The sequence below is a fragment of the Akebia trifoliata genome, chromosome 5 (genome assembly GCF_017979445.1).
Source record: "Akebia trifoliata isolate Shusen 1 chromosome 5, ASM1797944v1, whole genome shotgun sequence".
Classification (NCBI taxonomy): Eukaryota; Viridiplantae; Streptophyta; class Magnoliopsida; order Ranunculales; family Lardizabalaceae; genus Akebia; species Akebia trifoliata.
In genome coordinates, this window is record NC_141379.1 from 32,721,850 (window position 1) to 32,780,834 (window position 58,985).

Here is a 58,985-nt window from a genome sequence, read left to right on the forward strand (position 1 = left end):
AAATCAAACCGAGAATCGAATCCTTATGCAATAAATAAAGACATATGTATATAATTATTATTATGAATTATTTTAGGAATTAGTGCGTATACTAATGATAATTTATGAATAAACTAATAATTTTTTATGGATAGATTAATGATTTATTGTATGAAAATGTATATTTATTTTTTCATTCAAAAATGTTACTTACAATTTATAGAATATTAGTAACCCATAGAACTGAATTGAACCAAATCGACTTTAGTTGGGTTTGGGTTGGTTTGGTTCTAATGGAATTTGGTTCGTTTTTTGTTCTTATTTAGTAGAATCGACCTATGTCGGTTTGGTTCTAATTTAACCTCAAACCGAACCAAGTTGCACCCCTAAGTATAACAATTATATCGAAGTTGAGAATCGAAACTGATGGATACCGGTATTTTTTTATAGTTCCAATTTAATTTATTTTGGAATTAGAACCGAAACCGAAATAAATATGATGGTTATGGTTCTAAGTGCCTTTGGAACTAATAGCACATTCAAATTATGATATATAAACAAGAGAGCAAACATATTTGTTGCAATTTTATTATAAAAACTCCCCTACTTTATAAAGTTTGTTATTGAACAAATCTTACTTTATGAATCAGGCTAGTATGATTAATGTCGTAAGAGTTCAAATCTTACTAAGGGTCGTTGGGCCCACATGGATCATTAAATTATTAAAGTCCAATGCTGTAGCCTTCTAGATTTCATGGAAAAATTTAGATTAAATTGAAAAAAAAAAAAATCCTTTTTGAGCTGGATTGAAGGTGTTGAAAATGGACAGATAATTTTAGAAGTAAAATTCATTGGTGAAAATTAACTTTTTTTTTTCAAAGTTCTTAGAATTTTGTCATTTATAACTCAATGGCGTCAGATCATGTATTTGGAAGCCAAATTAACCACAACAATTTAAATTTTATGGCGTGGATCAGCACTCCAAGGTTTGCTGGGTGACAAACTTGATAAAGGACGGTTTGGTGGGCAACAAAATTCATAAAGTAAGGTTCCCTTAGAGTTTTTATAATTATAAAAATGTAACAGTTAGGTCTCTCTATAAATAACCTTCTTTCATGTTCTACCAAGGTAAAATTACTACTAAAAAAAAGATTTGAAGGTAATTTTGGTACATAAATTAATTTTTAAGGTTTATTTAATGGCCTTTATCATGTGTCCTAAAGAAGTGAATCAAGAATTTGAATACGTATTCAAAAATTTACATTTTAATATTGTAATGATTTTCAAATATAAATTCAAATAGTAATAGATCCGTTAGGATAATATTTCAAATAAAATAAAATATTTTTTTTGCATTAAAACATTATTGAGTTCTCAAATCTCATTCTCTCAAGTCTCAACCATCCTTAGAGACAACGCTGCTAAGACTTGCAAAACCCAATGATCATCTTTTCTAATGATTGTTCTTCGGTCACATCTCTTTCTCTTCTTTTTAAGCGTCAACCTGAATTTAAAAAGGCATTGATTTTTCTTTCAAAATCCATCTTCTACAATTTACAAGGTCTTTAACCTCTATAGATCATATCCGTTTCTTCGGCAAGACAAGGACAAGGACAACCTTCTAAAGTAAATCCTCTTCTCATCTTCAACCTTCAACACAAAAACATTTGGTTTTTCTAACAAAATCCATCATATTTGAATTCTCCATGTTCCTTGAAAAATTTATTTTAATCTATTCAATATTATTTTCAACCCATGTTTCAATCTTTCCCCAACCTTTCTTAGTAAATCTCATTAAATATTAAATTAGGATCAATTAAGTAAGGGAAATGTTCAGAGGCCCTAAATAGAGTCAAACATTGGGTCAAACATTTTTCAAAATAGGGGTTAGAAGTTTCGGAATGGGTTGATTTGTTGTGAGGATTATCTTTATGGTGAAGAGATCATCCTCATCAAAAATCAGCTCATTCCAAAACTTGTAACCCTAGCTTATAAGTTGAAGAATTGTGGACCGTCTGATTTTTGTAAATCACTTTTAATGGGGTTAGAAGTTTCGGAATGGGCTAATTTTTAGTGAGGATGATCTCCTCATCATAGAGATCATCCTTACAAAAAATCAATTCATTCGGAAACTTCTAACTCATACATTGAAAAAATGTTTGACACAATATTTGACTCTCTTTAGGGCCTTCGAACGCGACCCCATACCCTCACATCCACAACCTTTTGTTCAAGTCACTACTTAGAAATGATTATGGAAAGGGTAAAAAGGTAATTCAAGAGAAAGGGGCTTGGCAAAGTCAAATTTTAAGAGGAGGTTTGTGGACAATGGGCCATGGACCATGGGATGAGGGCAAATAAAGAGGGCAAGATTTGACCATTAGAGATACATCAGTCATTTCTTGTAAGATTTGAGTAGAAGGGAATCTAGGGATTATTTGTCCACTAAAAAACATAATCAATGTGTATATATCTATGTAAGAGGAACACATCTCGAAAATCTTTCGAGGACAATCACTATGTCTCTTACTTTCTTTTTATCCTACAAATAAAAGAGTTATTTTAATATAAAATGTTTTTAGTTAAATTCTTACCATGTAACAAGTGTCTTAGATCTAATTGGTAGATCCATCAATAATTAATCGAAAAACTACTTTATACTTATACTCAAATATGTGATCACATGCAATTATTTCTTGTATTGTAATATTACTTTTATCAACGTAGAGTCAAATATTTATCTTAATTGAAAAAAAGTTAGAGATAACAAATAAATTTTTATTTTTATTTTTAAATTTTATTATATACATATTTTTGAGTGTAGTAGTGATCTTAGTTGGACATTGTCTGATCCTAATCCAACCTGGATTTATTGGACTAAATTTTTTTGGACCCATTGTAGTAATTCCTTAATTAAATTTAATTCTTTTAACCTGTTTGATTCATAATTATTTACTTTTCCAACATTTCTTCTTTTGTAAAGTTAGAAGCTAGAAGCTTCTTTCATTATGTGTAAGTTGAAAGTCATAGATTCACTTTGCCCTGTTGTTTGTGAGAGTTGTAAAGACAACTCTTTAAAACTTTAGTCTTACATCGAATAAATGCAAGAGTAATATTAAACTAAAAAAGATCTTACCTTCCCTCTTGCTTAGATGTGAGTGAAAAAGAGAGTGGACCTCACATGCACGTGGGGGCCCAAGGCACCGTTCGACTGCAACAAATCCATTATGTAAGGGCCAACCTACAAGAATATCTTAATGTGAGCACATTGGGCACACAATAATACATGTGTGCCGGATCGGGCTTGAGTATTAATTGAGGTTCATTTTAATCAAAATTCTTTTAATAATTTGTGTCAATCCTAACTGTTAATTTCTAAATCGTTGGCTAATAGTGTCTTGTGTGTTCAACGGTTAGTAATGGGCCTATTAAAAGCCCAAGCGTTGGGCTCTCTTGTGCAATCTATAAATAGGGGTCGAACCTAAGGTTGCAGGCATAGAAAAACAACAACCTTCTCTTCTCAAAAACTCTTCCTTTGTTTTGTTTTGATCGTTACTATTGAATCTTAAAAACCAATTGTCAGAGTCTTATACACTATGGATACAATTTTATAGGGGTACGAATTTGGTTTTAAGGACAACGATTCCTCCATGCCTCAATCACAAATATCATGAATACTATCGATACCATTTTATACATCTTCTACAATCCAGTTTTGATTTACAAATATTTGTTTCAAGAACACAAAACTTCCAACACCCATACCCACCTTTCCAGGATCAAGATCAAAGACAAAAGGTTAGTTGATAGGCCAACCTCAATTTATTGTATTTGAAATCGAAATGAAATTAATTTTGAGATTTTGAATTATGGGTATAGACCGAAAATTTTTGGGTATAAGATTTCTAAAGGTCTGAGGGGAGGTATTCGAAGTAATTCTAAACTGTAATTTTCTTCTTTAAAAGATAGTGAGTTGCTCATTTTTATAGGAAAAGAAAATTATATTTCCTTAATAGTAAACAATCAATTTCAATGCATATATGAAAATTGACAAAGACAACCCCTAATTTCAAGAAAAAATCAAAATCAGTTTTTTTTTTTTTTTTCAATGAGACAGAGAGCAAAATATCCATTTGGACATCCAAATCCACACATCACCTTCCTTAGACCCCACCACCTTGTCAACCAACCTTGTGCACAAAAGGGACCAAACCATAAGGACAATAAGAATGTGGAGTTGTTCCCTCTTCACATGTAGATAATATATGGTTAGCCCTCTCACTCTTATCTGATGAATATGGTTGCATTGGTGACATGTCGACTATCACATCTGTGGATGACACGACTCCACACCTACCACCAACCACATCACATATAAATAATTATTAATAAAAGAAAAATACATGAAGTGTTATTTTAAAAATTGGATCGATTACTGTTGGACCGATTTACATTTATCGAAAAAGTAAAAATATGTACGTTGGACCAATGGTTCAATCCGACTTTTGAACTCTTATCAAAGTGTTTGGGGGCATTTGGTTCATCTTGTTAGATTCCAATTTTCGAGTTAAACTGATTTTCAAAATCAAAAATCTTGTTTGGCATAATTTTTTTAAAATTTGTATAGCTGAAATGTCAGTAGAAAAAATTAAATATTATATATTTAATTGTAAAGCAATCATTTTAACACAAAAACCCAAGAAATGGCTTTAGAAAATGCAAGGAACTAGTCAGAGCTAATATAAAGTTCTAAAATTGGATTTGAGCAAGAATCTGATTTTAGAATATGAAACAAACGCTTCCGTATTGCGTGTAAGGAGAGCTGTACCTATAAACATGCACGTGGTCAGCTTATCATCATTCATAACGTTAGGATCAAATCCAACCGTTCGTTTCGTCGGTCAAGTTCTATGGTTCCACCACATCACCCTCTTCTCTAGTCACGTGGGCTGCTCTCCACATGTGACTAGTCACCCGTTTCTTTCCATATTGTCCATCTACATGTCATCCACTCGATATTGTACACGTATATTCCTCTTATAGATTCTAAAAGGATAAATGGGATTCTTCTATGGCTGCACACCAATATGAAAGTGACACGTGGAGGGAGAATACAGGCTCATTACAAATGTTTTTAAGTAAAAACATGAGGAGATGACCAGCCATGGGCTGTTAATTGGACCTGCAATCATATTAAGCCCACAAAGATTGGGTAGGATTCAAAAAAAAATTCAGCCCATTAAGTCCGGGTCATGATAGGCCTAACCATTTACAACCTTACCAGACCCGACGGTGCCCATTAATGTATTATATATAAGTATTGTAGACACTCCAATTTGAACGGCCCTCACTTAAAAGACCCAAAAAAATTGATTTTCAACCAAAATCCATCGATAGACTTAAAAAGTCAAATCTTCGAAATTCGATATTTTGATCAAATCAAAAAGTCCTAAGGCCTCATGGTTGTACAATAAGGCTGTCTAAAACCCATCACCTTCTTAACATTTCACCCCTCTAACTCAAAACTTGAGTACATTCTAAGCTCACCTAAGGCCCACCAATCTTCAACCTCTTAAATCATATTTTAGCCTCACCATAAAGCAAGCCTGACCCTAGCTAATGTCTTAAGCTATCCTAATCCTAAGCTAATGAAACTCAACTCAAATCCAAATCCTAGACCCAAGTCAATTCTAAGACCTGAACCTTCATCAAATCAAAAGTTCAATCCAATCAAGCCCAAACCTAAAGTTCATACTCTTATCTATACCCACATCCATGATCACTATAAATCAAAGTCCATGCAACTATTGGTTATCAAGGGGGACACTTGTCACCACCACCCTTCACCTCCTAAATTCTCCTAACCAACCATATCATCATCCTCTAAAAGCTACACAACCCATACCACAACCCACATCACATGTCATAACCTAACCCCATCACATTTTCAAAACATTCTATAAGTCATCTTCATACCCCCCCCCCCCCCCCCCACTCCAATTTCCTTAATCAACTCACCTAACCCACTCACCCCATACCATTGGACACATATCACCATCTCCTCCACCTTTATAAAATATCAACCCTCCCCCCCCCCCTTATACCACCATTCTTCTAACCATAATCCACTCCCTTCAACTCATCTAACACTCAACCCAAATGTGATGAGAGATCCAATCCATTTGAATAAAAAACTGCCTACTTACATTCTCTTCCACAAATACTATTTTCTCAATTATAAATTTCACACATCTCATCCATAAACATCATGTCATTCTTCACTTTTTTACTTTTTCACCCATCTTACCCCTAAAAGTGACCCTCAACACTTATAAAAAATCTCATACTTAAATCTCCATTCTCAAGTCATCTATCTCAATTTCTAATACTCTTAAGTCCCTAAGAAATTCAAAAAAAGCTCTTCAATCTCTACTCAATTCTTTTTCTCTCACTTTCTCTTCTTTAAGAATATTTTTTTATGGGTCCCGTTCAGCACCCTAAGCTTTACCACACACTTTAACAAACGTGTTTTGTCTTACATGGGTTAGAAGTTTTGGAATGGGCTGATTTTTGGTGAGGATGATCTCTATGGTGAGGAGATCATCCTTACCAAAAATCAGCTCATTCCAAAACTTCTAACCCCATCAAAAATGGTTTACAAAAAATGGACGGTTCACGATTTTTCAACGTGTAAACATGGGGCTAAACATTTCGGAATGGGCTGATTTTTAGGGAGGATGATCTTCTAATCATAGAGATCATCATCACCAAAAATCAGCCCATTCCAAAACTTCTAACCCATGTAGGACAAAAAACGTTTGTTAAAGTGTGTGGTAAAACTTAGGGTGCTGAACATTTCCCTTTTTTTATAATTCTGTTAAGTACATAAGAAGAAGAAGAAGGAAAGTTCAAGCCTCAAGGTGGGTCTAGAATAGGATTTCAATTTACGTAAATTTCCTATTTCTCCCCCTTTACATTTCTCTCTTTTATCTCCTCTTTCTTCACTTCTTTAATTTTTATTTTAGAAAGCTTTTAAGACGTAATGCCCACCCTTCCCTATCACCGGTAGATTGGACTTCGGTTCGATAAAAAATTTAGGGGTTGTAACCACCTTAAAAAAAATAACTATTTTAAACCCTTAAACACTTTTTGTACACACCCAACTCAACTTGATTTGAGGCAATTAGTAATTAAGTCCTTCTCAACCTATGAGAATATGCCTATAAGTCATTATTCAATAATTTCCAAAAATTATATTCTTAAGGAAAAATTTGATGATGATCATTTCTTTCAATGAGATTATTCTTATAATTCAAACGGATAATAAATCCTTTGCCTTTAAGGGTGCAAGTCGTCAATCATTCAACCCTTTTTATTTATTTATTTTTATAAAAAATGACCACATTGTTAAAGTTATAATTATTTGATGGAAAGAGATGAGAGCCTAACACCTTCCCCTCCCTTTAATCGAACCACTTACTTAAATCTTATATAGTCCACTACTTTATCCATATGAAAGTCACTATGATACCAAAATGACATTTTTTCTAAAAATACTTTTCGGGTAACCATTCACACCCTTTTACAAAAAGAAATTGTGGCAACTCCAAATCTTGGTAGACATGATCTTTGAATTCGAAAATCACATATCTACAAGTATATTATATAGTTAAATGTTTGATTTTATAATAACAGATAATTAAAATACATTGTAAAATAATATCTTTAACTCATCTCTAATTGTTTTAAAAACTAGGGTGGAGATTGGACCCCTCTTTTGACGAAAATCAATATCGAACAATTTCAAATTGTGCTTGAATTTCATTTTATTTCAGTTATTTTCCTTCTTCTTTCATGGAATTTACAATGTGAACCAATACATGTACATTATAAGGAGTAATTGGACCTCAAATTCAATGACTGGCCAGCTTATCCATCTCATTCTTTTTTATGTTTAAAGTAACTCAATTATCAATCCAAAAATTTAAAGACTTGTGTTGTAGTTTTCTGAATATGTTGACTTGGTCTCCTAGAATATCCGTAAAATAGATATTACATGGATCAAATTCTCCAAAATAAATTGAAAATATGCAAAATGTCCTAATTAACCTAAAAACCGTTAAATTAAAAACCTACTCTAAGGAATTATTTAATAAAAATAATATTTTATATGGAAAATCCTAATACGTGTCCTAGGAATTAACATTAAATTATACATTTTATAGAACTTATCATACCCCCAAACCTAAATTTTGCTAGTCCCTTAGCAAAATGAAAAACTAAAAACTACAAGATTGTAATAGATCTAAGGAAGGAGAACAGTGAGATGCATTTGTCTCGGTTCCTCAGATTCGCACAACAAAATTGGTGTCGGTAGCCCGAGTCGACTCATCTAGGTCATCCTCCGTTGGAACGGGAGGTAGATTTTCCTAACCCCCACAATTCTATTGCAAGTGGGTTTCTGTTTGTCTTTGCTTGTTCCAGTTTTCACACACTAGTTGCATCATTCTAGTAAAAAGGGAACCCCTACGAGCAGTTAGGACCAAAGTGATTAAACTACTATTATAAAATAAAAGAAAAATAGTCATGTATTTATTTTTATTTTTTTATAATCAGGTATCCTTGTAGGCAAGGGATCCGGCTCTAGGCTTTGTCTAGTCCATTGAACATGGTCTTGTCCAAGGACTAGTCTTGGGGCACATGCAATGCCCACACGTCACACGCACTAGGTAAGTGAGGATGCATCTTCATGGATGGCCCTTGAGGAATTAATGCTCATACTGGATATCAAACTCATGACCTACGGGCATTAACCGCTTATCAATCTGAAATTGCCATTGAGATAACCCCTCAGGGTTCAATTTTAAATCTTTTAATTTGATTGCACAATATGTAGGAAAGGAAACTTATTAATGCTACTTGCTTGATTCTATCTATACCACAGACAAATTAGTAAGGTTATTAACCTTTCAAAAAAAAATTAATAAGGTTATTAAGAAGAGTCGTGCTGGAGTGACCTTAGCGGGGGACACCTTGACATGGTGGTGCGTGCATGTCCGTAGATGCATTTTACTCGTATCTCGGAAAAAAAACACCTACAGGAATGCACACCACCACGTCAAGATGTCCCCATTGTGTCCTCAACTGAGGTCACTCTAGCATTAATCTATTAAGAATTAAGATTTGATTAGTTGTAATATCTTTAAATAAAAAATCTTCACATTTAATATTATATCTTTTTGTATTTAAGTAAAATAATTTTTCATGAGTTATTTTTCTATATAAACTCTACCATTGTACCCCCCATTGCCTCTATACTTAAAAGAGTTTTACAATTTTTATTTATTTATAGAAAAAGAGTGCTCATATCAAAAAAAAAAAAATTAGTTTTTTATCAATCGTTGATCATGGCATTTCATGTATGTTGCTTGTCTCGGGCCCTTACAACAGAAGACGTTGCACCAGTGGTGTCCAAATCAAGCTCCAACTCATCCAACTCGCACAGGTCGAGGACGAATTCAAATTAGTGCAGATCTCGACGAGATAAGGATAAAGATTGATGAGTCCAGTTTTCTTTGATCATCAAGAACAGAATGCAGAATATGGTACTCCTTATGTAACACATATGGTTAATTTTTTACAAATTTTAGGGAGATCTGTTTGTTACTTCCTACAATGTAACCAAATGAAAGTCTATACAAGTTGAGCAAACGAGTTCAAACTCAAATCATCTTTTGTAATCAAAACTTCTTTAACACAGTGTTTGGCTTGAGAGAAATGGAGAGAAGTGAGGAGAAAATAATTGAGTTTCTCTTCATTTCTCTTGTTTGGATTGTTATAAGTGGGGGAGAGAAGAGAAGAGAAAAACAGTGAGTTTTCTTTATCTCCAAAAGTGGAGAGATTAAGAGAGAACCCCATTTAAAATATTTTATAATTTCAACTTTACCCGTAGATTTCTTTTAGGACATTTTAAAATTTCAAAGTTACCCCAAATTTTCTCTTGTCAATCCAAACATGGTGGAGAGAAACTGATTTTCTCTTCTCTTCTCTCCACTTCTCTCAACCCAAACAAATTATAAAGTTTCATCAGAGTTTTTTATTATGGCATTTTCATCCATTCAAAAATATCCCTAACCTTTTATTTGAATGGTCTTTTTTATAAAAAAAAATGTGTTACATTTCTACCAGACAAATCTGTTTTTAATTAAATCATTAATTTGATGTTGATGAGAATTGAACCCAGACCATTGGTATCATCAACTAAAGACTTTACCAACTAAGCTAACTAACACCTGCGCACTTCGAATGTTGGTAATTTCTTACCAATCAACTGACACATTTTGGGTCTCATCGAAAGCCAAGATATGACTGGCTACATCAAACACCTATTCGGCCTTCTCTTATTATAGTATTGAAAATATTGAGTTTGATTTCGTTTACTCATGAAATAGTACACAATCCGAAAATTCAAAAGTTGATACACACCCTGATTTTCAAACTATGACATTCACATAATTCAAAATATCAAATTGTATCAAAATGTATAGACAAATACATATCCGGCCAAGACGTACGAATATTGACCCTTAACCCTTAAAGAATGTATCAGACTGTATCAATCGAGAGATTCGAGATAATACCGGTTTTTTTTTTTTAAATCTTGATTGAAACATTTTTAAACCTTGGACATTCGCTTTGAATCTAGTCTTCCGTGAGAGGTTAATAACAAAAAAGGACAAATCTTCAACCTCTTCCTACAAGCCCTTGATTTTTCCCCAAAAGCCAATCTTTCTCAACCTCTAGGGTAGAAATTTGTATCCTCGTCTTGAATCTCAAGATTCCATCTTAAACCTTCAAACCTCAAGAAGAAAATGATGGGGAATTTGGGATGTTGAAGATGATGGATTTTAAGAATAAAGCACATGGGTTTTTTCCAAGAAGTTTTAGACGAGTTCAAAATCGTTAGAAATCATGGGTTCTTGGTAAGAGATGAAAATGAGGGCATTTTAGTCATTTTTATAATGGTCTTCAATGTTTGGCCAAAGTCAAGGGGATACACATCATCAATTTGAAAAACCCTGGGGTATCTCTAACAATTGCAGTACAACATCAAACATGTTTCAAAAGTCGAAACCAAACATCGAATACATTTTATCCAAACAATACATTATAAAAGTGTTGCATATCGCGATATAAGATACAAAAGCTTAGCTTAAAGAGGAAAAAAAAAATACAAGGATCATACCAAGTGTATGTGATTTTCAGGCTGAACCACAAGACACTAGAGATAATGGAGTGTGTGTGGTTGTATTGTCTGCTGCTATTCATGCAGAGATGGCTTAGTGGCACTGTGTACTACTTATTAGACTATAGGCCATTTACACCAAAAATATAGAGCTACATAATACTCTCTTGATTGGGAAAAACAGAGAACTCACTCTGTCATGCACCAATGTACATTCATTTTCCTGGGGAAGCAAATCGTAACCGCTCTCTCTGCCGATTTAAAGCTCGATCCTTTGGAGATGATGTCTTCCCTCCTACACCTGCCTGGCGCAACAACTCTGCAAATGCAGTTACATATCAGTCATGATCTTGAAAGAAGAGAAATTACTCGAAATCAAGTGATGCTAAGCTGTTATCAAGTATGAGAATCCTATTAGTAATGGAAACAAATTTCTTGACATATATGGAGTGTTGGATAACCACTAATTCTTCTTGATACATGGGCTTGTTGAATTACCGAAGTAACCCATTGTGGTGTTTGATTCCTATTGCAGTCACAAGTAAAAATTACCTCGTTTTCTCTCAAGCTCTTGGTCAAGCTCTTCTTTCCATTTCCTTTGTCTCTCAGAAAAACTCGCGCTGCATATATCACATGTTACAATGTTCTGAATTCAAAAGAAATAAGACATTATTACACAACTTAAAATTAACCATTTAACAAACCTCGGGCTTATCAGTTGTTGCCGAGAATCAACAATTCCTCTCCATTCATTAAGTTGTGGTAAAGGAATTTCCTGCAAACTTTGATTATTTACACCACCAATGTTTGATACACGCCTGCTACAATTCCCAGGGCTTGCAACATTCACAGAATCGTTTGGCACCAATGGGGTTCCACCAACAACCCGGTTCGGTGACCTGCTTTGGGGAGGTAACTTCAAATAATTTGTAACATTTTCATCATGTATGTTCCTTACAACACCCAAGGGACTAGACCCATTCAAAGTGTTGTAAAACTCTTCATATAGAGGTGTTTGCAGCTTCTTCAGATCCAGAGCCTGAAAGTTAATTTTACAAAGAAATAATATTGCAATATAATAACATAACAGACTGAATATTCATATATAACAACAAAAGAGATTCAAGGGAAAAAAAAAAAAGGAATAGAAACAGAACAGAAAAAATAGGAAAAAAAATGATACCTTCTCGTCAAGAAATGCTCTAATTTTAGTCTCTGTAACTTCATCATCATCTTCAGATATTGATGGCCCACATGGAAATGTGAAGTCATCTTCCTTCTTGTCAGAAGCTCCAGGACCGCAAGCAGCACCGTTAACTGGTCGACCAGAGTCAATGCTCATTCCCATTTGTTCTGGTTCTGGACTTCCATCAAACTCGCACGGGGGCCAATCATCAGATGGCTCACACATGGGATTGAAGCTCTAAATTAAACATGCAAATCCAATGCAGATTAGTTATTTAAGTTCTTTTTTTCTGCCTAGGACTTATACTAGTTTCATACCTTATTGATGCCATCTGACAATAATCTAGAATTGAACTTCACGGATCCAACCAACATAAAATCATCTTTATCATCTAACTGACACATGTCATCATCACTGGTGCGTGTTTGCCAAACTGGTCCAGCTTCTGAAAACTTCTCAGGATATATAGTTGAGCACCTCACACTATCCAAATCACAAACACTCTTCAAGCCAATGCCGGTTGTCCTTGGTCTGCCCACAGGATTAGTGTTGTAGCATTAAAAGCATATAAGGTGATGAACCCATGATTGAAGGACATTATCAATCTTTAATAGTGTTCAAAGTGGTAATAATACTTACATATTATTAAGGTTTGTCCCATATGAAGGCAACAGACTTGCGGTACCTTCCTGATGGCAGACAGTAAGATTTACCTATATCAGCAGAAGAGCAGATGGAAAGAAGAACCTAACGCACATATACTAAAATTTAGAGTGGTTTATACTAACCATAGCTGAAGTGCGAAGTACTGGATGAGTTTCCTGACATTCTCCAGTAACGAAGGGATGCTGCATGAAATTAACAAAGCACAGAATTAATAAGAAACAGAAGCCTACTTATTCAGAGATTCAGCTTTTCACAGTAGAAATTTAATAAATCCTATAGATTATCTCTCTAAGAATTAATAAGGGAAAATATTATTCAATTTGGAATCACCTGCAGCAATTCAGATGCAGCTGGCCTCAAGTTTGGTTCCCTGCAACCACATTATGTTTGTTTTGCATTAAAGAACAGCGAAGGCAATTATTGATAAAGAATTTTATATTAGACGAAAAGAATCGGCCAGAAATATTAGCTGAGAACTAGTCACGTTAGAACTAAAACGATGGGTGTGGGCTTGTTACTTCTTATATTCAAATAGATTTTTTTTTGGATAAGTGAAGGGTAACTGATTAGCAAGGTGGAGTTGGGTTCAAGGTGGCTTAAACCTAGGAACATGGGAACAGCACTCCACACATCTTACCAACATAGCTAAGTGGCACTTCATTATCTTTGTAAGGTGAGGTCAGAACAACAAAAACAAACAAACAAACCAACCGTGAACATACTTTTGTAGGCATTTCAACAGAAAATCCTTAGCTTCCACAGAGAGATGCTCAGGGATTGGTGGATGAGACTTTGTTGTTCCAATATGAAAGAGAGCAGCAACCTAGAAAAACACCAACTTTTAGAACAAAAATAAACGTGTGAACATTTCAGAATGTTTAGAAAATTATATTGAAATGCTATGAAACTCTTTTCAATATAAGTATAAAAATTCATTAGAAAAGAAGGGGAAAAAAAGTAAGAAGCAAGAGGTTGAGGAAACCTACCGAAGAAAAGAAAAGAGAAATAAACTAAAAACAGAATTAAAGCTATTGAACTTCGGAAATCAACAGAAGTTGAAAAGAACAATCAACGTCCGAAAGTGGGATTAGGTGCAAACCTCTTGGAACTGCTGGCTCCAAGGAGGCTTTCCAGTAGCCATTTCAATAACAGTACATCCAACACTCCAAATATCAGCAGAGCTAGAAATTTTAACACGTAAACCAATCAGCAAATTCACAGTTCATCAAGAGAAAAAAAACAAGCAAGAATAAAGCTGACAAGAAAATGGCAATGAAGTGTCAATAAAAGGTGTTAGCACAGAAAGATGAACAAAACAAATTACAGTTTTATTTATTGTAACTTTAGAAGTGGGGGGCTTTGAATGAAAAAAGGTGGTAAGGGGATATAAAATTATGCTTTTAGTTATATATATTTTCAAATTTCACAACAAGCTCACGAGACTGTTGCAAGAGTTATAAGGCTTTGATGATGATGATCTGTTTTCTTGGAAGAAATTGATATTACTTCCTTGCAACATATGTGCATGTGTTTTTCGGCGAAGGTTCATGCAAGTTACAATATACAAACTACCCTTAAAAGAATAAGGTACATTTCCAAGAAAAATAAATAAATAGACTAATAATAGAATAAGCCATCATACGAGAATGAGCACATCTTGGAGCAAATAAAAGTGTCATGGACCCAAATCAGTAAACCTAAGAGTTAAGCAGCTCCTACTAACTATTTATGAAGCAAAAGATAAAGACTAGAGAGGTGCATTTTTTAACAATGGTGCGCAGTGGCGAAAGGTACTCTAATATATCCAAAGAGTCAAGTCAAAAGGTTTGTTTGACTAGCATGAGATCAATCATATACTAATTCCAGACCTCCATCTCATAAGCAATGTCACCTAATTTGTTACCTCAATGCAAAAAGAGAGAAAATAAAACAGAAATCCTGGAAACTGACAAGGTTGATTTATTTATTTTTTGATAAGAGTAAATTTTATAAAAAATAAAAAAACAGGAGGTCGAGATGACCCACCAGTCCCACCTTAATTACAAAAAAGAGACTAACTAAGAACTACATCAGACAAACTAGGTCCCAAGAATTACACATTGGACACAGCCATCAAGAAGAGAATCAAATCCTATCTATAACAAGAAAAAGATAACTTCGAAGTTAGTTTTCTGGGGTCTAATTGATTTGCTCGTTATCTGATCCCATGTAATTTGTTGTACCAAAATACAACACCCTTAACATTGTTGCTGAGTCCTAGAATCCTATATATCAAGGTCCACCGAATCCAACACCACCCCAGTGAAACATACATTTTTCTATAAGCTACTGATATTATTTATTTTTTTTTTTAAAAGTTCCATTCATCCCAACTATTTGTGGATTGGAAATGAATCCTGTTTCAGAATAAATTATGTATGAAATTGTATTTTTTGTCGGCAAATGTTACTTTAAATCTTACTAAAGTCATATGATTTTTACTCTATATAACCAATTCATCGCAGTGCAATATCATACAAACTGTAAAAGTAAAAAAGAGGAAAAAACAAAGATTAATCATTCGTGTTTCCAGACCCAAGATTGGATTTTCTTTGTTGATCAGATTGAAGATAGAAACCTGCATACATAGAATCATGTAGTGGTTACAAAGGTGTATTGTGATGCTTACAAACTATGCCCTGTCTGGAGAATAACTTCAGGAGCCATCCAATATGGAGTACCCTTCATTGACTTTGCACCCGTTATAGTAGCCAGCTCAACGACTTGCTTGGAGGCACCAAAGTCAGCAAGCTTGATGCAACCTTTATTGTCTACAAGAATGTTCGCTCCCTGAATTTAGAAGAACCAGCACACTTTACTAATCCAAAGAGAGAAAGAGAGAAGACCCATTTTTTTATATCTTAAAGGTAGAATTTCCTAAGAAGAGAGATACCTTAATGTCTCTGTGCATTATTCCATTCTTATGAAGATACTCCAACCCCAATAAAAGTTGTTTTGTATACATTCTTATAACCTGTCTAACCAATGGTATAAAATAAATCACAAATTCAAGCACCCCAACAACCCGGCATTTCAAAGAAAATCACTGACTTACAGTCTCGGGGAAGGATCCAAATTTCCCAAGAAGTGACGAGATTGATCCTCCAGGGACGAATTCCAAGAGAATATTTAAGGTCCCCTCCTCCCTAACAGTTCCCAAATATCTCTGAGGAAATAAACAACCAACACAATTGGACAAAAGAACATATCATCACTTTCATCAAAAGAACTAGAGTTCACACTCACAACAATGTTTGGATGCGATAGATTCTTAAGAAGCTTCACTTCCTCCTCGAGCTCCTGAATATGAGCCTACTTTGAACAAATGAGACAAAAAACTCAGTCAAATTCTAAAGAAAAGCTTTTGAAATAAGAAAACTGAAATTGAAAGACTAGAGGTACTACAATCTATAACGATCACAAGAACCTGCAGAGCACGGAGGCATCAAACAAATAGCCCATGTAAGAAGAATTAGGTATAACGGAGACCCCAATCCAATTTCAAACTAGAGATCTATAAAATTTGCACTAAATAACACCACCACTTCAAATAATTAATGAAGATTTACACTTGCATAACTGTTCAATCGTAGAAATCAACTAAAACAGAAGCAATACAAAGTAAATTGAAGTAGAACTTGATAACCAAACTCAAACTAGAGATCTACAAAAGTTAACACTAAATAACACCACTGCTTGAAATAATTAATTAAGAATTGGCCTTGCAGGACTGTTAAATCATCAAAATCCACTAAACCAGAAGCAATACTAAGCAAATTGAAGTAAAATTTAATATCCAATCTCAAACTAAAGATCTACAAAATTTACCTAAACAACACCACTGCTTAAAACAATTAATGAAGAATCACCCTTTCAAGACTGTTAAATCATCAAAATCAACTAAACCAGAAGCAATACTATGTAAATTGGAGTAAAACTCGATATTCCATCTCAAACTAGAGACTGCTTCAAACAATTAATGAAGAATCACCCTTTCAAGATTATTCAAACATCGAAATCAACTAAACCAGAAGCAATACTAAGTAAATTTAAGTAAAACTGGATACTAATCTCAAACTAGAGATCTACAAAATTTAAACTAAATAACACCACTGCTTCGAACAATTAATGAAGAATCAACCTTTCAAGAGTGTTCAATCATCAAAATCAACTAAACAAGTAGCAATACTAAGTAATTGAAGTAAATTTTGATAAAAAAATCCTCACCTGTGCTTTATCCTTTGAAGCATTGTTCGCCGCGATCAAAACCTGAAATCCAAGAACTGGGTCAAAACCAAAATTACAGAAATTGGAACCAAAATGTGGATTCATAAACCGAAGAAAAACAAAAAACCGACTTGTTTCACAGCGAGAAGCTCTCCCGAATCGAGATTCATCCCCATATAAACTCGACCGAAGGCACCGCAGCCGATCAATTCCCCTTTTCGCCATCGGATCGAAGGCGCATTGTCTTTAGATATTGGAGGTGGAGGCAGCCCAGGAGGAGAAGGTCTGGAGAAAATCCCAACTCTCGATCTTCGAATACAAGAACCTATCCTGTCAACCAGAGTTCCTCCTTCATCACCTCCATCTGGGTTTCGAAAAACCAGAGATCGACGAACTGAACCGAAGATGTCTTGGATCATTCTTTGTTCTTTAGAAAATCTAGGGTTACTTGGTGACTGTTTGCGACGCTTTGTTCAGAGAGAGAAAACTAGGGTAGTAGTAGGAATCTTCTTTGGATTTCATTTCCAGAGAGAGTTCATTTGAAGAGGGAAAAGGTATCGAGGATTTTTTTCAAACAATAAAAAATGGGTTGTGTAGACATAACCCTTCGAGTTTTGGTGGATATTTTAGAAACCCCTACGTTTTTTAACTTATTACATACCCCCTTGACCGACAATGGTGACTCAAATGAAATGACCCAAAATACCCCCGTCTTCACCATGGGCATAAACCCTAGATTTTTGTCTTTCCCAAAAAAAACCTTCAATCCTAAGGTAAAGACTTGGCAACCTTTGATTTCTCTTGTACCCCTAAATAAAACTCGATTTTTTTTTTCTCGAAAACCATTTGTCTTTGATATGAACATAACCAATACACAAAAAACTCTTGACAAAGGGAGCAATCCTGGTGTTCCTCGTTCCTAGACACCCAGTTGTTCATTACTTGGATTTCTTAATAGTAGGAAGGAAAGTTTCAAATCAATCCATCAGAAAAGGAAGGACGAGTCGTGGCCTTCATTAGTGAAAAATTGTGTGATGCGAAGAAAAAAGGTATTTCACTTATGATGTGGAGTTATATGCGATTGTTCAAGCTCTACGGCATTGGATACATTAGCTATCTAATACAACACGAATTTCTCTTGTTCTTGGACCACGAGAGTGCAAAAAATTGAGTTGTTAAGGTTTTGACACACCACCATGTTTAGTAGTTGACTTCTTTTTGTCCCGAATATTGTCATCTCCCAAATCATCCTTTTTGTGGTTTGAGCATGAGAAATAGTAGTAGCTCCAATACCATTTGATACTAAACTTGGCCAATACATCAAAAGCCACAAAGAGTTGATAGTGTGGAAACTCAAGCTCTTATGTATTTGGGATCGGAACCATCTTCATCCGTTGGTTTATTTAACAAAGTCATCTATAGTGAGAGAAAAAAAAATATTGATTTTCCTTCCATTGATTAAGAAGACTGAACAGTAGGGAGGGGGGATTATGTGAAGAGTAAGTGGCAACCTTGTTACCAAAAACGAATGTTTTAGGCCAAGGGTTTGGAAAAAAAAAAATCAATGGTTTTGTAATGGGTACTTTGATCATTTTATGCTAGTCTCTCAAACAAGATCAAGGTCAAGGGTATGTCATGAGTTTGAAAATACAGTGGGTGTCTCAGATATTCACCAAAACTTGGAAGGGTACGTCTAAATTACCCAAAAAACAATTGGAGTGGGGGGCATACATTTCGATGAATTTCTCCAAGGGTGTCTCATTGGCTAAAGTTAGCATGACTCCCATTTTTAACCTTTTCGAGGGATATGGGAGAGACGCAGAGCAGCAGAGAGCAAAGTCGATACCTAGTGATCTGAAAGCTCAGATATAGACTTGATTGACTGACTTCGACCGTTGGATCTGTTTGACCCATGAAAATCCAATGATTTGAAATAAACGCTAACGGTCAAATAGTTGGTTTAACGGGCCAGCTCATGAGAAGATTCTGGTTTAGTTTCATTTTCGGGATGGCCTGCTCATATTTTACTGTACCCAGCCCAGGCCCGGGTGTTCTATAGTTGGACATTAAATCATCCACATCATTAAGAAGTAATTTATTTTTATTTTTAAATTACAAAATCACCTCTTAATGACATAATTGGCTGGGCTTGGTCAAAATTCCGTATATATTGACATTTATTTGACATTCGATATTTTCTAAACTTTTGAGAACTGTTTTGTTTTGGAAAATGCTGGAATGACAAAATCGGAGGCACAAAAGTGACCAAAAATAAATAAATAAAGATGTGGGGCACATAACCGTAGATGCTTCTTACTCGTATCTCGCAAAAAAGCATCTCCAGTAATGTGTGCGACACCACATCATTTTTGTCACCTTTGTGTCACCCAGCACATCTCGTTTTGTTTTTTTTTTTAAATATAAAAGCTTTTTTAACATCGTTTGTTGTTTTTTTTTTATATGATCTAAGAGTCTACTTGCTGAGAAAAAAAATAAAGAGCGCAAGACAACCCACGATGATAAGCATGGTTTCAGTAAATGTGGGGTACTTAAGTCCTGAAATAATAAAAACATCTCTCATAAAAATAATAAATATTTTAATGACGTTTACAACTTTAATAATAAATACTCATCTCAACTTTTAGGGACCACGCAGGGAATCAATTTTCAAAGAGAGATGATTTCCTTGGCCATGGAAAATCAAACTGTGTTGCAAAATAAATTACACCAATTGATTGCACCGATAAAATGTCAAAAACAGTTGGTTCTTATATCTATATTTACCATTTAAAGGTCTCGTTTATGGAAATCTAACAAAGATTTAAACAAACAACTGGTTTTGTTTACAGTAACCAAACCAATTTTCAAATTCTGGTCAGATAGTGTGTTTCGTCTGATTTTTAAAACACTTAAAAGGCTGTTTTTATGACCATTATAACACTTAAAATTAGTAAAACAAGTTTTTAAAATACAATAAGAGAATTTTAAGCAGAAAAGGAAGAAAATAAATAAAAGAAAAATGTTGTAGATGTGAATTTAAAGAAGGGACAACCTACTGATCTACGAAAATTGTGAAAGCTCCTTGTACAGCTTCCCTTCCAAGAACAACTAACAAGATAGATTGAGAGGTAGAGATCCAAAAATCAATGAACCTCAAATGCAAACAACCAGTTTCAAGTAGTTGATGTGATGCAATCAACCTGCCAAATAATGGTAATTCCTTTATTTAGCTGGAGTTGTTCTTCCTTGCGGCATACACACGATAAGCTGCCAGTCCCACAATTGCGACTGCTGCACCAACTGTTTTTGGGAAATAGAAACTCAGTTGAGAAAATAGAAATTAAACCAAAAGAAAAACTAGAAAGAATGAATACTAATTCATGCGTTGTATAGCTTCAACAGGCATGCTTCAATTGTAATTCAAATTGGGAGAATCAAATTGGTAATTTAATAGAAACAAAAATCTCATTACAATGATGATACAAAGAACACTCTTAAAAGGTCACAAAATGTGGAAATGGTGATCCAATCTATTGTCTTGTTTAATACCATTTCCACTGTCTGTCTTGAATTTTCCATGGATCGTGGGTTTGCCACGAAGTCGTTCTGTGGTACATTTGAAATGACCAAAGAGTCGTGATTTCTGACTCACGCCCCCATACACTTCCTGACATGCCATGGGTTACAACCATAGTTTGTTTTCCCTCGGATACACAACTGTACATCACCATAAATATGTGTAGTTAAGTATACCGAGGAAAATAATCTATGGTTCTAGCACATGCCACTTCAGAGAGCGTGTGTCAGAGGGGGGGGGTCAGAAAACCAATACACATGACCAAAAGCTTCGTTTGTTGAGCTTGTTTCAACTATGCTCGACGCAACAGTTTTAAGGTGCCTAAAGACTGAAAAAGGAAAGTTTAGAAAACGAACCTGAAACAAACATGAGAGAGCGATGAACAAGATGGCGATACTGCTTGCGATTTCTGCCAGCTTCAGTTTCAGGAATGCTCAAGTGGGGGTGCTCTGCCGCAGTGATAACCCTACGGAAAACACTATTGAGATCCCCTAACTTCATGCTGACAGGAATGGGTGCTTCTATTCCCATATCCTGACTGACCTACAACAGCACAAATGCAATAAAAGTGACAAACATTGGTTACAAAATGACTGCAGAGTAAAAAAGTATTGAAACTGATAATTTGGCATGGTTCATAGTTATCGGTGTGGATCGGTGAAGGACGAGTATTTGTAGTGCAACAAGTAAACGGTTATGTTGATGATTAAGAAAGGTGCAACCCAAGTAAGTAAATACCCTTGTTGAATCGTGTATGGCCATTGGATATGGATCAAGGTCGTCCTTGGCTGCAACAATTAGGCAAGGAACCTCAAAACCACTGTCCTCTACGTGACTAGCAACTTCCACAAGCAATTCTGTTGCTCTTTTCCACGAATTTTCGTCAGAACTGCAAATTCAAAAAAGTTTGTATATTACTGAAGGAAATTCGCAGAGGGAAAAAAAATACTAGAAATTTTAATTTATTGTCATAATGGGAATGAAAAATATCAATGTAATATATCAAGTGGCAATACAACATTGAAAAAAAAAAACTCACTTGCATCTATACTCTCACCACATCTATTTTTATGTACTTTCTTCAAATACGAAATCAAGGACACTAATTTAGAGAATAGCAATAGCAGTAGGTTGATGCATGACGCAACAGAAAATATTTAAAATGTGTGACTTATGATTTTGTGAACCCATGAGTAGAAATAAACTGCCAATGATTGGCATCAGTGTTTCAAGAAGCCTGATGAGGCCTTTTGGCTCCGTGAGTCAGTCAGCCGAAAACTTTTCTAGAATAAATGAAAGCTCTAAAATTCATTAACATATAAGCAAATCAATCAATTATGGAAATAAAGATATACATAAGGAAATAAGTAAGGAGTCCTTTTTTTATGATTTTTACCATAAGCACACTTGACACTTATCTCGGGGTATACTTTTTTTATTGGTAAAGAAATTTTAGCAAAAAGCAAATCCTAACAAGCACACACGGACAATAACTAATGATAGAGAGGATCAATAGACTAGGCCAACCCACAAGATGAGTAACAAACCAACATCAATCAAGCAGAGCAGTCTGAAGAAAAACACAACTGAAACAGCAACGCCAATCTCAACCAATAACAACATTAGGAATAAAAAAGCACAAATATTTAGCACCAAGGCCTCATTGATGGTCTTCCTCATCGAAATTTCAGCCATAGAAGCCCCAAATCAACCTTCCTCTCTTGGAAAATGCCCAAGCAAGCTAATCCTCAAAGAGGTCATGGACAATCAAATATGGCATTGAGGTAATGAATATGGAGGAATTCTGCTGATTTTCAATCGACTTGCTCAGAAGGCATATATTCAACAAATAGATACCCTTGTGCATCAAAATGATTTATGTAAAAATCTTATCCAACGATCACAATCCAAGCATAGAAGGTAAAAATCTTATCCAACGATCACAATCCAAGCATAGAAGGTTACCTTCAAAGGGATAGGTGTTCGCCCAACCTTCTCAGCTAGAACAGTTTGAAGGACCTTCCGGGTGAGTTCCCAATAAAACAAGCTCACCGAGAAGTAACCATTCTGAGATCATTTCCACTCCCTCTTAGATGGTTCAGATATAGAATTGATTGATTTTATCAAGGGTCACCAACTCAGAAATCTCAAGGTGGAAATTTAGAACATAAGCTAATTATTATGTGATGTCTTACTGGATCCATTACTTCTTTGTTATATTGTCATACCAGGTTAGAAGACAAAGAATATTCAGCAAGTACAGAAGAACAATCTATGATAATTGAAAAATAAAATCTTGTGCAAGTGTTTCTCAATTTAACATCATTTCCGTGGTTCTTTATAAACACGTAGCATTTAATATTTGGTCAAATAAATTTGCATCCTCAAAGATATGCAAAGGTGCATAGTCAGAAACTAACTAGAATTCTAGTTAATTTCAAAAAGTCAGTTCGACTAGTTATAAATAATAACAAGCATAATAATAATAAAAGGATCTCACAGACAAATTTCACAAAACAAAATGGAATTGTAACTCAATTACGAGCTAATACCTGTCATGTACAAATATGGCTACGTCACAAGCAGCCAAAGACTCTTTGTTAGAAAGAAGATGTTTAACTCCATCTTCTGGTACCTCTCGCAACACAAGGGTCTTCTTAGTTCCCTTAAAAACAACAGATCATATATTTAGTCAAAGAACTTACATCACCTTCAAAAGTCAAGAAATTGAAATGGACTTCTAAATTTTGGCACCAAAAGAGAAAGGTAAATGTTAACAACATTGGTAATGCAACAGTATACTATACACAAACATCGTAAATGCAAAGAAAATTTCACAGTGGACTTGAAGTTTCAATTCTGTAACTACTTCCTTCTCATGCCCCAGCTGTTACAAATGAAGAGTATTAATGGAATCAAGAGAGAAATCAACATCAATATGTCTGGGATCCATAAAACCAGAACTCAAATCCTAAAACAGATGTGATTGTGCCCAAACCATCTCAGATGATTTGACAGTTCACATGAATCTATTAATAACATATCTTCGGCTCTTTATACATTTTCCACATCAAATAATACCACCTAATCAACCAGAAAACCTGATCTTGGGTGTGCGTCTCTCCATATATCTGATTTTCTAACTCAGTGTGACAATCATTTTTTGCTTCAAATCATCTAGCTTCTGATTTTCTTGTTTTTTTTTTGTTTTATACTCTAAAATCAAACCTTCTATAATGTAGCCAACTTTATCCTAGTTTACAACCCATTTGAGCCGTAATTTCAGATCTCTTTTAAATATATTCCCACTCAGACCTACTTGGTACACTGTAACAATTTGTAAATTAGCAAAATTTATGATGCAAAACTTTGTGCCAGCTCTGTGAATTTTTTGCTTTAGGAAACTTTGCCAATTTTTGCAGCGATTTTTATTTCAGTTAAGTTCTGCAGAAATTTTTAGCAATTTTTCTTTGAGAGAGACTGCGATTCACAATGCTCTGCCAGATTAGAAGGTCCCACCTCCATGAGGTGGTAGTCTGTGTGTGGTGGTGATACCATAGACATGAGATCAAAACCCCACCTTCACATGCTTAAACCTATAAAAAATAAAAACGGAAAAAAAAAATGTTCTACCAGGTTATAAGTGGTTCATCGAGCTTCTTCTCATAGAACTTACCCCAATCTGCTCAACAATGTTTGCTGCAAAACGCTCATTTGTAGTAGAAGTATAACTTTCATGGAAGGGCCTGCATTTGGAATTACCAACAATAAATGCCATAGAATCAATTAAGCGGAGGACAAAAAGGGAAAAAAGAAAAAAAATAAGAAAACTGTCCTTGATTGAGGCTATGGATGAAAAATGAAATTTGAGAGTATGAATTAAATCATCAATAGGTTGACTGGACTAAATGCTCAGCAACTATTATACCTTCCGAGGAATGAATTCAACAATGCCGACTTTCCAGCTCTTTTAGGTCCAAAGACAAAGCACTGGAAAACATTTCTTTCAGATTGTTGCTTCTTGCGGTCTACCCTTCTTCGCCTGGTTATACGGAGCGCTGAAGCAGGATCACCCACATAGCCAATGTAGATCAAATTAGCCAGACTCTTAGCCGGTTCTAGTAGTGTCATGAGGGCCCACTGCAGCACATGTATTTTTTGAGAAAGTCTATACACACATAACCTTACAAGAAAGAAAAACATAAGTAGTTCATATCAAAAAATCGTTAATAGATGGAAAGTGCTTGCTAAAATGAAGAGGTGCTTAACAAAAAGCCATTTTAAAGCAATAATAGTAATTCAAAATGTTTATTACCTACATAGATATTGAGCAATATAAACTTGAACCTCACATTGGAAATTTAAATTCAAATAAAAGTTACAAGACAGATCACCTTTTGCACCAAAAAGCAAAATATTGTCACTAAAGGAACTAGACGATGCCTAAGCAATATGGCTCCTTCAAGTGAGGTCACCTCATCAATTTTCACTTATTTCATAATAATTATAAATTAAGTAACTTGATTATGAATTATTCATCAATTACCACGAAAATGTATATATCTTCATATAATTTTTCTTTAGTTATGAAGAGTGAGTGATAAAGAATGGCACGAGACTGAAGCAGCAATAGGGGGGAAAAGAGAGGATCTTTCCTGTGTTGCATAGGTCTCCTCATCAAGAACAGAAAAGAAATAGAGGCATTGAGGCGGCTTTTTTTTTCTTTGCTGCATAACCACCCCCCCTCGTTGAGAGAGAGAGAGAGAGTTGCTGGTTGATGGTTTTTGGATGAATAATGAGGACAAATGAGGGTCTGGTTCCTGGCTTCTTACTGTGTAGGAGAAGAAATTGGGATGCAATCTAAAAAGAAAAGGGTAACTAACTACACCTCAAATAAATAACTTATTTTGAAATGTGGGGGTGCAATAAGTAACAATTGGGGTGCCAATAGCAACTCTCTTAAAGAATTCACAGGATATTTTTTTAATATCATTTGTTTAGATGGGAAGTTAGAAAAAAGGTTGAGGCAGGTCCTCTCAACCTTCTCTTCCTTTTGTTTCCTTAAATTTCAACCCATCAAAACAAAAAATAAAATAAATAGAATAGAAATTAAAATTTGCATGGAACACCTCGGTCAATGCTTCAACACCTAATGATATATCCATAGGCAAGCAAGTAGTGGTGGCATCCACCATAGGGGCTGCCCTAGGCACTAGTAATGCCGGTAAAGCGAGGACAGCAACCTAGGAGAATCTTTAACTACACTAAAACAAACATGAAAAATAAGACCCCCTCCCTCCCCAAGGAAAGAGATGTAAGGCCAGCAATAAGGATCCCTTTCCTCCACCCACCAATAAAAGTGAAGGACCTGGTCTTTGACGACTTATTCATGTTTAAGCTTATTAGGTCAAGATTAAGGTAGAAGAAAAAAAACAACACTTAGTCATTGACTATTTTCCCTTACAAGATGAATATGAATATCGAGAAAGTACCAATCTCAAGTAATTTTTTCCGAAAGTGGTAACAAATCATAAATACAGCCGATGGTACAAACGACCAGAAGATGCTATGCTTAAAACAATGGATACAAATATTACAATAAGATTGTCATCAAGCATCCAGTGTTAATCCTCGTAAAATATTAATCTCAAGAGAATTGTTCCAATAAATTTCACAAATCATGCATGGAATTCAATTGGAAATTTAAAAAAACTATACACATATATATGTTATACAAACACTACCACAAGATCAATATGAAGTAAAATATTAGGGAAAGTTGATGTGCTGTTGCAACACCATCAAGGGCTTAAACAAACAAGCATGAACGATGGATATACACACCTTTGAAAGGAATCCATCAAGAGATAATCCCCCTAATGCAGTCTTCTCCGCTGCATCCATGTAAGGAGCTTCATTCCAAGGACTGTAGTTCAAAATATAACATAAAATGCATATGATAAATTATTCTAATGAAATATATTTCAGGTTGCCATGAGCAAAGCTTGTGAAATTGAGCAAACGAGTTACGCATGTAAAGCATTAGACTGAGTGTGTGGATTACAGTGAGAACAAGAAATAGTCACAATGAACATGCAAATTACAGTCCTTGAGAATGCAATTAGTCGTTCAAATTTGTCTTATGAAAATATCATTGCAGCTCAATTTACACGACATCACATTGAATATGTAAGCACATTGATATTATATTCCAAGGCTTTGATCCGTAGTGCTAAGGCTTTTATTGTGCAAAATCAACAGTTGAACCAATGGACATGGTAGAACTGCATTTGGGATCAAACTTCATTATGAAGTTATGGGAAAAAATTATGGAACAACGGCTACGACAACAAACAAAGATATCATATAACAAATTAGGTTTATGGTAGAGAGGTCAACCATAAAGGCAATCTTTCCCCTTAGACAAATGAGAGTAGTTTAGAGAAAAAGGAAATGACATGTAGGAAACATGCTAACAATCACTGATTCTTACAGAAAAATAAGAGAGCATATCATGCAGTAAATTGAAGGAAACATGCCAATAATCACTGATTCTTACAGAAAAGCAAATTCACCTTTCTGGTGCAGTTGAGAAAAGATCATCAAGCTCAGCAGGTCGTAGGGCCTTATCCTAGTACACACAAGCTCCAAAAAATCAGAATCTCAAGAAACTATGGATTAGCTAGCACACAAGAATTACAGTAAGCTAAATCTAAATGAGTATTACCTATGAGGGAAAAAAGTGTTAAAAAATCTAAATGAGTATCGTAATTGTTCAGCAATTAAGACTAGGACTCGGAGGGTTATTAGCACAATTAAACAATAGTCTCAGGAGAAAAAGTGAACTCAGTGTCCTAAACGAAATGAGTTACTGCAATTCATGTGCCTTAATGTATAAATATTGCTAGTTTAATAAATATATCATACACATGTCAGTTATGAGCCAAATAGTGAGCTGGGTGACCTCTTGATTTACCCTGTTGCATGTTAGGAAACTTCCATGGATTGGGTGGGGCATGCAACTGTATGGACTAGTCCTATCAAAGGGATGTGAGATACCCTGTGTTACAAAAGAAAAAGGAAAAAGAGTAGAAGGAGTCTCACCTTGTGTTACTGGATTTGCTAAAATTGTACCAAACCGCAAACCAGAACAAACTGAACCAGTTTGAGGTTCAGTTCATGGTGGGCTCATCAACATCAACAAACCTGACAAACCCCCATGTTTAGGTGCATTTTAGAGATGACCCAACGTTTGGTCAATATTAAAGATAGCCCTCCTTTTGGAAATCCCAAGATTTGATCCATATTAAAGATACACCCCTTCATTTTCAAATTGATGAGATACCTGCTTGACCTGAGTCTTCTTCTATGAGATTAACATAAATGACTTAAATATCCTCTATGGGTTTGTCCAAGAGTGGCGAACCGCGAACCTGAATTTGAACCGAATGAAGTAACGAACCAACTAAAATAGGTCTCACCACACAAAACGAAACTAGTACATGAAGAAAGCAACTTTCACAATTCATTCTATTTCATTCCTCCATAAAAATAAAGAGATTGCATCTATTTATAAAGACATGTCATTAAAATCCAAGACCAAGTAAAAAGGTCTTAATCCTACAAACTTGCTAGTCAAGCAACTATTGAAATCCTAACTCAAACTATTGACTACTTGATATAATCTTTGACTAACAAGAATCTTAGTTACTAACCCTAACAAACCAATTATGGGACTCCGAAGATTCTAGTCAATTAACATAGAGAACTCTTTTTAACTCCAAAAAATTTATTAAAAAATAGTAAAATGGAAATGTACTATAAATAATAAGTTCATGCTTTTCTATGAATAGTAAAAGAACATTATCTATGGAAAATAGGAAATCACATAATCTTAGTTTGAAACATCCCATAATTCCTATTAATGGACCGGACTTCTTGCCTTGTTAGATTGCTGCAATGAGCTCTAGAATGGCCTAAGATTGAAACCTATCCAGCTTAGTGATGCAGGACAACCTAGATTTGTTCTATTATAAGGTTGATTTACTTTGGGAAAGGTGGTGGAAAGACTAATTGGGTGGTGATGAAGAAAAAATAAAAATTATAGAAGGGTTTTCAAGAAAAAGATTTCAAAAATCCCAATTGACTGTATGTTGAAAGATTAATTTCAAGGTCTTACAATTAGGAAAATTATTTGAATATTCAACAAACCCAACAATAATAATTTTCCAAAGAGAAAAGCTAAATTGGCATAATGGGGAAGGGCTTAGGGTATTTAATCTAACATAGAAGATAAAGAAAAGGAGATGAAGAATAAGAAAACAATATAAAACGTAGAAGAGTTACATTGAAATTGCACCAAGGGTTCTTGGCATCACACCAAGATGGCCTCACACCATATCCAATCACTAGAGAAACCTCAAAAAGATGATTGTAAATTTTCTTTTTATTCCAGAAAATTTGTGTGAAATCAATTACAATACCCATATATATGCTAAAATATTAAACTCAAAGCTCTAATCCTAACATGACTTAAACATTAACGTTTTTGACCTTGAGAACGTGTAAAGTTGATACTCTATCAATATTTTGGTCATAACTTTCTTAGAACTCATCGTAATCACAAAATCTTGGGCTCTTTGGATAGGTAACTCAATAAGCTTTCAAATCACACAAAAATCAACCTAATATAATAAGTTTTAACTCGTCAAAATAAGACCTAAAGAAAAATGATATGAATAGTACTCAAACCAAACTCCTAAAATAACCATAAGACATCTAAAAACTAAAAATAACTAATCCTAACAAAATAAAAATGGTAAACATAAAAAAATAACTCTGGACCCAAACAAATAACAACATAAATAATTACAAAATTTCCCTTGGAATCCGTGATTATTGGCTTGATTTGCATCCTGCATTACTCAGGATTCTCAAGATTTCATATTGGTCTTAAACCTGATTAAGAGGTCCAAAAGAGCCAGAGAAATGTAAACTTTTTAGGGTTATATAGTTCCTATATCAATATGCAAATAACAAGCAACTTTAAAAAAAAAAATATCAATTCCCCTTGAATATGAGTAAGTTAAACTGTACATAACCAGGTGCAAAGGGATATGACTTAGAACCAGTTCCTTATATAGACCCATTGTGACTATATACTCACCCATACCAACTGGCTTCGCACTAGTTAATATTCCCAAACAAATAAAGAACGATTATTGAAGACATTTAAGCATGGTGGAAGAAAAATGATTCTAAAAATGATAGTACACGATAAAATGAGAAAAAAGGAAATTTTTGATAAGGCATGAATGTACATACAGATATCCTAACTGTAGATATCACCAACATAAACTAATTAGGATATCGGATTGCAATAACAACTAAAAATTTGCACACTTTTGACATCATAGAAGAGGAATAAGGGAAGGAAAGCATACACCATCAAGGTCGAACAAACTGAAGATCCCCTTCAAGAAGTCTACAGCTTCATTTGTTAATTCCACACACTATAAAATGAAAGTACAAGTGTTAGTATTTCAAACAAAACAGTGGACACTTGGAAGTTGTTTGATTAGCAAGTTCAATAATACAGGGAATACAAATAGATAAAACAATTCCACTACAACAAGAACGAAGGACAAGGCACACTAAATTGATTAATCTAAGCATACATCTGATATAGGGCTGCAAACCAGGGCAGCTCAAAAGGGTAGTATTTGAAAATATGGTGCACGAAACTAAGTGCTTTCACAACCACCATCAACATAGTGCACATGATAGCAGCTCGGTACCTTAACATGATAGGCACCCATACAAACATTCCCAGCAAGCGACAAATGGATCCTTTTTCTCTACCATTTACTATAAGTCTTGAAGCCCAAAAGAAATCAAACAAACAGCTTATTTGCTTGTGACTAGCAAGTTAAACGTAAGCATAGGTTAAATGTTGCATCCATAGCACCATGCCTTACGGCCTGTTTGGACAAGAACAAGTCTATATAGGACGGATGTAAAAGGGAGGAAAATATTAGAGGAAAAAAATGTTGCCCTTAAAATAACACCAACATTATTTTGAGGAGGTTTTGCAGGCTTCATAATGTATAAACGGTAAACAAAAGGGGGTGAAGGTGCCAACTTCCTAAATTCGTTAAAGTCTATGAGTGTTCATACCACGACCGGGTTCAAAACCAGTCTTGGCAGCTTCACCCACTAATTACTAACCACTAATTCGCTTATTTATCAACAAAAAAAATAAATGATAAAAAATGGGAGTCATCCAAATGCATGAAATCTCAAGACTCAATTCCACGCATTAAGAAGATAACGCAACTGCAAATTGAGTTTTGTGAAAATAGTCCCTTTCTCCAACTTCTAATGCTCAATTTACCTTTTCGTGTCAGAAATCATATTCTAAATAGAAGGCTTGAATTAATGAAACACTGCATACAATGATTTTTCAAGAATCTTAAAGATCTTACAACAGAAACTTTTGAGTAACTATCCCATCGTTTTCAAGTAAATAGGATCAATATTAAGCTCGGGCTGCAATGAAAGCTCCATGATATTTCGAACGAAATTATAGCTATAAAGAATTAGTGGCAGCTCAACTAAAGAGATACCTGATCAGGAGCTCGTTTAAATGAAACTGGAATAAGATTATCCCGAAGTTTAATATCATTATCATATCCGAATTTCCTCAAGACAGTCCATGTTGTTTCAAGACGCCCCTTTTCTATAAATAGTGCATGGAGAAAAAGGAACCCTGTCAAGGTAAGACCACGATCATTAACCCCTTCGGACAGCTTCTCTTGAACAACCCTCTTAACACCCACTATTTCAGAAGGCTGTAGTGGAGCATTAAAGCATTTGACCTGTTTACAAGCAATATGCGTTCATTTCAAAGTTTAATCTACAGAAATGCGGATTTAATACGTCACTCTGCTACTAAACCCACACTTTGGGACAAAATCAAACCCACAATTCAAAAATTATCATCGAAAGAAAAATAACAAACCTGAAAATCATTCAACTCTGCATCACTGAGAGCACCATCCCTGTCTTGATCACAAAGAATAAATATCCTTTTTAACGCCCTCACACATCGAGGCTTCAGAGTCTGTGTTTCTTGATCAAACAGTGGAGCTGTTGGATGAAGGACTGCCTTTTGAGCGTAATAGAAAACCTCAGGGACCTGAATGGGCAGAAAACTTAACCTTTTAATTTCTGACATAATAGCAAATATACTCTAATACACAGTCACCAAACCCAAAAGCAGTAAGAATACAAAACTAAAAAGAACCCACCATTCTACAACTCCATAGTACCATAATGCATGACATTTTAAAATTCTTTTGAATAGAAGGTGACATGCGCAAACACACATGTATCAAAAGGGCTTATTTATAATTTAAAATATTGAATAAAGGGTCTTTGAAGATTACTAAGGAAAATGATATTTTTGTAATTGTCAAAACTATCCACCGTGATTATGGGTCATGGGTTGCGATTTTCTTAAATTTTGACCAAAATGAATTATATTAAAGGTGGGGGCATTTGTAGGATCCAAACTTTGGTGTCAAACCACTTGGACTCCACCTTCTCTCATTATAATAGTAAAGATAATCAATAATATATACTAAATTTTTTGGACAAGAATAGAAATTAAAATGTAAGAAATTAAAGGATAAAACCTAGAATTATGAATTATTTACATATACACACAAGTACTGAACTATATATATATATATATATATATATGTATGAGAATTATAACCACATCAAATCCATAAAAGAATTTAAATTTGAATACAATATACCTGAATCCGATTACGAGCTGAGCATTCTATACAAGTCTCGATCTCCCGAAATTGTTGCATTATTGGCGACATTACCAGCTCAAGGCTCACCTGTGTATCTTCCCGCGCATCCAGCTTGCAACCAACCACAACAACCGGCACCTTAACCTACTCATCAACAACAACAAAATGAAAATGTAATAGAAATTTTTGCAGTAAATACGAATTTGAATCAAATTTTGGTAAAAAATGTAAAACCTCTAGTCTCCGAAGTTCTGGAAGCCAGAACGTGCTCAGCCGATCAAGCGTCGTAGGCTGATCGCAGGCATAAGTTATTACAACAGCATCTGCAAGCCTTAATTCTTGTGCGAGCTTACTTCTACTTTCCAAGCTAGAAAAAAATCAAAAATTGAAATTAATAGGACTTTTTAAATTTGAATACGAAAAAAAAACATTGAAAATTTATAAGCAAATATAATAGACGATTATACTTGGAAGAGGTATCGATGATTGTAACAGGTACGCGATCCGGATAAAAATCGGCGGGTAATCGAGTAGGTGGCAACACAGGTGGAACATTTTGTGGAAACGTTTCGGCTGCAGCTGTTACAATCAAGCTCGATTTTCCAGTCCCATGGTCTCCAACCACAACTACGCGAACGTCTGTTCGCTCTCCTGAGCTTGATTTTCCAGAAGAATTCGCCATTAAGACTGCAAAATAATAAAAAAATATTAATAATAATAATAATACAGAAAAATCTTAGATTCAATCTAAAATTTAGAATCACGAAAACAAACCAGATCTGTCGAATTTCAGACAAAATGAAGAGAAAACGCTAAGTTCTTACGGAGGAAATTGGGGATACTGAAAACCCTAGTTTCAGGAACTTCAAGAGAGGCGGCTGGTTTATAGATAAGTTTGACGAAGCCGTCGAAACCCTATTTCCAGACTCGGAGATCGTGGCCACTTATGCTTGGGGAAGAAGCTTTGAATTGAACTGGAAAGTTACGAAAGGGCCTTTCTGCTTTCGGCCTTCCTCGTATATAATTTTATTTTTGTCTATATTTTTATTTAATTGCTCATTTTATTTTATTTTAGTACTTTTAATTTGGGTAATATTTAGGTACCCCCCAGGTCTTGGTGAAATTTATAGGTACCCCTAGGTTTATATTAGCTGATGGTATGCCTCAATTGACTATGGTCTTCCTCTAATAGCAAATGATCAAAATGCCCTCATCTTCAAAAAAAATTGCAAAACCCATCCTTTAAAACTCATGATCTAAGATCATTAGGGGAGGAAAAAAAAAGTGGTAATTTAGACCTGCCCTTCCATGGTTTTAAAACTCGGTTCACTTCTTGTCTCGTCCATGCCCAATGTCAAGTTGTCTCGAACGAGTCATCTCGTCTTGTTCGACAATGAGACAATAATTTTAAACAATTTAAAAAATCTGAAAAAATTATGAGAACCCTCTTCAATAATTTTAAATAATAATTTTATCAAACTCCTTTGTTTTCTATTCCACTTGGCTGAGAAGAGGAGAAAAAATCAATTTGGGGTGAAAATGATTGGGTTTGAAGATGAAAGATGATACATCTCGTTTGTCTTGGATATCTTGGACCAAATTTGCGATATCTCGTCCAAGACGTATCGTTCATCTCTCGAGATTCCACAAAATCCAAAAAACACGCTCATCTATGTTGTTGTTGGGTAATATTGAAACGACTCATGCGATACATCTCAATCTCATACGAGTTTTGAAACATGACCCCTTCATTTCATCAATATTAGGGATATCCATGTGTTTTCAAACCAATGACATACACCCTTACCTAAAATTTTTACGAGATATTAATATAAAATGACCTAAATGTCTTTATCTTCACCCTCTAGCCAAAACTCCACGACTTCTTCTCCCCCAAAAACCTATCATCTTTATGTTACTAAGCTCTAGGGCAATCTATTTTAAATTAATTTGACGTGTTCATATATTTTAAAATATCATTGATTTTTCTACACACAAATTCATCCTTCTCTTTGTTTTGTATCCCTAACTTATTCTTAAAATTTTAATGTTAAAGGAAATGGATTCTTGAGGTTGAAGGTTAGGTACAAATATTTTCATTTACAATTTGTAACTTTAAATAAAATTAGATAGATCTATTCAATCTCATCTGCAATGTCTTGTACATGTCTTCAAATTTTCACTTGGAATTCCATTGATTCGTTACTCCGAAAATCCTAACTTGATCTTGAGATTTGAATGTTGGGAATACAACTTTTAAGATTGAAAAAAAAAATTGGTAAAAAACTTTACCTTAAGGTTGAAGGTGACTAGTTTTAAGTGAGAAAATCATGTAGTTTAGAGTTTAGTTCATTTGCATAGATGACCAGTAATGAAAGGGGCATGTCATCAATTTTGAAGGAATGAGAGTATCTCTGGTATTGTCTTGGTTGTGAAAGGGTGTGTTTGAATCACCCGAACAAATTTACCCTCATTTTCAACCTCAATATTATATTTAAGGGTGCCGATGGTCAATTCCAGAGGTATCTAGAATCGGCACCATAATATTTACCAGTTCTAGTTCTAATAAGTTCTGACTTTAATACTAAAATTAGTAGACTTGAAACCACCAAAAATCATAGATACCCATCAGTCATTTTTCTTAATAAATGGATAAGATAAGAAAACATCGTGAAAGATAGTAGTATTTCATCTCCTTTGCATGAAAGTTTTTTTAAACACCAAATTCACGAAGATACATAATCTTGCCATACTCGATTTTTTTGTTCATCTTATCCATTTATGAAGAACCGAAATCGATGGGTACTTACATTTTTTAGTGATTCCTATTACAGTTTCACTAATTTTAGAATCGAAATCATAACCAACAAGATATATATATATGATGCTTTGGATTCTAAAAATATTTGGAATTGAGCCCAAACCGGCCCATTGACACCCCTAAATATATGCCCTAGGGGAGACATTTCGATGCCTTAAATACATATTGGGAAAAAAACATTTGAGGGTATTTTTGTGGCCTAAGGACAATGCTATTAATACACTTTAAAAATTGGATTTTGTACCCAAAAAAAAAAAATAGACGTGTTGGCCTATGTTAAAGTTTTGTATCAAAATTGACCTTAAAAATATATTTTTGACCAAAAATACCCCTAGATGCTTGTTCCCAAAGTGTATTTAATGCACATTAACATGTGCCCTTAGGGCAAACTTCATAGACCACACCATCCCAAACCCCCCTCCCCAACAAAAAAATTATAATAAAGTCCTCAATTATTATTTTTATTTATCAAAATACCCTTAAATGCTTATTCTCAAGGCGTATTTATTGCACTTGAACGAGTGCCCTTAGGGCACCAGTTAAGGGCGTATCGAGATGTAAATAAGCAATCTAGGATATTATTGATAAAAAAAATATATTTTAAGGGAATTCAATTTTCAAGGTGTATTTAATGCATCAGAATGTATGCCCTTGGGGCACATGTTAACAAAACCTAAAAAAAAAAAAAGATCTCCGTTAGTCTCCGCCACCTCACCTACCGTTAAGTTAGAGGCGCCTGTCAAAGTTCCCATTCCCATTTCCCAATAACAGTGCCCACTGCCACCTTTTTGTATCTCTCTACGTCACGATCAGTTATTTCCTTCCATTTTCTTTCACCGCTTCTTCGCCTTCTTCACTCACCGAAAAATCCCACATTTGTTCCAACTTTACCACAGAACTCATCATGGCCGTTTATCTGGAATCTATATCAGAGGCGACATCGGGAGCCGTTGGATCATTGCTGAGCACAACCATTCTCTACCCTCTCGATACGTGTAAGACTAAATACCAGGCCGAAGCTCGAGTACAAGGCCAGCAAAGATACAGGTGAGCAATCCTTCTGTTTGATTTAACTTTAGTTTTCTTTGATTATTTGGGATCTTTTTCGTTCTAATTTAAGTTGTTAGATCGTACTTGTGGTACAAATCTTCCCAAGTTTGGACTTATTGTTTGGTATTTTAGAATTGTTATGTTATAAAAGGATGAATTAAATCATTGTTTATGTTTCGAAATTTGATCTTGAAAGACTAGAATTACAAGTGAGGAGTTGTTAATTGTTAGTAGATATTTGGGTGATTGGAAACCGACATCGATAAGTGATAAGTTTATTAGTTAATTTAATAAAATAAGGTTAATGGAATTGAGGTTTTCGTGCTTTATCCTTCAATTAGTACTACTTTCCGCCATTCCTCAACATGGAAATCATATAGAACCTTCTTTTGGAACTCTGCTTTGGTGCAAAAACATCAACATCTCTCACCTTCTTGTTATATAGATGTGAGAAGACTTATTAGATATGGATGGTGATCCTTAGACAAGTATCTACTAAAATGAATTTTTTTTTTTTTTTTTTTGAAGGTATAAGTTGTATTGTATTTATGAAGAAGGAGCAATGGTCGAGATGACCATTACTACAAAGGAGTACAAAATTAGTCATGTGGCTTGCATATAGAGTCCCATCTAAATAATAAATCTTTAGAGAAGATTCCCTTGAATTCCTCAAATAATTTGCAACAACAACAAAAAAATACTAATAATTAGTTCCTAGACCGGTTGTTCATTCCCCTCGAACACTTGGTTGTTTCTCTCCTTCCATGGATCCCAACCATTGTTTCAAAACTCGTCCGAGATTGAGACGTATCACCTCAGTCGTCTTAGTATCACCCAACAACGAGATTGATAGACAGACGTGCTTTTTTGGGGTTTGCGGAATCTCGTGAGATGAATTATACGTCTCGGACGAGATATCGAAAATTTTGGACGAGATATCCTAGACAAACGAGATGTATCAATTTTCATTTCTAAACCCTATCATTTTCACTTGCAAATCAATTTTTTCTTCTCTTCTCAACCAAGTGAACTGGAGAACAAAGGGGTTTGGTAAAAAACTTCATCTTCCACCTCTAACTCAAGATGAAATCGAAGAGGGTTTTCAGAATTTTTTCAGATTTTTTTAAATGGTCTGAAACCATTGTATCATTGCCGAACAAGACGAGATGACTCGTCTGAGACAACTCGGTATCGGGCATGGACGAGACGAGACGTGAATTAGAGTTTTAAAACCATGATCTCAACAGATTGCAAAAAGTGGTAAATGCCAGAGAGACAAGATGAAAAAGAGGATAGGAGGAAGATGGGAGAGAGAGGAAAAATGATTGAGGAAAGAGAAAGGAAGAGAGAAGAGAGTAGAGAAGAGGAAAATGAAGAGAGAAGAGAAAGGCACAACCAACCCTAGTTTATTTTCTAATTTTATTTTGTTTTTTTTTTTACTTATATAAGTAATACATTAACTTATATGTAATAATACAATTAACTCATATGGGGTGAATGAAAATGGATGAGAGAGTGGTCCGGCTAAAAGGGCGTCGAGTTGTGGGGTGTGGAAGGGTATCCTCAGAAGACCTCTATTGTTGAAGAGAAAAGTGAGATGTAAAGTGGGGAGGGGGAGTAAGGTGAGATTTTGGGAGGATTGGTGGTGTGGGAATGGTCCGCTTTAGAACATATTTCCGGATCTTTTTGCTTTGTTGCAGAAGAAGAATCAAGTTATTTCGTGTTTCAGAAGTGTTGATAATGGGGCGATTAATTGGGATTTTGGGTTCAGAAGATCTTTTAATGATTGGAAGGTGGGTAATCTTGGGAGGCTAACTTCTATGTTGGAGAGCATAAGCTTGGAGAGTTCCTCGGAAGATCATAGAGTGTGGGGCACTAGAGATGGAAAATTTACGGTGAAGTCTTTTTATGAGGGTATCGTTCCTAGTACTGCATCGTCTTTTCCTTGCTCTTTTGTCTGGGGGGTAAGGTTCCTCTGAAGATCTCGACTTTTCTTTAGATGGCGGCGTTAGGGAGACTTGCTACTATGGACCAGTTGATTAAAAGGGATTTTATTTAGCCGAATTAGTGTTGCATGTGCAGTTCTCAGGCAGAAACGGTGGACTATTTACTCATTCATTGTCGAGTGGCTCACCTCATTTGGTCGCACTTCTTATCTTTATTTGGTATTGTAGGTTGTTTCCCCAGATCAATTAAGTTGGCTTTAGAGTCTTGGTTGTCGTGGGGTGGTTATTTCTCGTCTTCTAAACAGATTCTTTGGTTCTTGATCCCCTTCGCGGTTTGTTGGGAAATTTGAAAATATTGCAATCAGTGCATTTTTTAGGGGAAAGTGACTACGATGGAAGGATTATTTCTTTCTATTTTGGAGCTTATGTTCTATTGGAGTAAACTTTACAAGGTTTTTAAGGGGGTCTTCTTTGAAGATTTTATTGTGCAATGGGATAGGGTTTGCTCGTTGTCATGAGAGTCTTTTGTTTTGTTTTTTGTTTGCCTTTCCTTTTTATTGGTTTTTTTTCTTTGTTTTGGGTTGGTCTCCTCGACCCCCCTTGAATTTTCTTCTCTTAATAATCTTATCTTTACTGATCAATAAAAAAAAAACCGCATAAGAGAGCCTAAGCTCGGTTTGAGTCACGTTGAATGAGACTTGACTTGACCCCTACCCAACTTATGACCGAGCTCCAAATTCCCAACTCCAACCTAGCCCAATGTATAGAATATCCAGAGCCCAGGTGTTGGCTGATTAAATTGATTGTCTCAAGATTCTGAGTCGCTGGGCTATTCCATTTGGTGAAAAGCCTTCGGTGTTGGATAATTTTTTGTTTGTCCTGTTGTCTGTTGGTTCCTTCAGAAGTTATCTAGTGATATTATTAAGAAAATAAAAATAAGAATAAATAAATTCTTAGTGAAATTTACCTTAGCAACCACCATCAGATATGTTAAAATTGTAATTGTTGGTTAACAGTTGCTTTTGTACTGTATTTGACTGAAGTTATTGTGAAACACAATTGCACCACTGTACCCATCCCACTGACATCTCTCACCATAATATTATCTCTTTCGGCACACCCATTACTAAAATTCATTATTTTGTTCAATGCTACACCTGCTGGGTATGGTGGACATCTCTATAGTGTCATCAAATGAAGCATCTGACTCAGAAACACAAGGCTCAAGGATAGGGTATATCCACGTGAGTATTCGGCTGTGATTTTTTAGGTCGGATTCGTGTTGTTGTAGATCTGTCCATCTTTTGGCAAGGTTGTTCGAATTCGAATCCATTCTTTGCCAACCTTGACACATTGCTTCACTACTTAAAAGTTGAATTTTCCCGTTCAGCTGCCTCGCCAATTGTAAATGTCCTCTTTTGAGTTAGCCCCACAAATCTTTTACCTCCAACAGAAATTATTATGGTTGTCCAAACTTTTGCTTTGCCAATCCATCTTCTATGGCTGTATCCCATGTTATAAGCACCAAATCACGAAGAAAGATTGAAGGCACGATTGCAAGGAATTGGAGCTACATTCCATGATCTTGAGGATGTGTTCTTTTATACTCAATGAACAGTGTTTGACGAACTAGTATCCCTGCCACAATACACCTCATGCACCCTCTATGTACATAGGAAAAGAATCATTAAAAGAAATTCTGAGATCCAAACAGAAGAGATGGGCCTACAACAATCCTATTTTGTCAATTTTTTTTATGAACATGACCAGTTTGCCATTCAACTCTATCATTAGCCCTATCTTTTGACAAAGTCTCAAGGCACGTTTCTCTACATATTTTCTTACTTACTACATCAGTGATCAGTGCCTTTTTTGGCCTTCTTCTCGCCCTTATGGGTCTTCAACGTGCACCAAATTTTCCTTTCTCACTGGTGCCATTATTGGTCAAAGTTTAGAATACTTTTAAAATTCGAATAGGAAATTAGGTTAATAAAGATCTATAATTTATAATGTTTTGATGAATGAAAGTCAACTTTATAGTTGGGTGAGATGCCCCATCACTTGGGTATTGGCTGACCTTTGTTGATCATCGTTACTAAGAGTTAACTCGAATATTCTGAACTATTTTGCCTTATGTAGCAACATATTGATTTAATAAGTAGTTAGCTGTTAAAAAATGATTTATTTAATTTCAATTGCTGTGACTTGTAGGAATCTCTCTGATGTATTATGGGAAGCAATTTCTAGACATCAGGTTCTTTCATTGTACCAAGGGCTAGGAACCAAGAACCTACAATCCTTCATTGCACAATTTGTGTACTTCTATGGTTACAGTTACTTCAAAAGGCATTATATAGTGTGGAGTGGGAAAAAAGCTATTGGAACAAAAGCAAACTTGATTATTGCTGCTGCTGCTGGGGCTTGCACCGTCTTATTGACACATGTAAGTCATCTTTTGTGCAGTCTCATTCACTTATTTGAGACAGTAAGGGCAGCTTCGTGTAGTCAATCCCAAATTTTTGGGACAAGGCCTTGATGATGATGTAATCCTAATTTTTCTTGCATATAGTGCAAAGCTCAGATACTTTGGATTGTTTGATCCATGGTGTTGGAATTGGAATCTGAGTACCATTTTGATGTAGCAAGTCACTGTAGATTCATTTTCTATTTTCAATTTCCTCTGAACTCCAAAATATTCTATATCTGATTTTGCTTTTCAGCCCCTTGATACAGTATCCTCGAGGATGCAAACAAGTGCGTTTGGGAAATCCAAGGGGCTTTGGAAAACCCTTACAGAGAGCAGTTGGAGTGAAGTATATGATGGCCTTGGCATCTCTCTTCTTCTGACCTCCAACCCTGCTATCCAGGTACTCACAATGCATTTTTTTGGACTCCCACATGTGACACATGGCGAGTGATGGGTTGATCTGGGAAACCTGTGAATTATAATTTAATGTTAGGAGGATGGCTTTAAACATCAGGGATTCGATGCAGTTGGTTTATTATGTCAAGTGTGATTTGCTATTGTGACTCATCCCCTCTTTGTGCCATATGTACATATATCCTGTTTATAGACATAACCACTGTTTAGAGAGCTGCCATTGGCACCACAACTTACCTATTACATCTCGACTTCTTAAATTATTTATTGCACACTAATTGAAGATTAAAACACACCATTCAAACATTACAAAAGTTTGGTTCCAATTATTACCTCAACATTACAAAGCATTATAACACATTCAAACAATTTCAACAATTGCTTAAAATTAGATTAGGCTCATATAAAATCCTAAATCTGACAAATGGGAATCTAAACAAGAGAGAGAGAGAGAGAGAGAGAATCTATCGGCACCTCTACTTTTACTTATTCTCAGGCTCTCAGCCATTGACTTCTTTTTCTTTTAATTTTAATTGGAATGTCATAAGTAAATGTTGGGGTGCCAATAGCAGCTCTCACTGTTTATAATACCAATTATAAAGGTAAAATAGGTGTACCTTTTCATGATAAGAAAGCTCATTTGGTATTCCATGCTGTAGTATACTGTATTTGACCAGCTTAAACAAAGATTGCTGAAAGGGCAACAGAGCAACAAAACACATGCAGAGTCATCCCCCGAAGCACTTTCCGCCGCCTTAGCTTTTGTGTTGGGTGCAGTGTCAAAGAGTATCGCAACTGTATTGACGTATCCAGCAATCAGGTATTCAGTCATTTATCACACATTTCTCGTCTTCAGCTTTAGAGGCCGTTTGGATACACATAAAAAAGTAACTTTGTTTTTGTTTTTTCAAACTTAAAAACCTTTTGATAGTTGAAAAGCTTGTTAGGATTAATTTTAGAAAACTTCTTTCAAAAGTAAAAAAATCTTAATTTTTTAAAAAGCAAAAGGAAATCACTTTCTACTTTCTAAAAGTTACTTACTCTCAAAGCTATTTTCTATTCAAATGGGTTCTTAATGTATTGAACAAAAACAAATCAATGTATAATCCATGGACAGGTGTAAAGTCGTGATTCAAGCCGCTGACCCAGATGATGATGAAATGAAGGAAGCTCAACCCAAGTCCCCCAAAACAATGTTGGGCACGCTATACACAATTTGGAAAAGAGAAGGATTATTGGGCTTCTTCAAAGGGGTCCAAGCTCAGATACTGAAGACCGTTCTAAGCTCGGCCTTGCTTTTGATGATCAAAGAGAAGATCACGAAGACTACATGGGTCCTGATACTTGCACTCCACAGGTATCTGATACTCACACGGAGTCTATTAAAGAATGATTGATAGAAACATCGGTAATGTACGAGCATATCCCTTGTTAATAAAGTGTTTCGATTTGGTTTTGACGACCCAAATAAAGATTGTGTGTAGTAGAGGTAATAAGGGTCATCTAGAATTAAAGGTAAGCTTAATTATGGGAAGGAAATTCAAATAGTGTTGACTATGGATGTTTTTGTTAACTATTAATTTGATTTATATGTGTTTATCACTTGAAGAAGTTTGAATCCTCAAGCAGGTCGATCCTTCTCATTTGATCCTCTTGAGAGGATGCCTATCGGAACCTATGTTTTAAAGACCAGTAAACTCGACCTCGGGTGTTCATTAAGTCGAATAAACTTGATGACATGTGAGTTGATCATTAAAATACTAACAAGCCTTTCAAGGAGCTCTAGTAATTCTGAATAGTTGTTTGAACAACGAGTTATATTCTAGAGACCCTTAATATTGGCGTGTTTGGGGCGGGGAAAGACATAACTGATAGTTCTTACTCAAGGCATTATTTATTTATGATAAAAAAGAATAGAAATACGAAAGACTCGTGGTATCCTTTCGAGCTAATGAAATTATCTGTGAACATATCACTAGCTAATGAAATTAGTAATATTATCCGTGAACGTATTGAGCAATATGATAGAGAAGTAAAGATTGTGAATACCGGCATTGTGCTTCAAGTAGGCGACGGCATTGCTCGTATTCATGGTCTTGATGAAGTAATGGCCAATGCATTAGTAACATTTGAAGTAAGCCTTGCTCTGAATTGGAATAAAAAAGTATTGGTGTGGTATTGATGGGTGACTCCATGGTTAAAACCTTTGATCTTCCCCCCTAAAATCCCATTGTTGTCAAATTAGTTTTTTAATAGTTGACCACATCATCTTCACCCCCTTGGCAAAGAGAAACATTTTCCTTACCAACTTAGAAAAGATTTTAAGGCTTACCAAGTAGGGTCATTTAACTCAAATGGATTATCACATCAGCAATCCAATCCAAACACCACAGCCCTCTTAAGTTTCTTTTGAGCTTGATCCACCATTTTGAAAAAGGACGGCTACCAATCTTTCACATAACTCCTAAACTTAAAATTAAAATGCAAAGGTGATTTTTATTTCTTAAAGTTCATAGAATTTTATCCTCTACAATCCTGAAAAGCATCGGATCATGTTTCTGGATATCACAAGGTGAGTCGGTGGACAGGACTGTGTTTGGATTGAGAGAAGTGGAGCGAAGACAAACTCATTGAGAGAAGAAGAGGAGAAACTCAATTTCTCTCCACCATATTTGGATTGACAGGAGAGAACTTGGGACAACTTTGGAATTTTAAAATATCTTTAAAAATATTCAGGGGCAAAGTTGAAATTGTAAAATATTTTAAAAGGGTTTTTCTCTAATTTTGGAGAGAAAGAAAACTAATATTTTTTTCTCTTCTCTCCCCACTCAATCCAATCATAGCTTAGTGAGGGTGAAACCCTTACTAACTTAGTAAGACTAGTCAGACTCCTTGGCAAAAATTCATGATTGTTCTTTCAAAAGATCTATTGTCTTCAACTTCCCCCAAAATCCTGTATTTTTCTTGAGATTTGATGGTCGAAGGAGGGTAAATTTTTTTATAGAGTTGAAGTGGGTTTCAGGTGAGCAATAGAGAGTTTTTGGCTAGAGATCGAAGATGAGGGTATTTAGGTCACTTTGTATTAGTCTATCAAACAAGATAGAGGTCAAGGGAGTTATCTCATAATTTCACAATATAGGGGCATATCAAATATTCACCAAAACCCGGAGGCGTACATCTAAATTACACTTTTTCGTGTTTTATGTCCTAACTCCCAAGTGCTATTTGCTTACGTACTTACATTACATATGGCCCAAAGAAAACATTAGACAGAGAAAAGGAGATCTGTTGAGCAGAAGAGAAGGAATAAGCAGAATAAGAGAGAGGTTTTTGCGAGAGATTATCTTTCGAGGTTAAAGATGATGTCGAGCGGTTACACCAGTCTCGACAAGCAGAACGTCTCCGGATCTGTTCCTGTAAATCTCTTTCATTTTCTATTAATCTATATATGTTTCTGTTATAAATCTTCAGATCTCACACACTGATCTCCTCAATTTTGCAGTCTGTCTCAGATCCAGCTCATGTAGCAGTCAAATTCTCTGGTTAGGATCTCGAATCTCCTTTCTTGATTGTTTCTTTGCTTGTTTATAACACGTTTAATTAGATTTTGATTTTTTAGGGATTCATTTCGGTTGATTTATGATTTACAGAGTCGAATCTTCAAACCTTTCCCCCATCCGAAACTCAAGGGAAAATCTCTGGTGGATATCGTCCTCCGCGCGATGCTGATGGTAAATTTCTTTCTTTGATTATGTATATGGGAAGATAAGAGTTTGACTTTGAGAGATTTAGGTCAAAACTAAGAGAAATATTTAATTATTGTTTTGATATTGATTATTTATCTTGAACAGTTTAGATTTTCTGGTAGTGAGGTTCAATTGGTTTCTTAATCTTGCTCCAAGATAGGGAACACCAAGTTCAGATCTTTTAATATTTTTTTGTGATGCTGGCCGCGATTAATTTAATTTTTGTGGTCTTCGATTGTAATTTCACTGTTTAGGACGCTTTCTTGGTTATCTGTATGTGTTAGGGTTCACATTCTAACAAGATCAGTAACTCAAACTTGCAACCCAAGATCCCATCCACTCAACAATACTATGGATTTTGATTGTCATTAAGATGGATCAATGTGAAGCTCATAATTTATCCAAAACAACTACTACCTTGTACTGAAAGTCTGAAACGGTTTAAATCTCCTAAATCCTAATCACATTAGAATGGAAACTATTTAACTCCCGTGATTCGTCCCTTTGGAGGCTTAGTGTGGAGTTGATAAACTCCAAACCTATGAGGGTCACATTGCTATGCATTTGCACCAAGTGAGGGAACTTTGTGGAGTTTGACAAACTTTGCCACACCTACTCATCATTTGGTATTCGGAATTATTTATAAGGTTTTACTAAAGAATTACGTAATTGCAGCCTTTATGATCATTATTAGTCACTAATATATGTCTGTCATCCATATATAGTATACTTTACAAAAAGATTAATTCAATTTGAATGCTTCGTAGATTCATTCTCAAAACCAGTTCCTGGTGGTAGTTCTGATGAACCTCAGCAAGGTGGTTGGATGCGAACATTCACAATTGCAGCTTACAAGTCATACTTTGATGTAGACACGTCAGATGTCTTAGAGAGGATTAAAGATTCACTCATCCCATTTAAAGGAAGCTTTTCTGAAAAGACTGCTAGCAACCCAGATTTGTGAGTTGTCTTTTTATGGTTGTTTATTAAAATATTTACGTGTCGAACATTGTTTTTTCATTAGATTTTTCATGCTTAAAGATTAGCAATTTATGATTTTATGTATAGAGGAATTATAAGAAGCCTGATGTTGAAATTGCATTTCTTCTTCATATGATTTCTGATTGTCATTTTTATTTGTAAGAGAATTCCGTAAATAAATCCCAAAAGAAGTAAGGAAGGGAGGGATTTCCTTCAAAAGAAATACATTCGAAATATCAAAATACAAAATACAGTCATGACAGAAGCAAAGTCAAATACGTCAACAACAAATTAAGGAGCTCCAGTTGTCAATAAACTCCTGCACCTTCAAATCCTTAAATCTTTATATTGACGTCAAATCTGTAATATAAGCTCCAGTGGTCTTTCCCATGGTACTTTTTGTCAAAGATCTGGGAGTTGCATTCCTTTCAAATGCCCCAAACTCCATAACCGGCAATTTTTGTGCCCTAGAGATATTTACATGACCATGAAGCCAACATTGTTAAGGGCGCAAGGCACACTTAAGAAGCTAAGACCTCTTGGCATCTGAGGTGCAAAGTGAGGCACTTCAAAAGCACTACATATTCATTTATCTCTCTATCTGTCAAGTTTCTAAAATGGCCCGAACACAAATAAATCTTGTTGTTACTTAGTTATTGGTAGCATTTGTTCACCATAATTTAGAGAGTGATCCTCTAAAGACATGGAGACATTGAAAAACTTTCCCACCCCACACCATCTTGAACAATTGAGCTTTCTTTAACCAATAAACATTTACCATATGTTGTTTCATAACCCTGTCATTGATCCATTTCTAATGGTCATTCATTGTAAATAAGACATAATGCCTTTCATAATTTTTATTTATGATAACTTTACAAAATGAAAAATCCTAGTACATTCAATATGAAGGCACTAATTTTTTTTATTGGAGTTGGGTTGTCTTTCTTTCTTGTACAGATTTCTGTTTTCTCCTTTAATATTAGTATATAAATACGTACACTAAAAAGATTTCTTGATATTAGTCAACCTGCTTCTGATGTTGGAACTAAAATAAGCAAATTTAGTCAGATTGAATAATCAATGACGCCATTTTCCCTTTTACCTATCTGTACGGGCATCTAGCATGTCCACATAATTTTATTACTTATTTTTGTTATTTGGAGTGAACCAGATAACATTGTTTCATATCACAATGCATGAGAAATTTGTATTTAACAGTTGAAGCATGAACTGATGCAGGGTTGCACTTTAGATACAGAAAATGTTCTTGCATTTTATACTTAAATGAGAAGAACAATCAGAGTCTTTCTCATAAAAACATTTTTCTCTGCTTTGTATCATCTCTTTACAATCTTTGGGGCTCCATTAATTCTGTGAAGTTCTTGAAGTCTTTTTAATTATTTTTGCTCAAGGCTATTATCTTAATTTTCACTAAAACTTCTGAGCAGGTATGGGCCATTCTGGATATGCACTACCTTAATATTTGTAGCGGCATCAATCGGCACTTTTGTCACATACCTGGCACACAAGTTGCAGAAGAAAGAGTGGGACTATGACATAAACATGATCACTTGGTCAGCTGGTTTGTTCTATGGCTATGTCATCATTGTTCCTTTTGCCTTGTTTCTTCTCCTTAAATACTTCTCTGCACCATCTGGTCTCGTCCAGCTATGGTGTCTATATGGATACTCCCTCTTTGTCTTCATTCCTGCCTCGGTAAGTTCTTAACAGTTTCAGCTTTTCCACTCTTTGCTCAGCTTACATGATCAATTTTTGAAGAAATCTTACGTTATTGATAAATCCTGACAAAATTGCCTGGTCAACAATGTCACTGAGATATGGATTATGAATAAAGGGCTATGGATTATGAATAAAGGACCTTGGTATTGCCAAGCACATTAAATGCGTTTCAGGCAAATACAGTGATTCTTTATTGGCTTAAATGTATGAAAGCGACCCTGAAATTCATTTCATGATGTTTGGCAATATAAACAAATATGCCTAACAATATCGACACCCTTAAAAGAATACTTGCTCTGTGGTTGTTGGGGATGAGGAGAGGGCTCCCTTGCTGCCCATGCCAAACATGTGGCATATGTGTAAAGGTGTGTCTGTCGCGGTTAACCCACCACTCGGTGAATCGAACCTGATCGTCTCTTATGCCCTAGATTTGACTCAAACAGATCACCCTAACTAATATGATCTGCTGATTTGCTGAGATATTTGGCATCTTTATCTCATCATTTTACATTGGTCTTGTTTGTGGGCTGGTCTTCTCGACCACTCTCCTTTTTTCCTTTTTTTTTTTAATGAAATTTACTTATCCAATGAGTCACTTTTGTTCCAAGAGTGGGTCTTAACTGGACCCATGGGCTGGTAGATCTAAATCATGTTGAAATTGGACGGCAAGGAGGTTGTCTTCATAAATTACAATATTTTAAATCTCGCTGCAGATTCATAGTATACTGATCTTAAAATAAAAATAAAATAAAATTATGGGGGGATTTGTTGGATTGCGCATTGACTTACTGAAATTCTTATTAAACTTGGTTTGCAGTGCCTGTCTGTGATTCCCGTGGAAGTGTTTAGGTGGGTTGTTGCAGGTGTTGCGGGGTTCATGTCAGCAACCTTTGTTGCCCTAAATCTACGAGCACATATCGTGTCTGCAGGTGAAAGGTGGTTCTTGATTGTTGTCGGTATCTTTGTATTGCAGCTGGCTTTGGCCGTCGTACTGAAGCTCTATTTGTTCACGGTAACAGTATAAGAACACATGAAAATTGTCAACATGTATGAGAGAAAAGAGAGCTTTTTGGTATCTTTGTCACTTAGTTCCCGTTGTCAAAGATATAATGGAGGGTTCCTGAGTACTGGGTAAAAAATATTCCTTCATTTTTGGTATAATTCATTGTCAATGATAGAAAACCCACTTATTATGAACATTGCTCATGTTGCAAAATATTCCAAGTATCATTCCTGTGTTTCTTAATTTTTCCCAATTGAAAATCATTTAGTTTGCACTGTGACTTATGCCACGACCCCAAAGAGATATGGGCTGTACCACTAAAACCTGGTATTTTTTTTTTTTTTGGTGTATTGGTCATCTCGGAGTGTATTTGAAAGTTGAATCATTGTTTCATGGATTGGTGGTTGTCGCCCAGTCTATAATAGGGATTTGACAAGGGATTGCCTAATGGTGATAACAGTTAACAATACAAACCGTCTAAGGCCCCTTTCTCCAATCAAAACCCACAATCCCACGTTGAAATTTAAAGTCTGAAATCTGAATTGCTTCCATGAAAGAATACTAACAAATGAACTAATTCTTACCTGTTTTGGTCTACTTGCTCTCATTTATGAACTAATTGGGTATTTTTAACATAAATACATACACCCCTTTGACGGTGATTTGAAAACCCTTGATTTTCTATATTCGCAATTATTTCCAAAAATAACACTTTTATTTTTTTATTTTTTGATAAAAAAAAAACAACTTTATATTACTTGCCACGTGAGGTTAAAAATTCATAATACTTTTATTTTATTTGTTTGATTGATGATTTAGAAAACGTAAGGTGGATGGAATATTGTAATCAACCAAATCTGTGGTGAACTTCAACTTAGCATCGTAATACACAAGTTATAGACTTGTAGAAAAGGAGGCTTATGATTAAAAATAATTGATCGTTCTTGGCAAAAAGTGCATTTTGATCATTTTCCATTAGGCTCTGGTAGAAGGCTTTATCCTCAATCAGCATGTCATCCGTTTGAAAGCACTCCTAGGAATATTAAATATTTATTCAAACATGTCAAAATTTCCCCGAAAGAGAATTGTAAGCTTTGAATTAATGTCAGTACACAAAGATAAGGGATGGATGGTAATGTTAATAAGTAAGATCTGTGAAGTTTACCAACCAAAAAAAAAAAAAAAAGTTATTATCCATGGATCTATCAAATGTCTGCCAAGTACAGTTCACTGCATTCATACTTGAATTGGAAAAACTAAATATACTGGATATTTAAATCTGTTAAACATGAATATAAGAGCGCTTCGCAACATTGGCAAACTCCACATAACTGTGGTTTATAACAGTCATTATTCGAAGGAAAAAAAAAAACTTGAAAATGGCATCAATATTGAAAAGTTGCAAAATCTTCGGTGACAATCACAATCCATCACCATGCAAACATCATTTATGAAATTCACTCCAAACTCCCAAGAGTTGAATTAAAAGAAAGGGATCACAACATATAATTTAACCTAGTTTTCTGCAATACAGCAATAAGTATCCAAAGTTTGGGTTGGCATGGCAGGCACACCTGATTTTTCAAAGGTGGCGTAAATTAAGCTCAACCGTCCCACACACAACAATTTTAATTAGAATCTATGAAGTAAAATATGGTCGTGTTCCCATTTTCAGTTTTCAGATATTTAAGCTTTTGATTTCTTTCCTTTGACTTCTGTGGCAGGGCTGGTTTGGAATGGAAGGAAGGTGATACCACCGATGAAGGGTTGTAAAACTGCTGGAATTTCAACACCATCTTCCTTCTGGTAATTCTCAAGGATACAGCAAATGGTCCTCTCCGTTGCTGTCAGGGTAGAGTTCAATAAGTGAACATATTGCTTCACCTGTTCATTACTCTGCAACAACCAAAACCAATAAAAACTTATTGACACCTATAAAATTGCAGAAATTACGATATCTGGTCATGCTTTTGGATGTATTAGTTGACCGAGAAGCATATTTTTTTGATCTTGTACATAATTAGAACTCTTACCTTTTTCTGCCCATATCGAATTTCTAATCTTCTGGACTGGTAGTCTGTACAGTTCGAACAGGACACTAGCTCTCTGTATGTCTTTGACGCAGGAAACCAACCTTCCAAATCATACTTCTTCGCGGCTGCATCATTTAAAGCACCCGAAACAATAGCCACAACGTGATACGGAATGTTGAGCTGTAATAACAGAGAAATATTTAAATCAGACAACTTCAAATAGAATTAATGAAAGACAGAAAATGAGAGCTTATATAAAGTTTCTGAGAAAGATTCCCGTACCTCCTTGTAGAATTCTTCCGAATTATTGATCATTTCCTCGTGCATTTCCCAAGAGTCGCAACCATTTGGGCTGGTGAGACAGAACTGTTCCACCTTCTCAAATTGATGGACTCGGAAAATGCCCAGAGTATCTCGACCATGTGAACCAGCTTCTTTACGAAAACAGGTCGAATATCCAGCATATCTGGCAAAACATCCAATGCACATTAACAACCATTGTTCTTTAGTTAAGATAATGGGTTTCAAGGATAAACCATAACCTTATAGGTAGCTGTGACGGATGGACCCAATCATCTAGATGATAAGCACACAATGGCTGTTCAGCTGTAGCAATCAGATACTTATCATCTCCCTCGCCAGTAACCTGTTAAACACCAAATTCTTTCAACCATGCCATGTTGTCCTCTGTAGAGCCAGTTTGGGGTAAAATATTTGTGTAATCAAAGCTCGTCTCTTTCTTCAAAATAATTTGCAAATTACTATACTTTTTCAAGAACTTTATTATTATTGGACAATCTCTGACCACCAGGAAATATGAAGATAGGACCAAAATCTAGTTAAGGTGCAAATAATCCTCTTTCCAATAACTAATATCAAACAAAAAGTCTTGATTAGAAGCGAAAAAAAAGGTTACTGGGAAGTCCATGGGAATTTCTTAAACAATAAATGGTCAGATCGGAATATATGTAATTGATTTCTAGGTGTATCTGAGATAGAAATTGGCCACTGAGGAAACTCTACTACGTTATGACCACTATAAAAAGCACCACAATTAGCAGGGGCAGACAGGGATGAAGACCAATCCCTCTTTTTTTACTATTATTTATGATGTATCAATCCATCAACAGAAATTGCCAGCTTCGACAGTTCTAGATAGAATGTAGAGTCCAAAATAGAAGGAAGAACTTAAAGGATCTCACATCTCAGATCGTACCAAGATTAAGTAAGAGATATTGACTTAAATCTACAATGCCACAAGGGATCTAGACACAAAATAGGCAACTGCCAAGAGTCCTAGGGAGAATCTGATGCAGCACAATCTTGAGAAACATCAATGGACATGTAAGAGGTTGCCAGCTCCATGTGAGAATTGTAGGACTGGAATGGACTTGGGAAAAATCTATAAATAGGGGCCAGATTTTCTAACCGATCATCACCATCATCAAATTTTTTATTTTTTTTGATATCCAAAATTTTATTAATAATCATCATCATTATCACATTTTTAGGATAAACTTTGATGATAATGATCATCACCATCACCATCATCATCATCAAAGCTTTATCCTAAAAATGTGGGTCAAATGAATCAATGAGTGGATACTTTGCTTAGTTCAAGAAAGGTAAGAAGATGATCCATTGTGAACTCTAAGTTGGCTTCACAACCAAAGAGTCGTTGGTTCTAATTTGCATAAAAAACAGCAGAGACTTTGAGAAAGTAAACAGTGCTGGAATGACTCTTGGCTCTGTATTCTAGATTCCCAGACAGTTCAAAATGAATGGCATAAAACTCTTTACATCAAACAATCCCATTTGTCGGTTGATCATTACTTGGCAATGGTGCTTAGGAGGCTCATACTTTCCATCCCACCACGCTCTCCAAGTATTCTTGCATTGAAATGATGAGTGGGCCATTATCATCCATATTCAACATCTCAGAATAACCTTTTTTTATGGGCTAGCAGGACTTGAATCCACAACCTCAAAGTTGCTTTGCAAAGTGTCAAACCAACTGAGCTATGGATCTAAGCCCAACAGCACAGTACAACTTACATGCTTATATAAGTTTATATAAAAAAATTAAAAAATTATGCTTGTATTAACATCCTGAAAAACTTTGATTCTTCATTATTCTAAAATACCAAACAGGTATTTGAAATTCCAAAATTTTACCTTGTAAAGTTCTTCATCGAATTGAGCTAGTTGAGCACATTTTGCCATAATATCTTTTCTCATAAAGAATGGAGTCTGCAATAATGTATAGTTCCGTTTTGCCAAAAATGCAAAGCCAAAGTTTATTAGTGCCTGATTAAGAAGTACACCAGCTCCTTTCAAGTAGTAACCTCTTCCTCCAGCTACATTAGCACCTACATATATCGATAATTTGTATACAATATCATTCAAACGAGGTATATAATCACGGTATTGTACAATCATTTCAAACATTATTGAACTACTCAGCTTCTGAATTTCTAACATGTAATTTTTTTTCTAGAAAGGAAAACAAAAAAAGAAGCAAAGAATCACACAAGAGTTAAGAGTACGATTTTACAATAGTGCAAGGACTTTAATCAGAACAAACAAAAAATGTTAACCTCCAACCTAATTGTAGATTGATAACAACTGAAAAAAAAAAATCCAATTAAGGCTGAAATACAATATAGGTCTACAAATCCTAATAATGATCAGATCAAATCATACGTTTGGTGTAACCACTATAAACATTGTCAAAACAAACAAAAGTACATCAATAGATAATAAGAAACAATAAACTTCTACTCACCACATCCAGACATCAATGTAATGATAGCCTTCTAAAGATGGCAAACTCACACGCTTCCTGCTCTAACTAGTAGTAATTTCCCAAATGTTGGTCTTACATCAAAACAAAATTTCTGTAAGGACGTATAACACTCAACCCTTTGTAGGTTTTGTTCCAAGCCGTAGCACAAAGTCTTTTTTCTAATCCTGAAAGCGCCTAAGATATGATATAGTTAGCTGTTGTTCTTCATTGACCAAATCTTTTTTTTTTTTTTTTTAACTTCTACCGTCTTACATTGTAGGCTAAGACCATTTTTATATAAATAGTATGACACTCTAAAAACATAGACATTTAGCACATAAGAAGAACGGGTAAATCCAGAAATAACACCACTTAATCATTGTTATTAGCATCCCTCGCCATTTTAATGGGGTACCTTGTAGCAATTCCTCACAAGGATTTCCCTGAGCCGGATGAAAAAATTGATTTTAGGTCCCATGCTCAAAAGAAAGCACTTATAATACAACTCAGAGCAGTCCACCACATGGTTTCAAATGTCGCCCGAGTTGTCTCGGTATCGTCCACCAACACCAACGAGACGAGTTGAGAAGTCATCTCAAAGACATGGTTTGCTCTAATTCTAAGGCCTTTTTTAAAATCTCGTCAGAGACGACTCGGTCTAGTTCATAAACGGGTTTTAAAACCATGGTCCACCACTAACATTTGAAGATACAATAACTTATCCAAAAAAAAAATACTGGGATCATGAAGCTCACAAATGCCATTTCCAATTTACACAAGATCACAAATTGTATATCGGGCTGATTATTGGTAGAGATAAGAGAAACAATTGCAATATGGATACTCTGTACAAATCAAACTTCATGTCCAGTCATTAATATAATGAAACTTATAACAAAACAAACGATTGGTCAAAGCTTATTTTATAAAATGTTCACAATCTCAGTTCTATCTTCCAGTATGACATGTAGGGGTAAAAAGCGACTTGGCTCATCTAAAAAGGTGTTCACTTCACATACCTTTTTTCAAATCAGCAATTCCAAGGAGCTCAACAAGTTCAACATGATTTCTCAATTTTGTTTCTGCCCGTTTCTCTCCCCAAGTTCGGATTATGGCATTGTTTGCCTGAAAAATAACAGAACAAATTGCAAAAACAGGGGGAAAAATGTCCATTTCAATTGAATTTGGTGTTTATTCAGATAATAAATCGGTGATCCAACCCTATCTTAAATTTCTTCACTAAAACAATTACTATATTGGATTTTCTACCTCATCGTTGCTGACGGGGACTGAATCGTGTACGAGGTTTCCAATAGTCTCCAGTTTCAAATATAATGCCGCTTTCGCATCTTGAACTTCAGCATCTTTCTTCGCCGTACACTGTTTGTTCTCATCCGTATTCTTTATCATCTCTGTTGCATCCTCACCCGCCTTGCAAATCAAACAACGCCAATTCAGTTCTAGAACCATTAAAAACCCTAGAAATCAACTCCAAAACCCTAAAAAACACTAGATCAAAATTACTCACAATCTTAAGCCGAGCAACTTCCTTGTTAATCTTGTTGAAATCTTTCCGCAGATTATCAAGCTCGAATTGACCTGAACAATTAATATCTAAATCAGCATAAATCTAAAGTTACAGGGTCCATAAAGAGATGAGATCGAAATCCTAATTTTGAAACTTACGTTGCCTCCATTCCTTGTCAAGGCGGATGATTTCATCGACGATCTCAACATTTGCGAATCTTCGACGCTGAGATTCGCGGATGAGTTCGGGATTGTTGCCTTTGTCTTCTCTGAAGAGATTGATGTCCAACATTCTTCTTCGAGGCGAAGAATTAGAAATCTAAAGATCGAAGAAGAAGAAGAAGGAGAAGAAGATGGCGGAAACAAACAAGAAAGAGACCCCTGAAACCCTAATTCACAGACAAAACCCTATTATCGTATTTAAAACGTAGAATCTCTTTAGTTTTTGAGTCCTCCCCACCTCATAAAGTTAGTAAGGAGGAAATCCTTACTAGGGACCTTGGGCATCAAAAACATGATCCACTGCTTAGGATTGTAGAGGACGAAATTATATAAATTTTGAAAAAAATAGGGTGTTGTTTTTAAGTTTGGGAGTCATGTGAAGGTTTGATAGCCGTCCATTATCAAAATTTGATTCTAGTTGAAAAGAAATTAATTTATTCTATTTTATATGAAACTTAGAGGGCTGTGGTGTTGGATTTCTGATGTGGTTACGTCACATCTTGTCAAGGCTCGACGAGTTTTCCAATATGTTCGAGACATTTTATTCAAAAAATTAAAAAAATTCAACGTGAGGTATTAAATCTCGATAAAAAAAAGTGACTTGGGAGTTAGTCTCGTTCAGCTCCAATACCAAGTTAACTCGGGTGATACATCTTGGTCTTGGACGAGTTTTAAAACCATGTGTGATAGTCCATTTGAGTAAAATGGTATTTAATAAGGTTCAAATCTTATTATATTTGTAAGGAAGTGATTTCACTCAATTTTTTCTTATTTTTTATGTTATTATTTTACTACCCATAACAATCGAGTTGTGTCTAGTAATTGACTTGGACCACATGATTTAATGAGCGGATGATTTACTTGGAGTGAACGTTAAGTTGCTAATCAAAATTAAATTTAGTTTATATAATGTTTAAAAGGAAATACTAACGTCCAAGACCCCATGAGACATTAGCATTCTCCATAACATTATTTTTTTCTTTAGTGAAAAAATAAGATATTTTGGTCTTCTACGTAATAAATGTTGAGGATATGTAGGTTGTGTTTGGATTGAGATATATAGGGAGAAGAGAAGAGAAAATAAATGAGATTCTCTCCATTTTTCTTACTTGGATTGTTAAGTGGGGCAGAAAATAAAAGAAATAAAAAATGAGTTTTTGTTATCTCCGAAAAGTGGAGAGATTTTGAGAGAAACTCTTTTAAAATATTTTATAATTTCAACTCCACTCCTAGATCTCTTTTAAGACATTTTAAAATTTTAAAACCATCACAATTTCTCTCCAGTCAATTCAAACATGGTGTAAACAAAATGGGTTTCTCTTCTCTCCACTTCTCTCAATCAAAACATAATATTTAATCATTAGATTTAAATATCTTATTTATACTAATATTATGACAAATAAGTATTTATTATGTAAAAGACCAATGTATCCCAAAAAAATTTCACTAAAAAATATAATGGAGTATGTTGATATCTCATGAGGTTTTGAATATTAGCATTCTCTTATTTAAAAATTATTATTTTTATTATTTTAAAATTAAAAATCCTATTTTTTATTTATTTCAGAAAAACAACAATGAGGTTTCTACTCTGAGTTGAGTTTGAGTTCGACTCTGAAATTTTTTTTTACTCATGAATATTGACACTGAAGGTTAATTACAACTGCAACATTTGAATGTCTACGACATTAATTTGCGAGTGAGAGATAGAGAAAGTTTATGGAATTGTTGATCATACTGGTTGGGGGAGAAGAAGTCTAGAAGATGATTAGTTAGCATATCATTTCTAAATTAGAAAATAAATATTTTTAAATTAATTAGTTTTATAAAACATTATAAAACCGTATTAACTCGGCAAATTTTATTAACTCAGTTGTTATTGTATTGGATGTTGGATAAGTTAACGTGAAGGACAATTCACATAGTTTATCTCACCCATTCACCAACGATACCGAGTCATCAATGACTCAAACGATTTTATAAAATCATGGCTGAAAGTTGAAACCCCACTCTAAAATAGGAAGTTAGAGATTCGATGAGTGACAACTCGCACGAGTTGCCTACTCACTTAAACAATTTTCGGTTTTCAAACTCACCTTTGTCTTTTCGTTTTTATTTTATTTTTAATATTTTCCAATATGTTACTCCTCCAGGTTTTGATAAATATTTGAGATTACCACAACTATGTTTCCAAACTGATGACATACCCCTTGACCTCAGTCTTCTTCTAGAGACAAATAAAAATGACCTAAAAACCCTCATCTTTAACCTCTTGGCATTTTTCTCCCCCAAACCAATAATTTTGAACCTATTGGGTATAATTTTTTATCTTCATCTTCCAGTCTTAAGATTTGATCTATATTTCATTCAAGCCTCCTCAAAAAACAAGATATGTTTTTTCGAAAAATGAAATTTTAAGTAAATAAATAAAGATTTTGTATAAGAGTTAAAGGCTAATTTAAGGCTCAGACTGATCATTAGTGATCCAGTGAGGATCCAAATTGATATCTTCTCGGACAGTTTTCGATCCATTAGAAATTAATTCAGATATAATGAGACTCTCATATAATATTAAATGCCACCCATTTCCTATAAAGATGCTAGAAGTTTTGATCTTTATGAAAAAGGAATTCATGTCCAAGTGTCCAACCCATCTACCATCGTTAAATTGGTAAGAAATGAGAAAATGAGAGAAAAATAGTAATTTTATTTCGTTAATAACATTCATTCAAAAATTAATTTTTTTTTGTAATGGTTAGGTTGAATTATATAGATATTTTAGTAAAAATAAATATCACTTGTCGAGGTAACCATCAACAACTAGAACTGCAACTCTGATGGTGTCTCTTCGTTCCTCTAGCTACTTGGTAGCACCAGTGTGGTATTTGTCAAGAATCCTCTGACGTTCAAGTTAGATTAGAAAAACAAAATAATATTTCCTCTAATTCACAAAAAAAAAAAAAAATGATACTCATCCACAATTGTTAAATTGGTTTGGTAATTTTATTTAGTTGATAACATTCATTCAAAATTTAATTATTTCATTATGGTTAGATTGGATTATATAGATATTTTAGTTAAAAAATATTCACTTGTCGAGGTAGTCATCAACAACTCGATCTGCAATTTTGATGGTGTCTCTTCATTCCTCTAACTATCTAGTAGCACCGGTGTAGCACCTGTCAAGAATCCTCCGACCCTCAAGCTAGATAAAAAACAAAAAAATCTTTCCTCTAATTCACAAAAAAAAAAAAAAAAAAAAAGAAGAAGATACCCATCCACCATTGTTAAATTGGCTTGGGAATTTTATTTAGTTGATAACATTCATTCAAAAAATAATTATTTTGTAATGATTAGATTGGATTATATAGATATTTTAGTAAAAATAAATATCACTTGTCGAGGTAACCATCGACAATTTGATCTGCAACTCTGATGGTGTCTCTACATTGCTCCAGCTACATGTAGCACCGGTGCGGTACCTGTCAATAATCCATTGACGC

General features: G+C 35.0%; 5 protein-coding genes across 6 annotated transcripts; 2 read left to right on the forward strand and 3 right to left on the reverse strand.

The window, feature by feature from the left end:
- Nucleotides 1-11,097: 11,097 nt before the first annotated feature.
- On the reverse strand, nt 11,098-18,323 carry LOC147402309 (mitogen-activated protein kinase kinase kinase NPK1-like). Its single transcript, XM_086443919.1, has 16 exons — nt 17,474-18,323; nt 17,343-17,384; nt 16,362-16,427; nt 16,171-16,281; nt 16,009-16,089; nt 15,745-15,905; nt 14,176-14,257; nt 13,799-13,899; nt 13,407-13,446; nt 13,199-13,258; nt 13,050-13,099; nt 12,728-12,941; nt 12,408-12,647; nt 11,929-12,263; nt 11,777-11,844; nt 11,098-11,543 (listed from the first exon to the last, which is right to left on the reverse strand). Exons 1-16 carry the CDS (start codon nt 17,759-17,761, stop codon nt 11,440-11,442), a joined length of 2,043 nt encoding a protein of 680 aa, XP_086300045.1. The 5' UTR covers nt 17,762-18,323; the 3' UTR covers nt 11,098-11,439.
- Nucleotides 18,324-20,324: 2,001 nt separating this feature from the next.
- LOC147402310 (mitochondrial Rho GTPase 1-like) lies at nt 20,325-33,763 on the reverse strand. 2 transcript variants are annotated; one of them, XM_086443920.1, is made up of 15 exons: nt 33,569-33,763; nt 33,212-33,431; nt 32,979-33,111; nt 32,742-32,888; nt 31,940-32,116; nt 31,545-31,796; nt 30,363-30,431; nt 27,495-27,550; nt 26,764-26,845; nt 24,848-25,059; nt 24,596-24,665; nt 23,472-23,584; nt 21,658-21,808; nt 21,276-21,462; nt 20,325-20,642 (listed from the first exon to the last, which is right to left on the reverse strand). In XM_086443920.1, the coding sequence occupies exons 2-15, from the start codon at nt 33,424-33,426 to the stop codon at nt 20,569-20,571; spliced, it is 1,938 nt and encodes a 645-aa protein (XP_086300046.1). In that variant the 5' UTR covers nt 33,427-33,431; nt 33,569-33,763; the 3' UTR covers nt 20,325-20,568. The 2 variants fall into 2 exon arrangements, with proteins under 2 accessions (XP_086300046.1, XP_086300047.1); XM_086443921.1 differs by having other exon boundaries at nt 33,519-33,763.
- A 2,553-nt stretch (nt 33,764-36,316) lies between these two features.
- On the forward strand, nt 36,317-43,044 carry LOC147402311 (peroxisomal adenine nucleotide carrier 1-like). Its single transcript, XM_086443924.1, has 5 exons — nt 36,317-36,612; nt 40,773-41,004; nt 41,282-41,428; nt 42,102-42,262; nt 42,560-43,044. The coding sequence occupies exons 1-5, from the start codon at nt 36,470-36,472 to the stop codon at nt 42,837-42,839; spliced, it is 963 nt and encodes a 320-aa protein (XP_086300050.1). The 5' UTR covers nt 36,317-36,469; the 3' UTR covers nt 42,840-43,044.
- Nucleotides 43,045-44,681: 1,637 nt separating this feature from the next.
- On the forward strand, nt 44,682-49,109 carry LOC147402312 (uncharacterized). Its single transcript, XM_086443923.1, has 6 exons — nt 44,682-44,858; nt 44,945-44,984; nt 45,093-45,173; nt 45,956-46,148; nt 47,621-47,888; nt 48,730-49,109. Exons 1-6 carry the CDS (start codon nt 44,802-44,804, stop codon nt 48,934-48,936), a joined length of 846 nt encoding a protein of 281 aa, XP_086300049.1. The 5' UTR covers nt 44,682-44,801; the 3' UTR covers nt 48,937-49,109.
- A 1,174-nt stretch (nt 49,110-50,283) lies between these two features.
- On the reverse strand, nt 50,284-55,769 carry LOC147402313 (seryl-tRNA synthetase / serine-tRNA ligase). Its single transcript, XM_086443922.1, has 9 exons — nt 55,420-55,769; nt 55,262-55,332; nt 55,003-55,164; nt 54,753-54,858; nt 53,124-53,317; nt 51,491-51,594; nt 51,231-51,414; nt 50,949-51,128; nt 50,284-50,811 (listed from the first exon to the last, which is right to left on the reverse strand). Exons 1-9 carry the CDS (start codon nt 55,550-55,552, stop codon nt 50,602-50,604), a joined length of 1,344 nt encoding a protein of 447 aa, XP_086300048.1. The 5' UTR covers nt 55,553-55,769; the 3' UTR covers nt 50,284-50,601.
- Nucleotides 55,770-58,985: the final 3,216 nt, after the last annotated feature.

Bases quoted from the DNA above. Each gene is read 5' to 3' on its own strand.
- LOC147402313 (XM_086443922.1), bottom strand. From the start codon at position 55,552: ATGTTGGACATCAATCTCTTCAGAGAAGACAAAGGCAACAATCCCGAA. The intron at 55,333-55,419 runs GTAAGTTTCAAA...TTAATTGTTCAG, and splicing joins TGACAAGGAATGGAGGCAAC to GTCAATTCGAGCTTGATAAT. The intron at 51,129-51,230 runs GTACGGGAATCT...CTGTTATTACAG, and splicing joins CGGAAGAATTCTACAAGGAG to CTCAACATTCCGTATCACGT.
- LOC147402312 (XM_086443923.1), top strand. From the start codon at position 44,802: ATGATGTCGAGCGGTTACACCAGTCTCGACAAGCAGAACGTCTCCGGA. The intron at 46,149-47,620 runs GTGAGTTGTCTT...ACTTCTGAGCAG, and splicing joins ACTGCTAGCAACCCAGATTT to GTATGGGCCATTCTGGATAT. The intron at 47,889-48,729 runs GTAAGTTCTTAA...CTTGGTTTGCAG, and splicing joins TTGTCTTCATTCCTGCCTCG to TGCCTGTCTGTGATTCCCGT.
- LOC147402311 (XM_086443924.1), top strand. From the start codon at position 36,470: ATGGCCGTTTATCTGGAATCTATATCAGAGGCGACATCGGGAGCCGTT. The intron at 41,005-41,281 runs GTAAGTCATCTT...TTTGCTTTTCAG, and splicing joins GCACCGTCTTATTGACACAT to CCCCTTGATACAGTATCCTC. The intron at 42,263-42,559 runs GTATTCAGTCAT...ATCCATGGACAG, and splicing joins TTGACGTATCCAGCAATCAG to GTGTAAAGTCGTGATTCAAG.
- LOC147402310 (XM_086443920.1), bottom strand. From the start codon at position 33,426: ATGGCGAATTCTTCTGGAAAATCAAGCTCAGGAGAGCGAACAGACGTT. The intron at 24,666-24,847 runs GTATAATAGTTG...TTCCAAATGCAG, and splicing joins TTGAATTCATTCCTCGGAAG to GCCCTTCCATGAAAGTTATA. The intron at 20,643-21,275 runs GTTCGTTTTCTA...TCCCAAAAACAG, and splicing joins CTCTCTCATGTTTGTTTCAG to TTGGTGCAGCAGTCGCAATT.
- LOC147402309 (XM_086443919.1), bottom strand. From the start codon at position 17,761: ATGATCCAAGACATCTTCGGTTCAGTTCGTCGATCTCTGGTTTTTCGA. The intron at 14,258-15,744 runs GTAAGCATCACA...TAAAATTTCTAG, and splicing joins CTCCAGACAGGGCATAGTTT to CTCTGCTGATATTTGGAGTG. The intron at 13,259-13,406 runs GTGATTCCAAAT...AATTTCATGCAG, and splicing joins CTGCATCTGAATTGCTGCAG to CATCCCTTCGTTACTGGAGA.